The sequence below is a fragment of the Physella acuta genome, unplaced genomic scaffold, assembly GCF_028476545.2.
Source record: "Physella acuta isolate Inbredline_101_S28 unplaced genomic scaffold, ASM2847654v3 ptg000017l, whole genome shotgun sequence".
Classification (NCBI taxonomy): Eukaryota; Metazoa; Mollusca; class Gastropoda; family Physidae; genus Physella; species Physella acuta.
In genome coordinates, this window is record NW_026731537.1 from 3,433,385 (window position 1) to 3,505,473 (window position 72,089).

Below are 72,089 nucleotides of genomic sequence, written 5' to 3' on the forward strand. Positions count from 1 at the left end.
AATGTGGGGGAGGGGGTCGCTAACCCCCCCCCCCCCCATGAATATCTATAAATAAATGTCTCAAGATTAATGTCCGCTTTGGGCATAGACCGCTACGACCCTGCTGAAAATGCCGCTGTCTTTTATTATAACGTCTTTAATTTCCTCAGTGTGTGTTAAAGTTTTCTTTTATTCTCCCATGTCATGTCTTGAATTGCATTGAAAATGACGTTTCATTTTAAAAGGAGTCAATTTAGATAAATGGATATTCCCGATTATTCACACTTTCGTTTTCAAGTAGCTCTTACTCATCTTAGTCAGCTTATCTTACAATTTCCGGTTATTTATAAGTTTGGCAGACGAACGTGAATTGAATTGCCAGGAAATGGCGCACTATCAGATAAGCCTTAATGATTCATAAATGGTTTATTTATGATTTTTTTCAGCGAAATTAAAAGTGAATAGTTATTGCTTTCGTTTGATTATTGAGGTAAAAATAAATGTATCAGTTACCAGATCTAGATGCAGAGGCGTAGCTACCCTTCCCGGCGCCCGGGGACAAACTTTCAATTTGGCGCCCCCCTCGGGATCAACCTTTCAATTTTCGATTTGCACCCCCCGCACGAACTTTCGATTTGCATCCTCCCCCCCCCCCATATATTTTTTTTATATTTATAAAGCAAAAATGCAGCTAAAATAATATTTTAATTTATTTTTCAAACCCATTTTGACGCCCCCTAAGGTCGGCGCCCGGGGACATATGTACCCTCCTGCCCCCCCCCCCCCCCTTCGCTACGCCTCTGTCTAGATGTTAAAAATATATTTTGCCAAAAAAAAAGTAAAGAATTTATGCACACTACGTGAATATAACAAGGTTAATAGTATAACACTGGTAAAGGACGATACTGGACTGGATGTGACATATGATGTCATCTGTCGCAAGTGTGACATGTCACAAATTGACACTGTGTCCATAGAACTTAAGCGAACACGAGGCCTAAATTAAAATGGTTACAAATATGTACCTATACAAAAATAGCGATTCAGAATAGTTTTTTAAAATGCATAAAAAAGTTTTAATTTAAAGCTTTCATATAATGTCGCACTAAAAAGGAGAACATATATTATTTTAAATAACCTAAAAGAAAATAGTGGGTTTCTGTAATATGTGTTGGATAATTTTACTAATATTTAGGCAGTGACCCACGTTTTAATTTAAAGAAAATCATTTATATTCTCCTTTTTAGTGTATTAGTACATATACGTTTGTAATTTTAACGTCATTTTAATGTCATATTGCGTTGTCATCGGGTCTTGACCCACGTGCCGAATTTCAGAGAAATTGATCGGCTAAAAGTGCCCGAAATTTCGCTTTCCCGTTTCGATCTATACAGATTGACAGACAGATAGGATTAAGACAGATTAAGAAAGTTTAATAAAAGCTTGTAAAAAATAAATACACAATCTAATTAGTAACGATAAAAATTACAGATTTTATGATTATGTGTTTTATCTAATCTAATTGCTAGTCTAGCGACCTTTGTAACCAGAAAATCACGAGTTCGGATCGTTGGATCGAGACCGTAATGTCTGCGCCTGACCTAACTACCCCTCAAGTCCAAATGAGGTAGTGTGATGGTTGGGGGGGGGGGGGAAGCCTGGGGGAGCCTGGGGGCTGGTTAATGTATGGGGGAGAAAAATGCTCGAGTCTCAACACCGGCCCAATCTACCCGGCTGCTGAAGTTGAGCCGGTAATCAATGTTTGAGAGAGAGAGAGAGTTACATTTTCTTCAGTGACTGTTTTAGTGACCTCCCTTGAAAGATCTGCAGACCACGTCAGAATTGCTTGCCACCATAGAGTCCCTACAGTCGTCGATATGACTAGGCTCGCTGCTACAGGTAGAGGACTACTGTGTATACCCCCCCCCCCCACACACACACCAACACATAAGTACTCACACGCACGTACACAGATATAGACACACACACATAATCGAAACGTGAGAACACGTCAGAAACCGGTAAAAATTCATAATAAATTAGTTAATTAGTGCTAATTAAATTTCTCTTTTTATGTCTACTAATCTTTAATTTATTTTTAAAGAAACTCGAAGAGTTAAGACGAACTACTGGTCTACGTATAAAGTGGTTGAAATATGTGTGAGGAGCAGGTCTAGTTTGTGTGGGGAGCTGGTCTAATTTGTGTGGGGAGCAGGTCTAGTTTGGGTGGGGAGCAGGTCTAGTTTGTGTGGGGAGCAGGTCTAGTTTGTGTGGGGAGCAGGTCTAGTTTGGGTGGGGAGCAGGTCTAGTTTGTGTGGGGAGCTGGTCTTGTTTGTGTGGGGAGCAGGTTTAGTTTGTGTGGGGAGCAGGTCTAGTTTGTGTGAGGGGCAGGTCTAGTTTGTGTGGGGAGCAGGTCTAGTTTGTGTGGGGAGCAGGTCTAGTTTGTGTGAGGGGCAGGTCTAGTTTGTGTGAGGGGCTGGTCTAGTTTGTGTGGGGAGCAGGTCTAGTTTGTGTGGGGAGCAGGTCTAGTTTGTGTGGGGAGCAGTTCTAGCTTGTGTGGGGAGCAGGTCTAGTTTGAGTGGGGAGGTCTAGTTTGTGTGGGGAGGAGGTCTTGTTTGTGTGGGGAGGAGGTCTTGTTTGTGTGGGGAGCAGGTCTTGTTTGTGTGGGGAGCAGGTCTTGTTTGTATGGGGAGCAGGTCTAGTTTGTGTGGGGAGCAGGTCTAGTTTGTGTGGGGAGCAGGTCTATTTTGTGTGGGGAGGTCTAGTTTGTGTGAGGGGCAGATCTAGCTTGTGTGGGGAGCAGGTCTAGTTTGTGTGGGGAGCAGGTCTAGTTTGGGTGGGGAGCAGGTCTAGTTTGTGTGGGGAGCAGGTCTAGTTTGTGTGGGGAGCAGGTCTAGTTTGTGTGGGGAGCAGGTCTAGTTTGTGTGGGGAGCAGGTCTAGTTTGTGTGGGGAGCAGGTCTAGTTTGTGTGGGGAGCAGGTCTAGTTTGTGTGGGGAGCAGGTCTAGTTTGTGTGGGGAGCAGGTCTAGTTTGTGTGGGGAGCAGGTCTAGTTTGGGTGGGGAGCAGGTCTAGTTTGTGTGGGGAGCAGGTCTAGTTTGTGTGGGGAGCAGGTCTAGTTTGTGTGGGGAGCAGGTCTAGTTTGTGTGGGGAGCAGGTCTTGTTTGGGTGGGGAGCAGGTCTTGTTTGTGTGGGGAGCAGGTCTAGTTTGTGTGGGGAGCAGGTCTTGTTTGGGTGGGGAGCAGGTCTAGTTTGTGTGGGGAGCAGGTTGTGTTGGGGAGCAGGTTGTGAGGGGAGTAGGTCTAGTTTGTGTGGGGAGTAGGTCTAGTTTGTGTGGGGAGCAGGTCTAGTTTGTGTGGGGAGCTGGTCTTGTTTGTGTGGGGAGCAGGTCTAGTTTGTGTGAGGAGCAGGTCTTGTTTGTGTGGGGAGGTCTAGTTTGTGTGGGGAGCTGGTCTAGTTTGTGTGGGGAGCAGGTCTAGTTTGTGTGGGGACCATGTCTAGTTTGTGTGGGGGCAGGTCTAGTTTGTGTGGGGAGCTGGTCTAGTTTGTGTGAGGGGCAGATCTAGCTTGTGTGGGGAGCAGTTCTAGCTTGTGTGGGGAGCAGGTCTAGTTTGAGTGGGGAGGTCTAGTTTGTGTGGGGAGGAGGTCTTGTTTGTGTGGGGAGGAGGTCTTGTTTGTGTGGGGAGCAGGTCTTGGTTGTGTGGGGAGCAGGTCTTGTTTGTATGGGGAGCAGGTCTAGTTTGTGTGGGGAGCAGGTCTAGTTTGTGTGGGGAGCAGGTCTAGTTTGTGTGGGGAGGTCTAGTTTGTGTGAGGGGCAGATCTAGCTTGTGTGGGGAGCAGGTCTAGTTTGTGTGGGGAGCAGGTCTAGTTTGGGTGGGGAGCAGGTCTAGTTTGTGTGGGGAGCAGGTCTAGTTTGTGTGGGGAGCAGGTCTAGTTTGTGTGGGGAGCAGGTCTAGTTTGTGTGGGGAGCAGGTCTAGTTTGTGTGGGGAGCAGGTCTAGTTTGTGTGGGGAGCAGGTCTAGTTTGTGTGGGGAGCAGGTCTAGTTTGTGTGGGGAGCAGGTCTAGTTTGTGTGGGGAGCAGGTCTAGTTTGGGTGGGGAGCAGGTCTAGTTTGTGTGGGGAGCAGGTCTAGTTTGTGTGGGGAGCAGGTCTAGTTTGTGTGGGGAGCAGGTCTAGTTTGTGTGGGGAGCAGGTCTTGTTTGGGTGGGGAGCAGGTCTTGTTTGTGTGGGGAGCAGGTCTAGTTTGTGTGGGGAGTAGGTCTAGTTTGTGTGGGGAGCAGGTCTAGTTTGTGTGGGGAGCAGGTCTAGTTTGTGTGGGGAGCAGGTTGTGAGGGGAGTAGGTCTAGTTTGAGTGAGGAGCAGGTCGAGTTTGTGTGGGGAGCAGGTCTAGTTTGTGTGGGGAGTAGGTCTAGTTTGTGTGAGGGGCTGGTCTAGTTTGTGTGGGGAGCAGGTCTAGTTTGTGTGGGGAACTGGTCTAGTTTGTGTGGGGAGTAGGTCTAGTTTGTGTGAGGGGCTGGTCTAGTTTGTGTAGGGAGCAGGTCTAGTTTGTGTGGGGAACTGGTCTAGTTTGTGTGGGGAACTGGTCTAGTTTGTGTGGGGAGCAGGTCTAGTTTGTGTGGGGAACTGGTCTAGTTTGTGTGGGGAGTAGGTCTAGTTTGTGTGAGGGGCTGGTCTAGTTTGTGTGGGGAGCAGGTCTAGTTTGTGTGGGGAACTGGTCTAGTTTGTGTGGGGAACTGGTCTAGTTTGTGTGGGGAGCAGGTCTAGTTTGTGTGGGGAGCAGGTCTAGTTTGTGTGGGGAGCAGGTCTAGTTGAAATGTGTGGGGAGCAGGTTTAGTTTGTGTGGGGAGCAGGTCTAGTTTGTGTGGGGAGCAGGTCTAGTTGAAATGTGTGGGGAGCAGGTTTAGTTTGTGTGGGGAGCAGTCTAGTTTGTGTGGGGAGCAGGTCTAGTTTGTGTGAGGAACAGGTCTAGTTTGTGTGAGGGGCAGGTCTAGTTTGTGTGGGGAGCTGGTCTAGTTTGTGTGGGGAGCAGGTCTAGTTTGTGTGGGGAGCAGTTCTAGCTTGTGTGGGGAGCAGGTCTAGTTTGTGTGGGGAGCTGGTCTAGTTTGTGTGGGGAGCTGGTCTAGTTTAAATGTGTGAGGTGCCGTCTAGTTTGTGTGGGGAGCAGGTCTAGTTTGTGTGGGGAGCAGGTCTAGTTTGGGTGGGGAGCAGGTCTAGTTTGTGTAAGGAGCAGGTCTAGTTTGGGTGGGGAGCAGGTCTAGTTTGTGTGGGGAGCAGGTCTAGTTGAAGTGTTCTCGACCAGCGCTACTGTTAATGGATCACTTCTGCTAACCATCGTATGGCTCTTGTGTCCCGTGGGTCGGGTTCTCGCACGCGCCGCCTGCCGCCCTGGGTGGCTGATGCACCCCCCGGGTCTCGTACTGGGGTGGTCCAAGATGTTCTATCCCGAATGTTCCAGCGTGTTAGGGAATCCATCTTGAAGGTTGAACTTTGATGAAAAACTATCAGTATTCAAAGTTTTTGTACTGGTAGGTTTCAATGTATGGGGCTAATATTACAAATAGGGCTAACATTACAAATAGGGTTAACATTACTAATAGTTCTAACATTACTAATGATAATAGGCCGCTAGCTGTGAGTGATCATGAGTGATAAACTTCGTGTTTCTTTATTAAAATTTAAATGACATCACTAGAATAACATTTTCGTCTAAAATTATAAAAATTAAATTTTAAATCGTAGTTATATCACATTAAGTTGCCAAGTTACGTCATATTACTCATGAAAGTGTCAAGTTTCGAGTTAAGCCATAACAGGCTCAGTCCATCTAGTATAAAAAGACTTGTTGCTCATAAGGTTTACATCGCCAATAGGTCTGAGATTGCTAATTGGTCTCACATTGCTAAAAGGACTAATATAGCTAATAGGGCTAACATAGCTAATAGGGCTAACATAGCTAATAGGGCTAACACAGCTAATAAGGCTAACATAGCTAAAACGGCTAACAACTTAAAGGGCTAACACAGCTATTAGGGCTAACATAGCTAATAGGGCTAACATAGCTAATAGGGCTAACATAGCTAATTGGGCTTACATAGCTAAAAGGTAGACAGTGTCTATTTGGCCAATCAGAAAATGTAGGTCTCCATGTAGCTCAGTACCTCACTAGTTGCTGCAAGTCTACCCAGCTACACTTAAAATATATCAAGCAGGTGAGCTGTTTTTGATGGATCCACATCTCAAATTTTATTTCTGAACTTACTCACCCATTAAACAGACGCAGTACCGCACCTAATTAATCAGAGGCGCGTGGACCATCGTGTGCATCGTGAGCTGATATCAAAATATTTTTTTACCTGCCGTTACATGGAATGGTAAGGTGGGGGGGATAGACGTGTCTTGTTCTATCGGCTGGTGGGGGTGGCGTGTGTGTGTGTGTGTGTGTGTGTGTGTGGAGGGAGGGAGGTCTGCCTGTAGTTTCACACCCATCCTTGTTTGTCTGTGCCGATTGATGGTGAAATTGTCGGAATTCTTTGATTATCATCCCTGCATGTTATAAGTGCACTTTTCTCTTCAACTTTCATCAATGCCTGGTTAGACTGGCACTGTCTTCTTTAACCAGCACCAACGTTTGCTTAAGGATCAGGTTTTTTCTTCTCTCCCTATCTTACCCCCACGCCCACTCAACGACCCCCCCCTCCCCTTTGATATTCACTTAACAAATACTGATACCACAAGGAACATCGAACTCGTGCCAATACACTTAATTAGTCTCATTATAATCATAACCTACAAACTTTAGATAAGCAAAAACCTATTTATCGAAATTCTAATCTTAACAAGTGAAACGTTTTTTTATAAAAATATTTGTAATACCAGATTATATAAAGATTATATAAAGATTATGTAAAGATTATGCAAAGATTATACACAGATTATATAAAAATTATATAAAGATTATGTAAAGATTATATAAAGATTATATAAAGATTATATAAAGATTATATAAAGATTATGTAAAGATTATATAAAGATTATATAAAGATTATATAAAGATTATATAAAGATTATATAAAGATTATATAAAGATTATATAAAGATTATATAAAGATTATATAAAGCGTTACCCCTAGTTTACCTATTTATACGTTTCATACGTGGCCTAATCTGCTAAGCTAAAGGTAGAGAATGCAAGTTTTACGAGAATGGTGACGCCAGTTTAATCTTCACACCCACCTCCCCCATCCCCTCAACCCCACCCCTAATTGAATTGCCAGACAGCAAGGGTTTGATACCTACCTACCCTATCTCCCAGAATTCCAGGTTCTTATCAATGTTTACCAAGAAATAAAACTGCGCTTTAAAGTTTCTTGTTCCGTGTTTACAACAGCAAAAATTTAACGGCACATTTTTTAAAAAATCCATGCCATGTTTGTACTTATGTGATGGCCAAATATGTACTGCTAGATGACCCCTAATTTTCAAGTTCCCCCCCCCCCCCACCCTTTACTCCACCCCAGGAGCAACAAGTCAGAAAGAAACCTGGTTCATGACTTTCTAGAAAGAATGGGCGAAAATGCCGAGACCGGTCACAACGTTCTGTCCGCGTCAGTAGCGACAACACTTGTTGTGTGGACCTCTTGCGTCATCACGTCACCCGCGGTGGGGGGGGGGGGGGGAAGAGGGTGAGGGTAACATGTCGAGACAGAGTCTATTTTAGCGCCACCCTAAAGTACAGACACCTTGCACGTGCATGCTGCCATATGACCTCATTCAACAGGTGTCTCACCTGCTCTACTCACCTGGAATGTAGGGGGGGGGGTCACCTAACACCTGTACAAGAGGTATCGGGAAAAGCTGACTTTTGTGTATCGGGAAAAGCTGACTTTTGTGTATCGGGAAAAGCTGACTTTTGAGTATCGGGAAAAGCTGACTTTTGTGTATCGGGAAAAGCTGACTTTTGTGTATCGGGAAAAGCTGACTTTTGTGTATCGGGAAAAGCTGACTTTTGTGTATCGGGAAAAGCTGACTTCTGTGTATCGGGAACAGCTGACTTTTGTGTATCGGGAAAAGCTGACTTTTGTGTGTCGGGAAAAGCTGACTTTTGTGTATCGGGAATAGCTGACTTTTGTGTATCGGGAAAAGCTGACTTTTGTGTATCGGGAAAATCTGACTTTTGTGTATCGGGAAAAGCTGGGTTTTGTGTATCGGGAATAGCTGACTTTTGTGTATTGGGAAAAGCTGTCGGAAAAAGCTGACTTTTGAGTATCGCGAAAACCTGATTTTTGTGCATCGGGAATTTTTTTTAAATTTTTTCTTTTTTTTTGTTTCTTTGTTTTCGGAAAAGCTGACTTTTTTGCATGGGCAATACGGTTTTAAATTACGAACATCACTAGAATACATTCTCGGCTAAGTTTGTGAAACTTAAATTGTTAGTCATAGATTTAGTTCGAATTCAGCAAATTGCGAATTTTTGATATGCATCAAAACAGTTCCAGACTATCGGGTTCAAACAAAATGTCAGTTCGTTTTGTCAGATCCACGTTACTGTTGGCACGTTTATCTGGAGTCCTTTTGTCATCAAACACTTTTTGTGGTAGCCTCAAAAAGCGACGGCCAGCTTTTATTTGGGCTGATTGGCGTAGTAGCGTGGTCATAGTAGCGTGGACATAGTTAAATTTAATTTTAGTAATTTGTTAGTTTACTTGTACTGAAACAATTTGTTACTTTACTTAAACTGAAATATTTATGTTAGTTCACTGAAACTGAAACAGTTTGTTATTTTAATGAAACAATTTGTTACTTTACTCAGAGTCGTAGCGACCCTTCTTGGCGCCCGGGGACAAACTTTCAATTTGGCGCCCCCCTCGGGAGCTAGTTTTCAATTTACACCCCCCCCCCCCCCCTCTCAAACTTTCGATTTGCACCCTTCCCCTCAAACTATTTATAATGCAAAAATGCAGCTAAATGACATTTCAATTTGTTTTTACAACCCATTTTGGCGCCCCCTAAGGTCGCGCCCGAGGACATATGTACCCCCATGCCCAACCCCGCCCCTCCCCCACCCCATCGCTACGCCTCTGACTTTACTTAAACTGAAATATTTTGTTAGTTTACTGAAACTGAAACAATGTGTTAGTTTACTGAAACAATTTGTTAGTGTACTGAAACTGAAACAATTTTTTAGTTTACTGAAACAATTTGTCAGTTTACTGAAACTGAAACAATTTGTCAGTTTACTTATACTGATAGAATTTGTCACTTTACTCCCACTGACTTAGTTAAGATGCAATCGGCGATACCATCCGTGGGATCAGCTGTTTTATAATTCTAAACTCGTATTTCACTTCACGAGGTAAAACAAATACACCCAGGTTTTTTTTTTTTTAATCTAACATCATTGGCCTCCCATACTCGCCGGGATAAAAATAGCTCCGCGCGCATTGTGTCTCGTACTAAAAAAAAAACGCCGACGCTTGGGTGAGGCGCGCGCGTAGGAGCTCCGTGAATCGTCGATGATGAAAGCGAGGCGAGACGGGGGTGGAGGGTGAAAGCGAGACGGGGTGGGGGTGGTATATGATAGAAGATAGTACGAGCCGGCTAGTCAATGTGAGTGGTAAGTCCAGCAGTCACAACACCGGGTTTTTTTACTGCTGTGGTGTAGGACTCATTGCTTCGTGTGTATTTCTATTGGCAAAATATAACAACTCGCTCGATGAAAAGATTCATTGCTTACATTTTATACTTACATTCTGTAAAGTGTGAGTTCTTATAGGAAAACCCGTTTCTTAGCCCTTGTTCTGGAAATATATATATCACATAAGAAGGTAAGATTTCAATTTAATCAGTATATAATTATTATAATTAGTAATTAGCTTTTTATCTAATTATAACTAATTGAATCTCAATTATTTGAGGTGTGTGCATGCACGTGGAGTTTGGGAGGTGTGATGACTTGATGAGATGTGTGTATGTGTGTGGAGAGGGGGTGCTTGTTTTGTCCTGACGCCGGGTAAGGGGGGGGGGGGGTAAGGAATTACAGGGATTACCTGAGTGAATCATAGCTCCAGCAATGTGATCGGAAACTGACATTAACTGTCGGGGGTAGAGAGGTGGGGGAGTTTCGCGCCTTTTCTTGACTACCGGGTAACAGTACAATGGTTTAATTACTAGTTAATTACTAGTTAATTAAGAAACACCATTAAAACAAACATAACAATCAATTTAAATGGAGTTTTTTCTAGAAATTTCTTTTATTTACAATCATCACACAAAACAACACAAAACACAACACAAAGCAACATAAAACACGGAATGTCTCCTGTTTGATGTAGATTATTATTATACTGTTGGCCGTGTAAAATAAATAGACAAAAACAACTAAGGATGGATATATTAATTTAAAAAAAAACACTCGATAATAATGAAGTAACTGATAATTGTGTTGTAGTTGCTAGGCCTAGTATAATACGACAGCTGTTATAAGAAGGAATGGGTGGGTTGGAGGGGGGAGATGAAAATACAAGGAAAACGAGTTTGTGATGTTTTATTAAAATCTAGTTACGCAGCACGCTAGAAACCAAAACACGCCGGTTTGGTTTTATAAATCATATCTGTGTAACGTTTGGAAAACGGTGTTCTTGTTATTTTATAATTATGTGTGTAGCAACATTGCAACTATACCAGCATGTTTTAATCAGGGTAACAATGTAATTAGCTTATAATTAGCCGGTTCAACCATGCGTGACGCCACTCACAAACTTGCACGCGCGGGTCTGTTGAGTGCTCAACCGTGACATTCCTTAGGTAGCTACAAATGTGTGGGTGGGTGTGGTAGTATGTGGTGGTGTGTGGTTGTTGTGTGGGTGAGTGTGGTAGTATGTGGTGATGTGTGGTTGTTGTGTATGTGGGTGTGGTAGTGTGTGGTGATGTGTGGTTGTTGTGTGTGGGTGTGGTAGTGTGTGGTGATGTGTGGTTGTTGTGTGCGTTAGCTTGTGGTGCTGTGTTGTGTTTTAGCCGTGATTGTGTGTGGTTGTTAATGTGGGTTTCTGATTGTGGTTGTGTCGGTGGTGTAAATTGGTGGTGCTATCTGGTGGTCCCACAGTGGTTGATGTGTTGTCAAATATGTGGTTGTGAGTGTGGTGGAGGTGAATATGTGAAACAATGTGGTCATGTTTTGTTGTACAGATGTTATGGGCATCTAATGGTGATTGTTTTCAATTGTTTAAAGAACAGTTTAATCGAGCAAAGTCATCTTCAATCAATTCCAAAACCTTCCTGTCACCCAACTACATACAGTGTGCACAATCATTTTTCTCAATGACAACATAAAAATGTCTGTTACATGTAACATCGCGTATCACAGACATGTAGGCCTACACTTTAAAAAGAACAATAATGTGTATCTAGAATTAGGTATCCCGAACAACTATACACGAACTTTGCTCTTACTTCTATTTTTAAATCTGTTTGACACCAGACCCCGCCCCACCCACACCCCCAGCCCACCCACACCCCCGCCCCCACTGATACACGACATGCCGTTACTCACTCTACACACGATTCAACATGCACGTGCATTTTACAAGCACTTGATGACCTCAGGGACAAGTGCTCACTTTGATGTTCAAGTGGTCGCGACACTCACTTACAGATGATGTATAGGATGAGTCGAGGTTTGCTACTAGTACTCACGTATAGGATGAGGCGAGATTTCCTTCTAGTACTCACGTATAGGATGAGGCGAGATTTCCTTCTAGTACTCACGTACAGGATGAGGCAAGATTTGCTTCTAGTACTCACGTATAGGATGAGTCGTGGTTTGATTCTAGTACTCACGTATAGGATGAGGCGAGATTTCCCAATAGTACTCACATATAGGATAAAGCACGATTTTCCAATAGTACTTACGTATAGAATGAGGCGAGATGTGCCACTAGTACTGACGACGAGTCGAGATTCTCCACCTTCCATTAATGAATCAACTCCTGATAAAACACACAAAAGCCTATGTACATGATCTTACGATAATGTTCTTACAGAAATGACTGATATATTTCAATACAGAAATGATATAAACATCAGTACCAAAAGATGTGTTGACATGTCAATACGAATACGACTTAAAAACTCGTCAGTAAAAAGTTGCTGATTATGCACCTGTTGCACCTAATCCTGGCCTTTCCTTAAATGTTCGACTCACTAGTGAGTACTGACGGAATCCTGTGATTGTTTTTTTTAATCTCTTAACTGTGATCGTCTTTTAATTTTTGAACTCGGGGAAATAGGCGCTCGTTAAATAAATAGTTCGACTTGAGTTGTTTGTACACATGGTATCCGACATGCGGCATCCAACACACGGCATCCAACACACGGCATCCAACACACGGCATCCAATACACGGCATCCAACACATGGCATCCAACAGAAGTAATTCAACAAGCGTGATCCATCGTGCCTCATCTAACACACGGCATTCAACGTGCGTCATCCATCATATGGCATCCAAGGTACGTCATCCATCATGCGTTATCCAACATTGTGTTTTCAAACACGTATCCAACGAACGTCATCCAGCTTACGGTATCCAACATGTGTCATCTATCACACTCGATAAACTCAGCTTATGAAATAAAATTGATGGACACAGGTGGCATTAATACATGGCATCAGACACATGACATCAGACACATGTCATCATTCACATGACATCAAACTGGGGTCATCAAACACATGACATCAGACACATGACATCAAACACATGACATCAGACACATGACATCAAACACATGACATCAAACACATGACATCAAACTGGGGTCATCAAACACATGACATCAGACACATGACATCAAACTGGGGTCATCAAACACATGACATCAGATACATGACATCAAACACAAGTCATCATTCACATGGCATGATTTAAACACAGAAAACAACACGCCCACATCACAAACAAAATAACATAGAAAAGTTAACTCACCACACCGTGTTGATCACACATGTCATCCATATGACATCAGCAACGTGTCATCCATATGACATCAGCAACATGTCAGATACCTAATTGGTAGGAGATCGATGACATGTCTTAAAGACAAATGACATACGAGGTCACCCGCCAATTGATACAACTTACTATATGACATGTCACACCTTGATTAAAGACAGTCTAGATCCACTACATTTCACCAAGTTGATCCTGTAATGTTTTAGCTACGTGGGTACCAAGTCTACATAGACCTAAACGACCTAGCTTCTTGTGACACCGTGGAACATCAGTGAGCACCAAGTCTACATACACCACCTACCTAGCTGCTTGTAGCACGATGGAACATCAGTGAGCACCAAGTAAACATACACGACCTAGCTGCTTGTAGCACGATGGAACATCAGTGAGCACCAAGTAAACATACACGACCTAGCTGCTTGTAACACCATGAAACATCAGTGAGCACCAAGTAAACATACACGACCTAGCTGCTTGTAACACCATGAAACATCAGTGAGCACCAAGTAAACATACACGACCTAGCTGCTTGCAGCACCATGGAACATCAGTGAGCACCAAGTAAACATACACGACCTAGCTGCTTGTAACACCATGAAACATCAGTGAGCACCAAGTAAACATACACGACCTAGCTGCTTGTAACACCATGAAACATCAGTGAGCACCAAGTAAACATACACGACCTAGCTGCTTGTAACACCATGAAACATCAGTGAGCACCAAGTAAACATACACGACCTAGCTGCTTGTAACACCATGAAACATCAGTGAGCACCAAGTAAACATACACGACCTAGCTGCTTGTAACACCATGAAACATCAGTGAGCACCAAGTCTACATACACCACCTACCTAGCTGCTTGTTACACGATGAAACATCAGCACCTTCTGTCAGAGACTAGTGCCAGAAAAGGCTGGCATAAAAATCTACTGCAGACTTTGTAGGTCGGATCTTAGGCTCAAACTAGGCTCAGAACACGAATATGTTCCGTACAGCAAGCTAATATGCTGTGATACAGTTTTATAAAGCTTGAGAGCCAGGATACATAGGGGTCCCACCGCTGCTATAGAAAGACTCAACCTAGGCTCAAAACACGAATATTTTCCGTACAGCAAGCAAATATGTTGTGATACCGTTTTATAAAGATCGACAAGCAGGATACATACGTGTCCCATCGTTACTATTGAAAGATTAAGAATCCGTTAAAAAAAAACACAAAGTTTTACAGAGGCAGGTAGACAAAACAACAAGGCCTAAAACTACAGGTGGTTTACCTTAATTAGAGTCATTAACTAATCCACTTAATTAGTAGCATACAAGCCAGGCTGATGAAATGTTTAGTGACGTGTACATTATTTTCTGGTTGGTACAGAAATGTGTACATGAAGATTTGTGCACGGTGAATGACGAATAACACGGCATCACCATATACATGTGGGACAGTAGTGCAGACCTACTATGTTTATCCTAGGTGGGATAGTAGTGTACAAGTACTATGTGTATTCCTTGTGGGATAGAGTAAAATTGCTGTTTATCCCTGGTTGGATAGTATCACAAAGGTACCGTGGTACTGTTTACTACAGGTAGGAGCTAGTAGCGTACAGGTAGAGAGTTTATTGCTACAGGTAGGGGGAGAGAACCAATGTTATTACATCCTGCTACTAATGGAACTTGGGGTCTGAACCTTGAAATAACGGAACACTCAAACACTGTGCTGGTGTGAGTAAACAAAATAAGGCAAGCTACCTTCTGGTGAGATAGGGTTGTCTATTAGTGGATGGTTGGGTTGGCTGTTAGTGGGTGGTTGGGTTGTCTATTAGTGGGTGGTTGGGTTGGCTGTTAGTGGGTGGTTGGGTTGTCTATTAGTGTGTTGTTTGGTTGTCTACATGTGTGTGGTTGGATTGGCTGTTAGTGGGTGGTTTGGTTGTCTATTAGTGGGTGGTTGGGTTGTCTATTAGTGGGTGGTTGGGTTGTCTATTAGTGGATGGTTGGGTTGTCTATTAGTGTGTGGTTTGGTTGTCTATTAGTGGGTGGTTGGGTTGTCTATTAGTGGATGGTTGGGTTGTCTATTAGTGAGTGGTTGGTTTGTCTATTAGTGTGTGGTTTGGTTGTCTACATGTGTGTGGTTGGGTTGTCTGTTAGTGGTTGGTTGGTTTGTCTGTATGTATGTGTGTGTTTGGGTTGTATATTAGTGGGTGGTTGGGTTGTCTATTAGTGGGTGGTTGGGTTGTATATTAGTGGGTGGTTGGGTTGTATATTAGTGGGTGGTTGGGTTGTATATTAGTGGGTGGTTGGGTTGTATATTAGTGGGTGGTTGGGTTGTCTGTATGTGGTTGATCTTCCTCTTTATGTGTGTGGTTGGGTTGTCTGTATGTATGTGTGCAGTTGGGTTGTATATTAGTGAGTGGTTGGGTTGTCTGTATGTGGTTGATCTTCCTCTTTATGTGGGTGGTTGGGTTGTCTGTAAGTGGGGGTAGGTTTGAATGAAGAAAGAGAAGAGCATCGTACTCACGGTCGTCCATCGTGCCATCAGAAAGTATTGCCGATTGACAAACGTGTGTACATCAGAGAGTTACTACACATGATTACATGTGTGTACTGACTTTTAATCCTTTCGTTACAAAACATCAACACATTCATCATCAACACACTAAACATCAATAAACTAAATATCAGCACACTACACACCCACGCGTAAAACTACACACTATACATCAACAAGTCAAACATCAACACACTAAACATCAACACACTACACATCAACACACCGAACAAACATCAGCAAGTCAGCAGATGACGTCACCACATGCTGATATAAATATACCTAGACATTCAACAAAAACACATCACAGAGAACATATTGAGCTATTGTATCTTGTTAACGGTTATTGCATTTTTGTTTTGCTAATGTTTTACGCATGACTTGTTTTCGTATCGATTTGAATCGAACAACTTGTGAAATGACATCACATCAAACCGATACAGGTACAGCCCTAGGCAGTTACTGTATTGTATATGCTAGTCGTGTCATATGTCATTCTCTCTTGTCTTAAAGCTTAGGTGTCGTCATCAGTTGACATCTGGATGACCGTTGCTGCAATACTGACATACTGACTGACCATTGCTGCCATCTGACTGACCATTACTGCCATCTGTCATCTGACTGACCATTATTGACATCTGACATCTGACTGACCATTACTGCCATCTGACATCTGACTGACCATTACTGCCATCTGCCATCTGACTGACCATTACTGACATCTGACATCTGACTGACCATTACTGCCATCTGACATCTGACTGACCATTACTGCCATCTGCCATCTGACTGACCATTACTGCCATCTAACACCTGACTGACAAATTACTGCCAACTGACATCTGATTGACCATTACTGCCATCTGCCATCTGACTGACCATTGCTACCATACTGACATCTGGCTTACCTCTGTTGGCATGACATTTGTCTTCTTCGCATATCTGACTAACAATCATACGCAGGTCGAAACTGACTCGACAAATCTGACAACACTCTATATAAATAAAAGTACGGAAGTCGAATCTTTTATTACACTCTATATAAATAAAAGTACGGAAGTCGAATCTTTTATTACACTCTATATAAATAAAAGTACTGAGATCGAATCTTTTATTACACTCTATATAAATAAAAGTACGGAGGTCGAATCTTTTATTACACTCTATATAAATAAAAGTACGGAGGTCGAATCTTTTATTACACTCTATATAAATAAAAGTACGGAGGTCGAATCTTTTATTACACTCTATATAAATAAAAGTACGGAGGTCGAATCTTTTATTACACTCTATATAAATAAAAGTACGGAGGTCGAATCTTTTATTACACTCTATATAAATAAAAGTACCGAGGTCGAAGCAATTTAAGCGTTTAAAAAAAAACCTATTACGGAGGTGAAAGTTAACAAAGCGACCAAACATGAGTACTGAGGTGAAAGTTAACTCGACAAAGCCACCAAACATGAGTACGGCGTTAATTGGACAAATCCCATGATACAACTGTCAGCTCATATGTCAAGGTTTTGAACTTTAACCCCGAATTTTGTTATTATGTTGTTGACATTGTTTGCGGCTAATTGATTTATGACGGCATGATGTAGGGGCATTGTGTAGGGGCATTGTGTATGGTATGGTGTATGGTATGGTGTATGGTATGGTGTAGGGGCTTGGTGTAGGGGCATGGTGTAGGGGCATGGTGTAGGGGCATGGTGTAGGGGCATGGTGTAGGGGCATGGTGTAGGGGCATGGTGTAGGGGCATGGTGTAGGGGCATGGTGTACGGCGTTGTGGAATTTGTACATGTACATATCATTGTAGGTGTACATTTCTAGCATGTACTTTTATACAACTCTTGGGGTCGATGTGGTCGCGTCAGTTGCTAAACCGAGTAGTCCTGAGTTCAAACCCCTGTGTAGACAAGGCTCGATACCTGCGGAAAGCTACCCATCTAGCAAAGAAAAAATACAAAATCAAACAACAGCTGCCTTGTAGTTTGTCCTTGGATATACTAAGTCAATGGGCGCTAATGCAGAAAGGAAAAGCAATCTGGGATGTAATCCACCACAACCTCAGACTTACGATACTGTGAAATTTTTATTTTTATTTTCTGGTCTACTGTAAATAGTAAAAACCTCTCAGACGCTGCACTAAAACCACCTACACAACAACACATCGCTAACCTGACACACATCACATACGATTGTTCTAAGTACCGCTCATAGTGAAGTTTGAAACAGTGGCCGTCAAGCCTTTAGGACTACAACGTCAACCTTTCACTGAGTCATGTTGACAGGTATTGGACACATTCTTGACAATACTCTGACAAGTCACGGACCAATGATTGCATGCACGCATGATGGCTCAAGGTCACCGCGTCCCAGTACCCGTACCACGTGACTCAACAAGCACGTCACCGTGGTGTCGATTAAAATAATGGCTTTGACATCTATTCCAGGACTTGTTTTCTGCATCTAGTTTACCCCAAACATTCGAAGAAATACACTGAACAATCAATTATTTCCAAACAATCAAGTAATACCCCCCCCCCTCCACATTATTTAGAAATACCCCCATGGGTTCAAAGATTACCAACCAATCTAAAGATATCCCCCCCACACAGTAGGAAGTATCCCACATAATCAGGTAATACAATAATGCCTATCCAGGACCACCCCACACAACCAAAGACCACCCCACACAACCAAGGACCACCCCACACAACCAAGGACCACCCCACACAACCAAGGACCACCCCACACAACCAAGGACCACCCCACACAACCAAGGACCACCCCACACAACCAAGGACCACCCCACACAACCAAGGACCACCCCACACAACCAAGGACCACCCCATACAACCAAGGACCACCCCACACAACCAAGGACCACCCCACACAACCAAGGACCACCCCACACAACCAAGGACCACCCCACACAACCAAGGACCACCCCACACAACCAAAGACCACCCCATACAACCAAGGACCACCCCACACAACCAAGGACCACCCCACACAACCAAGGACCACCCCACACAACCAAGGACCACCCCACACAACCAAGGGCCACCCCACACAACCAAGGACCACCCCATACAACCAAGGACCACCCCACACAACCAAGGACCACCCCACACAACCAAAGACCACCCCACACAACCAAGGACCACCCCATACAACCAAGGACCACCCACACACCAAGGATCACGCCCACACTAAAACACCCCCCCCCCACACACAACCAAGGATCACCCCCACACTAAAACACCCCCCCACACACACACACACTCACCTATTATAACCCACTCACTAGATCGATTCACCCCGTGCTTGCCTAGAGCCAAGGATTAGGTGAGCACACAACCAACAGCACGTGCAGAATAAATTATAATCTTTACTCGTGGCCACGTTGTGTGTTGTTGTCAAGTATTTTTACTGCGTGTTGTCAAGTATTTCTACTGTGTTGTAAAGTATTTCTACTGTGTTATTTCCATCTTGTGCTATTAGTGCTTTTCATCACCTTACAGAATGGCAAACCATTCTTGGAATTTCGCAAGGTAAAAAAAAATATCTATATATATAATTCTCCTCTTCGAGCCGTTAGAAAACAAGCTGCAAACGCTCTCCCTACCTCCCCACCCCTACATGGTTTTAGTGAGCTGTGTTCACTCTAAATGTTTACAAGCAGAGCCAACGATTTTAAACGTAGGGGGGGGGGAGGGGGTGGGGGAAGGAAGGGGGGGGGGGGGGTTATGGTCCTTAACGAGCTACTTATAGTGTTTTAAAGAAATATTTTCAGTGTCAGCGTTGGTACTGTCGAATTCACAAATTATGAATTATTGAAAATTAGAAACAACTAAATAGCGGCGTATGTTATGCCGCGGGCCGGCTCGTGTTCTTTAAAAGCCCAAGTAGTATGTTCGACGTCATGTTTAAATATTACTTTACAATCTTTATAATTGTCCTTTTACTTTTTGGCCTAGGTCACCCCTCCCCCCTCTCTCCCCCTCTCTCTCTCTCTCTCTCTCTCTCTCACACACACACACACACACACACACACACACTTTGCTCGACATATTCCTTAATTCATTGTAATTTAACAAGCGCTTACAAACGCTGTAGTATTTAGTGTAATCATATTTTTATTTTCAAAATAACTGTGTTGATAATAAGCTGAGCTGTGAATATTTGCAGCAATAACCGTAAATTAAGATCATTATTCAAATACACTTTCCAATTACTCCCCTTTAAAAATAAAAGTTCACGAGAGTGAGTAGAGGAAATAAAAAAATAAATAGGGCGTGCTATAAATAGCCGCTAGAAGCCGGCGAGTGGGTCGTGAATGGGGAAATCCCCATGCTAGGGGAGAAAACTCGCGTGATGGGATAACCCTTGTGCTAACAAGGGACTGAACTCCTCGCCTGATCCTGTGTTTATGTAGCGCAGTGCAGTCGGTTTACCTAGTCAAGTGGAAAAGGCTGGATATAGATCAAAGATTTCAATTTCAAGACTTTTTTTTGCTCGCTGTTGGATTTAGTCGAAAGGTTGGAATTTCGAAATTTGTTTATAGAAGTGAATATATGTCAAAAGCTTGGATTAATTTTTTTTAAAAATATTTATAAACTTAGATGTGATTAGGTTTAATGATAAAATGATGAGAATTGGTATTTTGCTAAAGATGCTGTTATAGACCAACCGTTTGTATTTCGAATTATTAAAAATATAAAACTTAATTATAGTCGTGCAGTTTGTATGAAACTTATGTACACGTATAACGTTGACATTCTCGTGTCAAATAATTTAAAAATCCACCCGCGCCAGTCCTCCCCTCCCCTCATTTCATTTTCTCCACTTACACTCATATCCCCCCACGTCATCTTCCTCTCCTACCTCCACCATCTCCCTCACTCATACCCTCCCCCCCCCCCCACACCATCCTTAAATTGCTCTCTTAATCCACTCATCTTCCTACTCTACCACCACCACCCCCTACTCCGCTACCAGTCTACCCTACACGCCTATCCTTCACTTCCACTCTCCTTCCTCCCCCCTCCTCTATCTCCGTCACTCATACCCCCTCCCATCATCCTCTATTACTCCACTCCCCTTCCGCTCCCCTTCCTCCCCCATGACACCTCAACCATCCCCCCACTTACTCCCCTCCCCATGACACCTCAACCATCCCCCCACTTACTCCCCTCCCCATGACACCTCAACCATCCCCCCACTTACTCCCCTCCCCATGACACCTCAACCATCCCCCCACTTACTCCCCTCCCCATGACACCTCAACCATCCCCCCCCCACTTACTCCCCTCCCCATGACACCTCAACCATCCCCCCCCACTTACTCCCATCCCCATGACACCTCAACCATCCCCCCACCGCTTACTCCCCCCCTCCCCATGACACCTCAACCATCCCCCACTTACTCCCCTCCCCATGACACCTCAACCATCCCCCCACTTACTCCCCTCCCCATGACACCTCAACCATCCCCCCACTTACACCCCTCCCCATGATACTCCCCTCACTCAGCCAATCAAAGACGGCCTCCACCAACGAACTTACCCCCACACGGTTTATTAGACTACAGACTGTTGAGGCACCGCTAGTCTCTTGTAGAAAGTTCTGGAATTTTCTCATATCGCTCAGACTAAATATTTTCTTTAGGGTCTATCAAGACAAAAAGGAAAAGATAACCCTTTTGTTTACTGGAATATAGCCAGCGGCGAGTTGTAACAAGGCTGCTCATTGGTCAAATTAATGCCGAGAGCGGTCTTTCCGTCTGTTTGTACTGAGACCCTAGGAAAAATTCCTAGCTCAGCGTGTTTTCATTCAGAGAAGGTAAATGTATTTGTTATCAATTTTCATAAACATATTTCGGCGCTTGATTCAAGTGTACGGCATTTTCGCTATAGGTTATGCCATTCTTAGCAAAGTCATTCTAGAAAATGTAATTCTAAGCAATTCCAGTATTTTTTAAAATGAATATTCCTTGATTTTCTAGGTAGTGCCAACTAAATTGACCAGTATTTAACCTTTAAACTGCTATCCTAAAATAACGAATTACGAGTTAGCGATTTTCAAATATCAGAAAATCAGACCGCCGCGTCTAGATAACGTCATTTGCCTTCAACATCTGATGACACGCAAATTTATGACACAATTGTCCATGTCTAACGACACAGACATTTTATGACACAATCAATAAAACTATGACTTAATTTCAATATTTATTCCTCTGCTGACGTCACAGCGCGTGCCGGTTTATAGAGGTGTATCAAAATATGTCAATCTGCTGATAAAATAGCGAAACAAATTATTGGGTTGTAAATTAGACGAGCGTATGCTTCAACTTGGCTTCAAGAAAAATGTTTGCTTTGATACTGGGGATATGACGGAATTTTAGTAATAGCTCGTCCATAAATGACGTCACACTCATAGGGGTAGGGGGGGGTCTGTAATTTTGTGACGGTGTTTGATGAGGGGGAGGGGGGTGGTTCAGTTGGTGTGACGTCACACTTTTGCATTATATAAAAGCAATGTTAGAAAACGAGTTTTAGCCTTTATTTCGAGTTTTAGAAAACTGTTTTAATAAATTGTAATAGGAATTGATTAAAATACTCTATGTTGACAGAGTTCAGACAAGATTTTGGAAAAATATCGATGTTTTAAGAAAAATTCAACAGCAATTTTGAGGGGGGGGGGGGGTGTAGGCTGAGGTGTGACGTCATTTTAGGGGAGGGGGTCTGGCTTTTTGTGACGATGTGTGACGTAGGGGAGGGGGAGGTAAAAATCGTCAAAAAAAGCGTGACGTCATTTATGGATGACCCCTAAAACCATATTAGCAGGGTGCTTTAAAAATTAAAAATAAAACAAAAAAAAAAGTAAAATGGACTTTGGCAGACACGGATGACGAGTCTCGAGACAAATATCGGCCGACGAAGTGAGATTCGAACTCCAGCCCTAATGGCGCGCCACTCCACCAACCCGACCACATCCGCCCCACATTACTTGCAATATAAAAACTAGATGTGTTCAGATTAATGTAGAGATGACAGCCATGAAATGGCCCGGGGTATGCAACCCGATAAAATATTTACCGCGAATGATCACAAATTGACAAAAATTCTATGGGAAAGTATGACATGTTTACTTTACATAACCCTGTCTCAGAAATACGGCGGTTCGAGATTATTTTTTTATGCACACAGAAAGATTTTACGTACATTGAAAAAATTAACCAGTCGTGCGATTCTCGGACTTAGAAAAATACACCAGGCATGAAACATGAGCTAGTTCAACAAAACTCAGCCGTTGATGGGGGAGGGGTCGCGAGATTACGTTTTAACACAGAAACAGGGTGAAGGTCATTCATGCACGGAGACAGGTTTGTAGTTCAAGGTCCTTTTTTAATTTTTTTTTCAAGGCTGTCATAAACCCTTTAAAATCTAACCTCAGCCACAAGGAGACAACCCCAACCCCCCTGAACCCTAATGACGGGTCCATCCTCCTGAACCCATAACACCGGGGTCAACCCTCGCTGAACCCTAGCGCGGGGCTCGACAACCACTCGCCACCACCACAGCAAACACCACTAGTTTCATGAGTGTGGGTGACGAATTCTAAAGTTTAAACTACAACAATGTCACCATGTCCTCACTGATTCTCCTCCCCTCCTCCCCTTGTCCTCACAGATTCTCCTCCCCGTCAACACACGATGGTGCCTGACTTGACCCCACTCTGACACGTGCAGTTCGTGTGCGCCCGATGTATGACATATGGTGTACTCACACGTGTTGAGACCTGTAGTCTCCCCTTAGGCGGTGTGTTGCTGACGTTGTGACGGCATCGTCTGCAAGTGAGGGTAGGGAGGGGGGTCGTAGTGGGGGGGGGGGTCGTAGTGGGGAGGGGGGTCGTAGTGGGTGGGGGGGGGGGTCGTAGTGGGGGGGGGGGGGTGTCGTAGTGGTGAGGGGGGTCGAAGTGGGGAGGGGGAGGGGGTGGTAGATGTAATTATTGCTAATCTTCCACTATGGACTTCAAAACAAGATGGACTTGGCTTGTATACACTATTCGGACACTCACATTCGTCATATAAACGTGTCAGACACATACATCGGTTATACACATGTGTCAGACACGTAATCATCATACACATGTGTCTGACACGTCATACTCTAACATCTGTGCTGCATACTTTGGATCAGCTAAATAAATGTTTCAACAAAAATTAAAATCGTAACTAATTTATTTTTTATCGCGCCTTGAGTTGAAGGTCAGCATGACCCTCAACTGGCGGGTCGTCTGCTGGACATGTAGCCCGCTGACCCAACAGGAAACTTCTAGAAGCTGCTACACTTATTTCAACACTTCAACATGTTGAGTGTTGAAACCTTAGACACATGATTACTATCAATTTACCAGTCGCTGAGGCTTAGTTTTCAAATGTAATCGATAATCTGCGATCAATAAGATTAAGGCGAACGAGTGTCCGACGAACGGGATTAACCTATAATCCCTGTATATCATGTTGCATTCTTGATTTCCAAGAAAATAAAAATTTGCGGGGTTTGTTTAAGGTGGTTTTTAATTACACGTGTGAGCTAATCTAGGTGATAATGAAGCCACCAAGAAACCATATCCTGATTGTACGTCTTAATTAGATATTTCCTCCACATTTCATGAGAGATGCAGAGTTTCTTCTAGGCATCTCTTCTGAGAGGGGGGCGGAGGAGGAAGTCTACCGCCCCCCCCCCCGGGTAGGAAATGGAATTTATATATAAAAAATATATAGATTTAACAGTGTCCACCCCCCCCCCTTCCCCCGGAAATTTCAAGTGTTCCCCCCCACCCCTCCCGCCCCGGTAAAAAATCTTGAAGAAACACTGGACAGATGTAGTTTTCCAATTCTGTTGGATAATTGTTACATTACTTTTAAAGCTTCTTCCTTTCACCATCCAATATCAATGTATTTACCACTATGTCAAACTGTGTACCCACAGTGTTAAACATTGTTCGTGCTATGTTAAAACTTGTGCCAACAATGTCAAACCGTGTTCCCATAATGTTAAACCTTGTACCCACAGTGTTAAAACTTGTGCCAACAATGTCAAACATTGTTCCAGCAATGTGGAACAATGTTCCCACCTTGTTCCCACAAGGTTAAACAATGTTCCCACCTTGTCCCCACAACGTTAAACAATGTTCCCACCGTGTTCCCACAATGTCAAACATTGTTCCCACCGTGTTCCCACAAGGTTAAACAATGTTCCCACCTTGTCCCCACAACGTTAAACAATGTTCCCACCGTGTTCCCACAATGTCAAACATTGTTCCCACCGTGTTCCCACAAGGTTAAACAATGTTCCCACCGTGTTCCCACAAGGTTAAACAATGTTCCCACCGTGTTCCCACAATGTCAAACAATGTTCCCACCGTGTTCCCACAATGTTAAACAATGTTCCCACCGTGTTCCCACAATGTCAAACAATGTTCCCACCGTGTTCCCACAATGTTAAACAATGTTCCCACCGTGTTCCCACAAAGTTAAACAATGTTCCCACCGTGTTCCCATAATGTTAAACAATGTTCCCACCCCTCTACCGCCTAAACCACGGAGTGTTGGCATCAAAGGGAACCGAAATCTAAACAGGAAGTCAAGGCCCACGTGGTCATGTCACGTTGTCACATCACGTGGTCGTCCTCCCCGCTGAGATTCGTTCCCGGCATTCGTCAGATGAGCGCTGTTTACACTAGCCCCGTCTCCTTCCGTCTGCTTTGTAAATAGGGTCACGGTGACCTGCCCTCGCAGCAAACAAATGAAGATATCGCTTCAGCTAAAGTTATATTGCACATTACATTTGTATAGCTTCAGATAATGTATTTTATGCTTACACTGTAGCTTCAGATAATGTATTTTATGCTTACACTGTAGCTTCAGATAATGTATTTTATGCTTACACCATAGCTTCAGCTAATGTATCAGTGTACCAGTGGCGTAGGCAGGGGGGGGTTAGGGGGGGGTCATAACCCCCCCCCCCCCATAGACCCCTCGGTATATATAAAAAGTATGAGGGGGGTGCAAATCGAAAGTTTGAGGGGGGGTGCAAATCAAAAGTTTGAGGGGGGTGCAAATCGAAAGTTTGCCCCCGGGTAAAAATTGGAACCCCCCCCCCCCTTGAGACGATCCTGGCTACGCCACTGCAGTGTACATTGTATCTTCGGCTAACGTATATTGTCACTATAGCTTCAGTTAAAAGTATATTTTACACTATTATCTGAATAATAAGATTGTATATACACTATAGCTTAAGCTGCTTTTTCAAGATCTTCTCGACAATTTGTCGATAAAGACCGCATTGACTTGAGCCGAACTTCATTACGTCATATCCGGTCTATTAATGCTATACGTGGCCGGAACATGACGTCCGGTCATCGGCCGGTCCATCTCTAAACCGTACAATGCTCAACACAAACAACGAAGAAGTGACGTAGTATGATATGATCAACACTTAATGTCGCAATGTTGACGATAACAAAAAATGTATATCTTTTGAGGAAAACAAAAAGAAAACAAAAAACACGTCAGAGCATGTAATGATAACATATGAGTCAAGATTTGGACGGTAACTCCAGCCGGTCACATGTGTGACTATTTTACTTGATAACCTTTCACTGTACTCTGGGTATACACGTTTGGTAAACCTAAGGTACTTAACACATTTTTTCTTTGTATACTGAACATACCATTCCTACCATTCCTACTGCATATTATAACAAACACACCTTTCTTACTGTATATGATAGTGAACCTACTCTTCCCAGAGGCGTAGCGACCCTTCCCGGCGCCCGGGGACAAACTTTCGATTTGGCGCCCCCCTCGGGAGCAAATTTTCAATTTGCACCCCCCCCCCCCCCCCCCAACCCCTTAAACTTTCGAATTGCACACCCCACTCATACTGCAAAAATGGCAGCTAAATGGACATTTTAATTTGTTATTACAACCCATTTTGGCGCCCCTAAGGTCGGCGCCCGGGGACATATGTCCCCCCCTGCCCCCCCCCCCCCCATCGCTACGCCTCTGACTCTTCCTACTGTATATGATAATGAACCTACCATTTCTGTATGTAATTGTAAATGTAAACCCAAAATTTATGTTTTTCGAAGCATGTTGTGTAGCATAGCATTGTTACCCTGTTTCGGAGTACGGTCAGTTTCTCATAAATTGTGTAGCACTTTCAGTTGAACCGCCGTTTCACCCCCCCCCCCCTCCCCCATGTTGTCTGTAAAGTTGAATATAATTGTGGGGGAATTCCCTTGTGTTGACAGTGTGTTAACTATAAGTTGTGGGGGGGGGGGGAGGGAAATCCCCTTGTTGTGAAAGTGTCTTTTAGTTGCCATGACATTTGTTTTTAAAAATGTTTCTAGCAACATATTGGGCGATTGAATTTCTACAACTTGAGTGTGCGCGAGTGTGTGTGTGTCTGTGTGTGTATGTGCGTGTGTATGAGTGTGTGCGTGCGTGCGTGTGTGTTAGAGAGTGTCAACAGGCCCAAAATGTTCTCACCTGTCCTACGTGTGACGACACAGCTACGTCACCAGTCGATTCATCTCAATCTGGTTGTCTTAAGATCATGTTTGTTCTCGCTAAACAATGTCCACGTCATCACCGATCGGCCCTCCTCACCTCCACTGATTTGCCTCCCATGCTTAAAGGAGTACTCCCGTATCTCCCCCCCCCTCCCCTCACCTCCAGTGATTTGCCTCCCATGCTTAAAGGAGTAACTCCCGTGTCGAGCCGGCAACTCAGGCAAATCTTTGAGCCAATAAAATAACAGTCGCTAAAAATAACTCGCCCGCCATGTTTAATTCACGAGTTCAATTGATTTCTTTCTGTAGACAAAAGCAGATGTTACACACGAAAAAATGAATGAAATAATCTGTCGCTTGGTGAATCATTCGTATTCGATTTTTTTCCACCGGTGTTTTCTGTGTATAGACGCATCCCCACCCACGCCGTCCCCTCTCACGCCACCCCCCCCCCCCCCCCCCCCCCAAGCCATCACCAACCACAGCCCATACAAAAAGTAAAGCTGTACAACATACTGTGAGAATAAGTTTTAATCAAGGTTCTACACGTCAAAATTAAAACTTAATTCATTGTTCAGACTAGACGGTCCACAGAGCAGATGCAGTAGAGTTTTTCAGTTTCTTTGAACTCGGCTTATAATATATATATATATAATCTCCAGCAGTTGAGTCAGACAGCCATTAATGCGGGGTGTGTGGCCTTGAGGCGTTTTGACGAGTCGAATCTGGGAACCAAACTCGAGACTTATACAAGTGCTCTAACTATTGGCCCCGCCATCTCGTATTATGAAACCTACTATAGTTAAACTTTACGTGTATAACTTGAAAGAAATTTGCTAAAACTAGTGTCCGATGCCTGATTTAATTATTCATCAAACGGCCTTTGATTAGATCTTTAATTTAACTTTTGTCTAATTTTATTCCTGCGATTACCTGTACTCCAGGAATGTACTTTGTATAGCCAGACGCGAGTCAGACACTGGCCCCAGCCCACCCCACTCAGGGAAAAATTATATGGGGCACCTGCCAAACTGGAGACCACAGTCCGGTTTGTCCACGAAGTTGGACTTGTCTGAATCCTCCACCATATTCACAATTAAGAACGAAGAAGAAGAAGAAGACTGTAGGCTTTGATTCAGTCTAAAGTGGGTCAAGGCTACAACACTGCACTTTAACACGGCGATCAGGTGACTTCATTTCGGCGCTGCCGGTGTAACAATAGATCGGCGAAACCGGATAAAAACCGGAAATTGCTTGTATGATTCACGTACATCGACGACTAGGTTTAAAATGTACGATTAGTTGCCACCTCCCCCCCCCGACCCACCAAATGTACGATTTTAAAATGTTTGTGAGTTTAGTCATTTCTTGCTGTGATAAATCTGTCGAGTCAATCTACATCCGTAATCGTAGTATTCAATACGGTAGAAACCGGCTTTTGGCGACGCTAAGCCTGATGACCGGCTTTTCGTAACACTGTACATGAAGCCGGCATTCGTAGAAGCTGTACCTAAAGCATATACCTGAAGCCGGCGTTAAGTGCCGCTGCACATAGCTAGTTACATTTCCAGACCGGCATTTATGGCTGCTGGACCTTACCCCGTCAAAACCCTTAGGCCGGCAGCGGCCAGCTGATTAATGTCAAAACCCTTAGGCCGGCAGTGATTAGCTAATTAATTCTATCAATGACACAGCCAAAATGGCCGACTATATAACAAATAATGTCGTCCTCCATACACAGACCTGATAATGGCGTTAACCCCCGACCACAAAAGATCAGCAAGAAAGATTGTATCCGATAAAATCACGATAATGATAATATGCTTAACAACTGGGTTAACTGACATAGCAGGAAGATAGAGACGGATAGAGTAACTTTTTGTAGGCGATTGGTGTTGTGAGACTACAGATGGGAGTTAATCGCTGGTAGTTTTAAGACGGTCGGCGAGGGTGAGGGGGTGAAGTGGTCGGGGTGGGGAGTTGGGGGGGGGGGGGCTAACGAACATATTTTGTCCAGTGAACAGAGCTAGGAATCTAAAAACTTAAACTGTGGTGGTATACAGCTGACGTGGCAGATTTGACCAGGTAAAAACACCCGTGGTTGTTTCCCCTTCTACAGGTATACACGGGGATAATTTCTTTACATTTCTTCAGGTAAACTAGAGGTTTCGTGACGTCACAGATCTGCTCACCCGAGATTTTTTTGTCTGATAGACAGTTGAGAAAAGTTTGGAAGTTTTCTCAAAACAAACTGTGTTTTGATTCGATCACGTGATACCCGCTAGATCTTGTTTACCTATAAGAATTTAAATAAATAAAAAGTTGAGGGCTTAAAAAATTGCGAGGAGATTGTGCGATGTAGACAACACTGAGCTAATTGTCCATAGAATCTGATTGCTGCTTGAACCACTTGTGATTGTTTTACATTCGGATCTCAACTTTTATTCTGACTTCCTCACTGGGAGTATTTTAAGCTTAAACGTGAAAAGATGCCTCATTGTTGTCATGGTTCCATGGTGCAAGGGTTCCCCGTTGTCATGGCCCTATGGTGCTATAGTTCCCTGTTGTCATGGTTCCATGGTGCTATAGTTCCCTGTTGTCATGGTTCCATGGTGCTATAGTTCCCTGTTGTCATGGTTCCATGGTGCTAGGCTTCCCCGTTGTCATGGATCCATGGTGCTATAGTTCCCTGTTGTCATGGTTCCATGGTGCTAGGGTTCCCCGTTGTCATGGCCCTATGGTGCTATAGTTCCCTGTTGTCATGGTTCCATGGTGCTATAGTTCCCTGTTGTCATGGTTCCATGGTGCTAGGGTTCCCCGTTGTCATGGATCCATGGTGCTATAGTTCCCTGTTGTCATGGTTCCATGGTGCTATAGTTCCCTGTTGTCATGGTTCCATGGTGCTAGGGTTCCCCGTTGTCATGGATCCATGGTGCTATAGTTCCCTGTTGCCATGGTTCAGTGGTGCTATAGTTCCACGTTGCCATGGTTCCACGGTGCAAGGGGTCCCTGTTGTCATGGCTCTATGATGCTATAGTTCCCTGTTGTCATGGTTCCATGGTGCTATAGTTAACTATTGTCACGGTTCCATAGTGCAAGGTTCCCTATTGCCATGGTTCTATGGTGCTATAGTTCCACGTTGCCATGATTCCATGGTGCTAGGGTTTTATTGTATTACATTATTTTAATAAACCGTTAATACGTCAATCAAATTAACCAACACCCATTTTTCTACACCCCCCCCCCCCCGCACCCCCATCCTCTATTTCCTATTATCTGTCCGTGTCAAAAAGCCACATGTCGCATCCACACAGTAAGTTGAGTAACCTAATTGAATTCACCAAAACATAATTACAATTACCTTAATTATGGGCGTGTCTAGAAAAATGTGTACCCAAACATAATAAACTCCCCGCCCCTTATATTAAATCCCCCCTCCCCGTCCCCTGTGCAGCGATTTAACCAAGGCGTTGGTGCGATCATTATTACGGGAATTCCCAATTATCTCGGCGTGCGCATCATCGGCGTCAACAAATGCAAATTTTTGTGACGTCGTTAATCACCTTCTGGCTGACCTTAATTCCCCGGGTCAGACAAGCCAAATTGTTATCGCTGCGGCTATAGCACGCTCTACAACATAACGCCCCGACTCGCTGACAAATTTTCGGGAAATTCCGATAAATGAGAAGCGACATATTCGTGCACTTAATGGTTTAGTGGTTAGCTGATCGAGGCATTTATGGCGGAAAGATTTTTTTTGTACTTTGGACTGTACTTTAACACGAGATATGTGATTTGTCGAGCACATTCCTTCACAGTCGTCTGTTAAATGCCACGTGTCATTGTACTAAACGGTGACGGACGTAATTTGTTGTCATAATGGTGCAGCCGGAAACGCCCGCTCGGATTGGTCAAGACAGATTTTATATGCAAAATCTGACATATATATACATATATATATATATATATATATATATATATATATATATATATATATATATATATATATATATATATATGTATATATATATATATATATATATATATATATATATATATATATATATATATAAAATTTTGTCCATATATATGTTTATTTTTTTCCATTGATGGGGTTAGTGGAAAAAAGTGGGGGGGGGGGAGAGATAGTTGAACCCGTGTGACACAAGTGCACATGAGAACTAAGAGATCTTTCTCAGCAATCCATCACACCCCCCACCCCTCCATGCGCACTTCGCCCTTACCTATCTTTCTCTTTTACACCCCCCGTCCCCCCGTCCCCCCGCAGACCCTAAATGAAAATAAACCAACCAGGCCTCTATAAATTACTGAACTAATCTGCTTACTTTTATCTTTAATAACATAACTGACTGCAGGCTGAATATAAAACAAGAGTTGTATCAACATAAATATATTATTCCTAACTCAATTTACCTCTAAAGACAACAGAGCAACAATTAAACCTGGGCCCGCCACAAACTAAATGCCAGACCAGACACATTTATCTGGCATGGTGGTCGGGTCAAGGTCACCGTGAACGCCGAAATAGTTTCGTAGGTTTGTAATTTTTGTTTTTAGCTTATCAACATTTTGTTTACAGTTGGTTACTCAAAACAAAAAGAGCATAAGCCTATCTGGCAAGTCATTAAAGCTTACTTTGAATTTTTTTTTAACTTGCATCGGCTGCTGCTTTTCTGGCAACATGACCGTAATCTAGATGCACTACCCGGTAAATTAGATATGAAAAAAAATATTTTTAAAATGTTTGGAAAATATTGATTTAATACGAATTGGGTAACGGTGAAATGACAAACATAATTCAATCTTTTTTTATTTTCCTGCTGTACCACTGATCGGAAACGTTTTTTTTTTTTTTTTTTAAAGAATTATTTTAAAATTATTCATGTTGAAAAAATTGCCAGAAATCTGTAGGTCTACTGCAATTTAAAAATAATTTGTTGCCACTTTTTAGTGTAAAAACTAAATATATTAGATAGGGAAAGTTTTGTGTTTCTGAAATCTTTTACAAAATAATTAGCGCGTACTGCCATTGTTGTGAACTGCTGATCGGGTTTTTATAAAACTAAAACCTTTCTCCTTAAGAGGACCTCTCTTTCTCTCTTGGTCCTCCTCCTCTTCTCCCCCTGTCTCTCTCTTGATGTATGGGAGGGGGTGTTCCCCACTATCATTACCAAGTGTTCCAATTACATTGGATGTAATTTGACGACCCACTTAATCTAGATGATTCTAAGTGAATAGATATGTGCGCATGTCATAAAAAACTGCTGAATTCACGGCTTGACCATTGGACCAATCATAACATTGACACAAAGTACTCACACATACGGAGATGACACACAGTAGTGACACTTGTAGCGGTGACACATAGTACTGACACATGTCGTGACGACACGTAGCAATGACTCAGCACTAATACAGCCTGAGATATCGCACTGACACATGGCACTGACACGTGGTGATGACACAAATAGCACTGACATTACTACTGACAAAAAATGGTAACTCTAAATTTGGATCATAAGTAACGTGTTCCGCTTTTCAAAGATGAAGTTGTTATAGTTAGAATGGCAACCACCCCCTCCCCCACCCCCGAGATGTTATCATCCTGTGACTATTTTACTACGCTGTTATCTCTCTCTCTCCCTCTCTCTCTCTCTCTCTCTCTCTCTCTCTTTCTCTGTTTAAATGTGCTAACTTTATATGTGCTAACCTTATATGTGCTAACTTTATATGTGCTCACTTTATATGTGCTTATGTTAATCTGTTGTAGAAGCCATCACAGCATCGGTTGACTGTGGTCAGCACTTAACTCCACTTTCTCACACTCTCTCTCACACACACACATCTAGAGGAGTATCTATATATACGGGCATAACTACCCCCCCTCCCCCCACACACACATGCATAGAATGTGGTACATCATTTTTTTAATCCGGGTCTGTAGTTAAAAATATATCCTCAGTAACTCACGCCAGCTTCTGTCTGACTTGATACTTGAGTAGTGGCCAAATAGTCAGTTAACTCTCACACAGTCGCCACTTGAATAGTCACCAAATAGTCGCTTAACTCTTCGCTCAGTCGTCACGCACTGCTGGGAGTTGTATCTGTTCAACCTATTGACCTTAGCAGACCACGTGACCGAAGTGTGAAGTGTCTTCACATACATGACCCTATACTTTTTAGCGGGGCATAATTATCTGGTGTGACGTGGGCAATAATTGGTTCACGTGACGTGGGCAATAATTGGTTCACGTGACGTGGGCAATAATTGGTTCACGTGACGTGGGCAATAATTGGTTCACGTGACGTGGGCAATAATTGCTCATTGTGTCCGTAAACAGTAATTGATAGTTTGACTTGACGCAGGCAATAATTTCTGGCTACCTTCTTCCAGGCATCACTTCGAAAAATGTCTACCGCCCCCCCCTACCCCCCCCCCGAACGTAATACAATTTATATAGAAAATATATACTTTTACCAATGTCCGCCCCCCACCCCCAAGAAAATTTCAAGTGTCTATTGGAGAAAAAGTCTGGAAGAAACACTGACAATACCGCCTTACCTAATAGATTAAACAAACTCGCTAACAACCGAAGACATGTATCCACATTATGACCTTGTGCTATAAATAAAATATTTATTGACTCATAATTAATTAATTGATTTATAAATACTCGATATCTACCCGCTAAAGACCCACCAGCACCATCAGATCCTCTATACGACGATAGAAATCTTCAATAAAAACCATGGACTCAGGGGAGCGCACTAATTTCCTGTGAGTCGTGTATACAGCTGCATGCAAAAAAATGAAATCTTGCTAGAGTAAAAAAAGATTTTTTTTAACCCGGAAGTTCCCTTTACCTGAGAGATTAAGTGGATCACTTCAAGAAACGATTAGGGGTACGTCCCTTAAGGATGAAACCTGTTTGTGTTCAGCCCGCCATTTTTTTCCCAAATCTTTCTTAAAACGTTCATCGTCCTGTAGCGTCAAGCAAGCACAAATCTGATAATTAAAGCCTCGTTTAGGTGGCGCCTACCATCAAGCTAGGTTAGCCTGATGGCTTTTTGTTTAGTCTTTATACTTGGTATTTCGTAGTCCTGAGGAAATACGTTGTACTTGTATAAAGTACGGTTGTTGTTGCTTTTTCTACGTTAACAATTCTATTTAGCTGATACTTGGGAAATATTTGTCTGCTTGTTCATTTGGCTCACAATATTGGGCTTTCTTTGATCGCTGGAGGAATTTACTTAAGTACGCCGTTTTTAAAATGCACATTTTTTTAAAACAAATAAGTAGTTCTTCTGTCCCTTGGCATAAATAAAAAAATTAATTGTTCTGTTTCATCTGGAGCTTGTGAAAGCAATATTTAATTTAAAAATATATATTTCATCCCAATCCCCTCCCTCCTTGAACTTCTAGCTTTGAAGTAGATTGTGAGAGAAAGTAGACGTATTTGAACTACTAAAGTAGATTGTGAGAGAAAGTAGACGTATTTAAAGTACTGAAATAGATTGTGAGAGAAGGTAGACGTATTTAAAGTACTGAAGTAGATAGAGAAAGTAGACGTACTTGAAGTACTGAAGTAGATTGTGAGAGAAAGTAGACGTATTTTAACTACTAAAGTAGATAGAGAAAGTAGACGTATTTGAAGTACTGGAGTAGATAGAGAAAGTAGACGTATTTGAAGTACTGAAGTAGATTGTGAGAGAAAGTAGACGTATTTAAACTACTAAAGTAGATAGAGAAAGTAGACGTATTTGAAGTACTGGAGTAGATAGAGAAAGTAGACGTATTTGAAGTACTGAAGTAGATTGTGAGAGAAAGTAGACGTATTTAAACTACTAAAGTAGATAGAGAAAGTAGACGTATTTGAAGTACTGGAGTAGATAGAGAAAGTAGACGTATTTGAAGTACTGGAGTAGATAGAGAAAGTAGACGTATTTGAAGTACTGACGTAGATTGTGAGATAAAGTAGACGTATTTCAAGTACTGAAGTAGATTGTGAGAGAAAATAGACGTATTTCAAGTACTGAAGTAGATTGTGAGAGGAAGTAGACGTATTTCAAATGCTGAAGTAGATTGTGAGATAAAGTAGACGTACTTGAAGTACTGAAGTAGATTGTGAGATAAAGTAGACGTATTCCAAGTACTTCATTGTGAGATAAAGTAGACGTATTTCAAGTACTGAAGTAGATTGTGATTTGTGAGAGAAAGTAGACATATTTAAAGCACTGAAGCAGATTATCAGGTTAAGACGCTGTTCACATTTGAATACCCAAAAAGCACAAAAGTCTTGATTGACCGAATTACATCGTCCTTCCAGAGAGGGCGGGTAGAAAACTAACGTAGACTAAACCTAGAGATTATACAAAGACCTCTCTTATAGTTTATATCAAAGACCTATCTTAAAGGGTCATGGAGAAGACCTATCATAGAGGTCATGACGAAGATCGTACACGTCAGTAGCCTATCCTAAAACTCCTATCCTAAGTTTCACATATCTCATCCCGTTAAAAACACATGCCTGTCTTAAAATGCGGTATTGCACATTTTCTGCATGGATGCCTTTCAACATAGGTAATTCTATTCGCATATACAAAAAACACACAAACACACACACTCTCTTACACTCACACACACGCGCAGAAAGCAATTTTTACAGAAATGTCTTTGTTTCTATATCAACGTGATGTTTAGATTCTTTGGCGTTAAGAGAAAGAGATGTAGAAAGAGAAAGATAAAAAAGATAAATGTATAGAAAGAAAGAAAGATGGAGTAAGAGTGATCATGAATTATAGGAAGAGAGAGAGAGAGGAAAGAGCTTAGCGTCAGAGATCACGACAGAAGACATGCAATAGTAGCATCTATATTTTCCTCTCTATGCCCAGGTGTAAACTAAACCTATATTTCTCTCTATATACTCAGGTGTAAAATAAACATCTATATTTTTCTCTCTATTTCAAGTGTAAACTAAACATCTATATTTTCCTCTCTATGCCCAGATGTAAACTAAACCTATATTTCTCTCTATATACTCAGGTGTAAAATAAACATCTATATTTTTCTCTCTATTTCAAGTGTAAACTAAACATCTATATTTTCCTCTCTATGCCCAGGTGTAAACTAAACTATATTTCTCTCTATTCCCAGGTGTAAAATAAACATCTATATTTTTCTCTCTATTTCAAGTGTAAACTAAACATCTATATTCTCCTCTCTATTCCCAGGTGTAAACTAAACGTTTAAAATCGTTGAAGCAGCAGCAGATCTCAGCACTGATAGCAGACGACTCCCCCCACCTGCCGGCAATCACACCACGATGTTGCAGGCTCTCCCGTATTTTCTCCTGACCTTGACCTGTCTAATGACCAAGGTCAGCGCTGCCGCTGTCACTGACACGTTCACTGACGAGGAGAAAAGTGACATCCACCAGTTCGTTAATGAGGTTATGCACTGTGCCAACATCCCCGGCCTGGCTCTCGGCGTCATTAGAGGAAGCGCCACCTACGCCGACGGTAAGTTGGACGCCATTGAAACTGACGTCATCAGATTGCGTGTACTTATGAAAGCCAGCGGTTTAGTGGTTTGAAAGTAGAGGGACGATGGATGAGCGTTCTTAAACGTTGGACGTGGTGACGTCGTCTATTAATTGAAGCACATTCACTTGGTGATGTGGGTTTTGAAAGTTTATCATTTGAAATTATTAAGAGCTTAATTAACTCAAATTGATTTTTATCACACTAAAGTTTTTCAAACTTTGAAACTAAGCTTCGTCTTCCATTTTGTTTACTACAAGCTTCCGGCTCCCAAAGCTAACTTTCAACTTCCGGTTTCCAAACGTTTCTGTCAACTTCCGGTTTCTGCTCTACTGCTGTCCATGGTCCTATAATTATTATTTTTTGGAAAGCGTCCTTTAAAGTTGCAACACAATGAATTAATTGTACATTTACGTTAAGAGGTGCAATTCTAACAATAGATATTGATATTTGACCTCGACCAAACCCTAGCACCGAATCAAACTACAAAAAGGTGTGCAATCAAGGGCTTATCTGTGCATGTCATCTGCTCTTCCATCCCAACCGTTACCGTTAAACGACCATCAAGACTTCAATCAATGGCTTATCTGTGCCTGTCGTCCGTGACCCCTAACCTAACCCTAACGGTCAAACGACCATAAAGTCTTCATATAACTGCATGTTGTATTTTTTCGACTGATCAATTTGAAGACAATAATAGTGTTGCACTATTAGACAGTAATTTCCCCCCCCCCCCCTATATATTGTGTGTACTTTAGACAAACAATGTAGCCCTTTACACCCTACTTGTAGCCCTTTACATCCTACATGTAGCCCTTTACACCCTACACCAACCAGAGTTATGGCTTGATAACAGCCAGTATGACGTCACGTTATCACGTGATAAATGTGACGTCATCCCGCTAGGCTCAAGTGGTTCCATTACAGAGTACAATATGAGTTATCGTCCTTTCTTTTACAGCCGGACAGGCCCGGCAATGAAGAGGAAAACAAACGATACGATGTTGGAAAGATGACGTTTTAAAGACGATCGTAAATGTATGAAGTGTTAAAACAGGAAATTGAAAAATAGTGGATTGGAATAAAAGTTTATAAAAGCCATATGGTTTTAGTGTCTGGGTGTAATGTATGAAATCGCAACTTACGATAGCCTATCTACCAGCGTAAATAAAAATCCGCCCCAACGGACGGTAACTTATGAGATTGCCCGCTTCCCGTTATTGTCTGCCCCTGATTTGACCTTACCGCTGACGTCACGAAAATGGCGGCTCCCACTGTGGTGCGTCATATTTTTTATTACATTTTTCTTTGGGTGTTTTCACACCGCGTGTACTCTAAGCTGCTAGAGGAATCTGTGGTTTTGGGGGGGGGGGGGGGGGGGGGGTGGGGGGTACACCGTGGTTGTGCATTGCTGAAAGTACTTAAAAAGTTGGAATATTTTGGCAGTACAGATTTTATGGGATTAAAACGACAGCACGCTGATTCACTGAATCAGCTTAAGGTTCGGGAGTTTCGCAAGATGTTAAATTTTTGAAAACTAAATCCACAGCACCAAAAATTGTAGTGTTTTAACTTTCTTTCATGTCGTTTGAAATATTATATTAAAAGGAGCTCCCCTGGAGAATCTAGGATGTGCTAATAAGTTTAATTAATCCAAATCACTTAGGTCTAAAACCATGATCAACACGTGTTAGTGGCACTCCTTGCTGACTTTCTTCAACAATAGTGTCCATACTAAGATCAGAAGTAATTAATTACTTTTAAAAAGATCAGAATATACATTATTTTCACGTCGTTATTTCTTGATATTTAAGAATTCGCCAAATGTAAAACGTCTTTCTTGACTCCAAAGCTATACAGTTTTTCAAAAGTAGCCATCTTCTTAAAACCATATGTAAAAAGCCCAATTTAAAAAGCACTGCGCCCAAGTCCAATATAAAAAAGCCAAATAAATCCACTATGTAGAATAGAACAGCTAAAGATACTCATAACCACGTTTACAAGCTAAATGTAAAACCGCACAACTTAATTGCAAATTACTAGATCTATATAAGGTAAAGGCATACAAAAAGCCACATATAAAAAGCCAGATGCAAAAAGCCAGATGTAAAAGGCCAGATTAAAAAATCCAGAAGCAAATGGCCATAATGTTACACCTCCAGCAGAGCCAGACAGACCAGAGCCGGGGCCAGGGCCGACTCTCTGTGGGGTCACCCGGTGCATGTCAGCGATACCTCCTGGCCCTAGATTAAATGCCAGAGCCCGCTACCCCGGGCATGTGGGGTGACTCAGACTTCCCACGGTGCCATGTCAAGTGTTGGGTAAATACAATCAACGGAGCCTCAGCGTCGGCTGTGACGTCATTTTGGGGATCTTATACCGGTGGCTTGGTGGGTGGATGGACATTAATGTGGGGGTGGGATTCTGGGGGGGGGGGGGGGGGAGACTTAATAATATTCCGAACTTTGATTGCGAAATGTCGGTGCCGTATTCCTATATATGTAACGATATACGCTAAACGTGGGCGTTCATGCGTAAATTTGTGAATCCCTTCTGTTTCTACGTAAAGCACAATACACTTATCGTGTGAAACATAACACACTTGTTATTTAATAACATACTATACTTATCTTGGTTTAAACAGCCGAATGTTTCGTAGTGACCTTGAAAATGGTTTTATTTGACCTTGGTTTTGTTCCCGTGTTGCAGGTCTGGGTCACGGTGAACTGACCCAGGGGCTAGCGGTCAGCAGCAATACCATCTTCAACCTGGGGTCAACGGCCAAGGCCTTGGTGCCGTATGTCATGGCAGATGTCCTGCATCGGACCAAAACTGACGTCAGGTAAGTCTTGTGTCACGTGACTGTCTACTGACACGCATCACCTGAGACAATGTCTACACACTGACGTCACATATGCCCATGTCTACACACTGACGTCACATATTATTATGTATATTTATATATATATATATATATATATATATATATATATATATATATATATATATATATATATATATATATATATGTATGTATATATATATATATGCCCTTTCTCTATCTTGTTGCTTGTTATTGGTTCTATAGTTTGGAGCCCATCCAAGACTAAAATATACACATAGGGCAAAAAAAAAATAACAATAAGGGAAGTAGAATGATCAAAAAAATAGTTCATATCACAATTTGTATTCGGGTTCAGTTACACCCAGTAGTGATTTCTTGGGAGCTTGTTGATCAGACATTGTCATTTGGATAGGACGCGTCTTGTCCATCCACATTTTAGTAGTATGAAAACTTAACTTTATTTTGAGGCCTCAGACATGTAATTTACAGCGTCACTGACTTTACTATTAGTTTTCATCATCGGCTTGTGAGGACTGGTACAGATTTACAACAGTGATACTTTTTTTTCTGACATTAAACTTTCATTCACTTAAAATAGTTTACTTATACATAATACAATTTATTTACTGTGGGGTGGGTTGAGAAGGTATAGGCTTATAACTAGAGCTGAATTAAATTTGGTATTAAAGTATTAAAAATTAAAGTATAAACATATTTTTAAAATAAAAGAAAAAACGAGTGGTAGTATTTTATCGGTTGGGTCGGTTGAAGGGTACGGTTGTGTGAATAATTAATAGCAATTTTTTTTTTTTTTTTTTTTTTTATAATACTTTTATTTGCAATTTAAAACAAGTACATCAACATTTTTTACATAATTTCAAACATCAAATGAAACCAAAAGCGTTTTACAAATGTCCATAATGAATATTTACATGATGTCATATATATGCGATTATACAAAATTGAAAGCAATAACAGTAAAAGGGGTGAAGGTCAAATGAAAGTGTCGGAGTCTGGGTGGGGAGTGGAAGAAAGTTGTTCAAGGGGGAAAGGGGAGGGGTGGTGTTTGGGGAGATAATTAATAGCAATAAATAATGATAACCCGACGTGTACATGGAAGAGAACGCTATTAATCGGAAGCTTTACAATATGTTGGGTTGAGTTTTTCATAAAGCTGATGTGTTTTCAAAGTAAACTAAAATTAAACAATATATCTAATATTTTTAAAAAATTAAGATCTTTACATATGTATGTATAACTTTTATATCTACGTAAAATGAAATATATAATTTATTATCGTTTTTTTATCGTTTTGTTCTTAGAATTTTTGTCTATTATGTAACAACTATTGTATCTATTGTTTCCCTTGAAATGTTTTTTAAAATAGTAATGTACAATTAATAAGCAAATATATTTTTTTACTTTCTCGTATATACGAAGTACTAGCCGTCCCGGCCAGGCCCTGCTCTGGCTTCTGTGAAAAACCTTTCTGTTAAAGACCATCACCTGTGTGTTTAGTAATCATCATAAACCCGGCATTGCCCACCCAAACCACAACCAACCAAAACAACAAAACGCAAACATAACGCTAACACAATTACAAATACAAACGAAAACAAAAACCTAACAACAAACCCAACCACAAACACCAATACCAACAAAAAAACAAACAAAAAAAAACGAAAAAGCAAACGAAAACAAACCAAATCCAAACGCAAAACCAACCAAAAACACAAATACAAACCCAAAGAAAAAAACACAAACAAAAACGAAAAAAGAAAGAACAAAATCGAACCAAATCAAAACGCAACCACTAACGCAAACCCACCTAAACACAAAGAAAACACTAACGCGAACATAAACGCCCGGGGCGGGATCACCTGTTTTAGCTTAATGAACGACTATAGTACCCCAACTTATTCACAGTCTTTTGCACTCACTTAAACGAACGCGCCTGTTTCAATTTAATGAACAATTTTAATACTCCAAGCTTATCCGTAAAATACCTACAACATTTGCACTTGATCAATCCCCGCTAATTATGTAATTATTTTTTTTCCCAACACCAAAACAAAGTATTAAAAAGTAAATTATTTTCCACTAAATGCAATGGTTTTATAAAGGGAAGTAATTGTGTTTTCCTAATTTATCAAAGGGAAGTAAGTGCTATAGGACTAAATAAAGACATAATTAGAATTTTTGTAAAAGATGATATTTTTTTAAAACTTTTGTTTAATGAACATGCCGACAATTATTACTATAATTTGAAAAATGAAAATTATTTTCCAACACTTTCAATAGTAATTTTTTAACTCATAAATTTAGAGAAATGCGCACGATAATATTATAACACTTTAATCCATCTAAGACCAACGACAAACATATGCGTTACATACAGAACTGAGCTTTATATATTAGATAGAGAAAGTATTGTATTCGTGCAAAAAAATCACTTGAAATTTTAACAATTTTCACCGTATTACACCTCAGTTCTTCATCACATCCGAAGTATAGAGGACTTATTTTAATCGGGCAAAAATCATCAATCCAGATTTATCAAAATTAAGAGGTTTTATGCGATATCCAGTCTGAAAAACTGGGCTTTGCAATTCTGTCCGTATGTCTGTGTGTCTGTGTGTGTGTGTCTGTCTGTCCGTGTGTAAACACGATAACTTGAGTACCGTTACAGCTAGGTTGATGAAATTTCATATATAAGTATTTTATCAAAATCGTAGATCCGTATCAACTTTTGAGCGATTTCCAATAACCGGAAGTGGTACTTTTTCTACTTTGAATTTTTCAAAAGCCTATAACTTGAGTACTATTTCAGATAGATAAATGAAATTTCACATGTAAAAGATCTAATTCTCTACCTTCTTTTAAATTTTGAGTAATTTCCATTGACCGGAAGTAGTAATTTACGCTACTTCCGATTTCTCAAAAAACTAATGTAATTTTTTAAAGTACTAATAATATTGCGCACTATTATGCACTTTTTATTTGGCGTTCACTTGGTGTGCAATTCTTTTGTCTACGAGATTTTATTCTATTTTTAAAAGTTTAAGTAATTAAAACTCATGTCTATATTCCAATCTATATAAGTATATTCGAGAAAGTTTTGGGGAGATCACTCCCGGTTTATTTTATATTGCAATGTTCCTAATTTTTATATAAACACAATAGAAATAAAGTGACGCTTTTATTTCGTTCGTAGGGACAAAAAGGATTCATATTTAAAAGGGAAACAAAGGTTAATACTTTTAGTGGGCTCGAAATAAAGCAATGACCCGCGTTCACGTTATATGTTGGTCTTGTCTCCCCTCAAGAGAAAATATTTAGCGATGATTGTTATTATTTATTGGTTTAATTTCTTTTCAAAAGTTTGCTATAGCAAAAAAAAAATTAAGTTTGAGGCTCGTCTTTTAAGGTCAACGAACTCAAAATGTCAATGATTTAAACCGACTTCCTGTCAGTAACAGTTCTCTCCCCTTGTCCGTTAGTCCAGATGTTATCTCCCCTGGTGAAAGTTTGAAACAAGACATACCTCAAAGTCTTGAGAAGTGTGCAGGAACCACTAATGACATACCGTCAAGGGCGGGGGATCTAGAACCACCAGGGAGGGGGGGGGGGGGGTCACAATTGAAGGGGGGGGGGGGGGCGTTACCTCCTCATTAGCCACAGATGTCACCGGATACCTACAGCACGGGTACCAGCTGATGTAGTTTAAACGTTCAGGACTTTTTAAAGTGAACTACTTGACTAAAAGCACTCGGTCCTCCCGAGTAGCGGCCCCTCGTCTGCCTGGCTTAGCTCCCCAGCAACTACCATCACTCCCCCATCCACTACCATCACTTTTTCTACCGTCATTTTCCCATTAACCAACCGTCCATGTCACATCAACTACCATCACTTTTTCTACCGTCATTTTCCCATTAACCAACCGTCCATGTCACATCAACTACCATCACTTTTTCTACCGGGATTTTCCCATTAACCAACCGTCCCTCTCACTAACATACAAGATACCATCATTCTTCCATCTATCTACTGTCACTCCCCCATCTAGTCACCGTCCCTCCCACATCAACCTACCATCACTTCCCCATCAACCTACCATCACTTCCCCATCAACCTACCATCACTTCCCCATCAACCTACCATCACTCCCCCATCAACATACCATCACTTCCCCATCAACCTACCATCACTTCCCCATCAACCTACCATCACTTCCCCATCAACCTACCATCACTTCCCCATCAACCTACCGTCCCTCCCACATCAACCTACCATCTTTCAACTTTCAACCTACCATCACTCTCACCAACATACCATTCTCCTGTGTCTGCCATAAATCCCCATCAATCTACCATCACTCTCCATCTACATACCAACCCTCAGCCATCAACCTAGCATCTCTCACCCACCTACTACTATTGACCTAGTTAGTACCTAATTAACACCTGGCTGATAATGACTAGAGTCAATAGACCGTAAATCCAGGTAAACTCTACAGTGAGCCTGGGGAACTAGCATGCTACAGGTAGCCGAGTGCACTAGCTTGCTACAGGTAGCCGAGTGCACTAGACTGCTACAGGTAGCAGTAGACTTGCTGCTCCATGGTCTGATAAGTTAAAACAAAATCTAAATCTATATATATTTCTTTTCATGTTTGAAAATTTTATTCTGCATCTAATTTAGTTATTTACAATTTGCATTCATCAGCCTAATTAATGTGTCTCTAACAACGAAAACAACAATTGGTTGTATAGATTTACAAACCATTGCATCAAAACATCACACCATTCTGAGACTAAATTTCTTTGTCCTATAAACGCGACTACACCTGCTTCAAAACCTGCCGATCGCCTGTATTCAATGTATAACATGAGCAGATATAGAATATATGACAGATGTTCCAATATATTGGGATACATTTAAAAATGCGTCATAATTTCAAATCGTAAACAGAATCTGTTACAGCTTCAAAAGTACAGTTGATGTTGGTTCATGTCTTTAAAAAATTCCATCGATAAGTTACATTGACCTGCGCTTGATGGTAATTTATTTTTTACTAGAGGTGTGAGGTGGGGGATGGGGGTGTACGCTTGATATCTAGTGGCTTTGTGTTTATCCATCGATTTTGCCTCGTGGCTTCCTCTAACTGTTCCATTTTAGATGGTGCCTCGTGGCTTTTTTTTGTACCACTGTCCATAGTTTTCTGTTTCCCTTCTTAAATAAAACGTCGCTGTTTAAAGGCTGTCTTTCGACACACCATTTATATTGCAGACGGTGAATACAATTAATTCAATAAAACCCTACATAAATTGTACTCAATGAATATATTTCTTGAACACTGATCTGGTCTATACGAGTCTGTCTGTGACGTCACATCCTGTGGGCGAGATGTCACGGATGCTCCAGATAACAGGGCGAGATGGTCTGAGGGCGAAATGACGCGAGAGGTTGATGAGATGTGGGGATGTGGTGGTGGCTGGCAAATGGGAAATGGGATGATTTCATTGGTCGGATAGGCAGGTGTAGAGCCATGTGATTATTTTATCGTTTGAATTGAACTCTGATAAGTGAATGGTAAAACCTGGGACAATTATTTTATTGATTTGATCGAACTCTGATAGGAGAATGGGATAACATAAAACAATGTTGTATTGTTGTATGGGGGGGGGGGGCTGCAATTATATTTTGATGTGGGGGTAGAGTAGGTTGGTTGTGAATCGTACATTTGGCCGTGTGCGGTATGTTAAGTTGTATGTTAGGTCGTTTAAAATATGGTTGGTTGTGTGACGTATGACGAGACGTGTGACTTTATTGATGTGATGTGTGGTTTATCGTGTGACGTGTGGTTGATCATGTGACCAATGAATAATCCTGGGCCATATGACTTGTGAAATTAGATTGGAAGTGACACACCGGATATGACGTACATGCTAGTTTGTGATGTTTGAACTAAGTGAATTGAGATTATTTTAATCATAATTCAGTATTTGGAGCGTGAAGGGGTTAATAGATAATGTATAATTTAAGAGTATTATTATTCAACGACAAAGCACAAATTGACAACGTTTTTTTCCCCATTGCTTCGTGTACCGAGTTATTTTTAGTTAGGTAATAGTACACTTCACAACATATCTAAAATGTTGCCATTTTTATTTTCACGACTTTGTAACATTCATTACCTCCGAGTCATTAAAGATGACTTTGTTGACTTTGTCGACTGACCTTTCTATGTAGCTCAGTCATGTAGCTACACCAAGTCTATCCCGGCATGCACCATTAGCTGCATGATGTTGCTATTGGCTGAGTACATCATTACTGGATCAGCTCACCATGAGTTTTCTGGCAACCCTCGCCTAAACTTTGAGCTCGCTGAACGTTTAATGCAGGGATAAAAAAATATCAAAACTGTCAATTTGCCAAAATGGTTGAAAAAAGTGCCGGTTCTGAATTTTGGTGTTCTCCGTCGTGTTCTAGCTTATTACTAGACGACCTGCGACTTATTTTATGGCACGCAGAAAGAACAGATTAATTTTCAGAATCTTAGTCACATGTTTTAGAACATAAACCACATGTTTTAAATTAACCAGTAACTTATATTTTTATAGAAAGAAAACTTGAGGTTTAGTAATTAGTACAATTATTGATTAGATATTTATAAAACTTTCACAATAATAACTATTGTTTTTTTTGTATAAAAATACAACATGATGTATATTAGTGAGAGTATCAACGTAATGTGCACTAAAGAGATTGACCATGTACTGGTTGGTTTAAAATATTTTGGCCATTATCTGAATCCCCCAAACAATTATACCAAGTAGACTTAGTTATTTTATTTTTAACACCACGACATAAAAAGTACATACAATATGACATATATAGCTTGATTATCACATAATAAACACTATACTGTAAGTAAATAGGGAATATTTTTTGGTAACACAGTGACGGGCTATTAGCATTTTCCTATGTTGTTGTTTTTTATGTTGATCATTTGTTTGCTTTTTGTGTAGATTCATTGTCTTGCCTGGTGTATGTAGGTGAAAGGTTAAGAATAAATAGTCTCCTATTAGAGGACATCTTGCAAATAGTTATAACGTATCTTTCTTTACAATGTATGTGATAAAATAGCCGTAACAACTAACAATTGGTGTAATTGGTGTAACTGATGTAATTGGTGTAATTGGTATACAGAGATAAAACTCTAACGGTGAGCTCACCCATCAACAGACGTCTGAAGTTTGTTTACTCACGCCTTGGTTGTCCTGTTTACCTGTACTGGTCGCCTACATTTTGTCCACGTGGTGTCTACCTGTTGTCCACGTGGTGTCTACCTGTTGTCACGTGATGTCTACCTGTTGTCTACATTGACAAGGTGTCCAGGCACCTTTACCCTAAAGTTAGCTTATGATAATTAGTTCTAATTTAACCCCCATGAGTAGGTAGGGGGGACCAAGTTCAGTCGACCGTGAAATTAGCGTGCAGGTGTCACTGTTAGCTCTAGACTTAACCAGGGTCTAGCACGCACGTGACCGGAAGTTGAAACAAGGGGCTCACACCGTTAACCTACTACAGAGCTGGACACAACTTAGCCTAACCCTAATAAATGACGTCATTCGAGGTGCGTGAAACAGAGGTGAATGACCCCCAATACTGCTGGCTCTAGCACCTACATGCAGTGACTCATTAAACCAATAGGTTGATGAATTATTTATTTTCTTAAATTCTTACACTATGAATGTACGTTGTGGAGTACCGGGGTTCTATTTTTAGCTGTCAAAATGGTGCCACTAAACCAACAATTATTGTGTTTAAATGGAAATCTTCAACAGGTGTGCGAATAGTGGGTGGCAAACATTGTCAAGGTACAAAATTGAGATTGAACTAATAAACACAGCATTAAGTAAAGAAAAAATAAATGCAATAACCGGGTTAATTAGAGATTGTTTAGTTTGAATATTGTCCTAAAACACAGGTATGCCTAAAACACAGGTATGCCTAAAACACAGGTAGGCCTAAAACACAGGTAGGCCTAAAACACAGGTAGGCCTAAAACACAGGTAGGCCTAAAACACAGGTAGGCCTAAAACACATGTAGGCCTAAAACACAGGTATGCCTAAAACACAGGTATGCCTAAAACACAGGTAGGGCTAAAACACAGGTAGGCCTAAAACACAGGTAGGGCTAAAACACAGTTATGCTCACAATTTAGGTATGCCTAAAACACAGGTATGCCTAAAATTTAGGTATGCCTAAAACACAGGTAGGCCTAAAACACATGTATTACTAAAACACAGGTATGTCTAAAACACAGGTATTCCTAAAACACAGGTATACTTAAAACAAAGGTATACCTAAAACGCAGGTATGCCGAGTTCAAACATACCTGGAATACCCGCTTTAATCCAGGCTCTGACTGGGGCTGACCTTTCGGTCTAGAAACGATGACCTATCTCACGTGACAACCGACTTTTAGACCTGAACCGAGAGGTCAGACTACCCTGACCTTACTCATCGTCCACTAATTAAAATGCTCTCACTCTCTAATTACTAATCATAATTAAACCCAAGACTCCTAGAGTCAAAACACATGGGACATATCACGGGATGACATCCTACAGCTTAAAGCATTTATTAAACCTTTTTAAAATCTCACTAAAAAATTAACCCTTGACAGCATGAAATCCACGTACAGTTGTTTCACCTTATCGCCGAAACCAAACACCGTATTTATTTTTCCTGTGTTGTCTGTGTTTGAACTCAGTTGTCTTCTCCTGTTATGTTTGGTACTCAATTTAAATTAAAGTAAAGGGGGTTAAATGTGAAGTTATTCTACAACCAGATTAGATGTAATTTACTTACATTGAATATATAGTGCATACAGACTGATGTTTTTTTGTTAGAAGACAAATATGTAGTGACTCGAGTGACGGTCAGTGACGCAGTGACGCTGTGCTGGGCAGGGCATCTACCTGTTGAGGTAACTCAGGTGTTCACTGGGAGGGTGCAGGTAAGGTGTGAAAAGGGTAGACAATTTGGCAGACTTTTGACAGACTTTTGGCAGAGGTAAACACACAGACTGACAAGCCGGCGTGTTAGATGTGAAGGCGGCTTAAGTGGTGGGTGTGTGGAGGAGGGTGACTGACAGGTGATGAGACATACAGGTGGTGACACATGCAGGTGGTGAGACATACAGGTGGTGAGACATACAGATGATGAGACATGCATGTGGTGAGACATGCAGGTGGTGAGACATACAGGTGGTGAGACATGCAGGTGGTGAGACATACAGATGGTGAGACATACATGTGGTGAGACATACAGATGGTGAGACATACAGGTGCTGAGACATACAGATGGTGAGACATACAGGTGGTGAGACATACAGGTGGTGAGACATACAGGTGGTGAGACATACATTGTGGTGAGACATACATGTGGTGAGACATACAGGTGGTGAAACATACTGGTGGTCAGACATACAAGTGGTGAGAGATACAGGTGCTGAGACAGAAACCCATCATTAGCTAATGAGCATCTTCTGTCCTGGAATACGAACTCGGCATCGTTTGAGTTAGCAGTCAAACGCTCTCCCGACCGACCACGCCGTTCCCATATATTTGATGCAATGTTGATAACTCTAGATGGTGATACACATATAATTTAACACTGATATCTCCAGGTGGTGACATACAAGTGATAAGATAACAGTGATGATAAATACGACGTGTTGGTTTAGAAAGTGAATGATAACATTCCCCCTGGCTACGGTTGGCTGGTTTCCTTATGTAACATTCAGCGTACAGGCTGTAAAAAGTGCAAACAGTCAATTAGATAGTTTAATTAAAATGTTACCCTGTACGCCACCCTCGGTGTCATGTGTCAGTGTTTATGTCACGTGATGAGGTTCTCTGTTGGCCTGGGGTGTTTTATGCTGTCCAACAACAACACAGTTCTGCACGGGTATGCAGGTGAGGGTGGGGTCAACACAAACATCGTTGTGTAGAGAGAGGTAGGGGTGCACCATGCATGGGGGAGTGGGGGGAGGGGGTGGGGTCAACACAAACATCGTTGTGTGCAGAGAGGTAGGGGGTACCCCATGTTTCTTATCTCATCACCCTCTCTCTGTTTACTCACCCTGCACGTGTAGCAAAGGGCGTGAGTCGTCACAACAATCACCTGGGTAACCTGACGGCTTGTACCTGGATGTCCGCGAACCAAGGTCGGCTGGTGAAGGTGAGGTGGTAAACAGGTGTCCTCAGGTCACCTCACCTGAAACATGTTTATATATATATATATATATATATATATATATATATATATATATATATATATATATATATATATATATATATATATATATATATATATATAATGCCATAACACTATAGCCTAACAGAGGCGTAACGACCCCTCCCGGCGCCCGGGGCGAACTTTCAGTTTGGCGCCCCCCATATATATATATATATATATATATATATATATATATATATATATATATATATATATATATATACACATATATATATACATATATATATATATATATACACATATATATATACATATATATATATATATATATATATATATATATATATATATATATATATATATATATATATATATATACATATATATACATATATATACATATATATACATATATATATATATATATATATATATATATATATATATATATATATATATATATATATATATATATATATATATATATATATATATATACATATATATATATATATATATATATATATATATATATATATATATATATATACATATATATATATATATATATATATATACGTGTGTGTGTATGTGTGTGCGACAGTCTGAGAAAAAAATTAACAATTACGCTGATTGTCGTTCCCTAAAACTTCACTGGATGCCAATAAAATTCCCCTTAAGTTGCATTATCCTTTAAAATTGATGATTAGTAATGTCAGAAAAAAATTTAAATTGTAGCGGTGCTAATTCGTTTAGCACAGTCTTTTAATGATTCACGATCGGATTTTGACTGTGTGGACGATACAACTGTTAAGAAGGGTTCGGTGATTCCAAGAAGTTAAGAACCACTGCTTAGGGTGTAGAAGGTGCAAGCTTATTGGGTCTACTTTTGGGCGTATCTTTAGAACAATTTCGATAATTGTAGGCCTATATTACAATTGTGAATTATCAGTTAGGTTAAACAAAGTAATAATTAGTACCATATACTAATTTTCTTCTCTCTTAAAATTTTGGCAAAGAGTGTCGCTTCCCACCCACTCGCTCCGAGAGTCTGGTATTTTACTGATCGGATAGCGATACAAGAATCCGTGATATTTATTTCTCTTTAATGCAGTGATCCAGGCAAGATGTAACGCAATCAAGTAAAAGTATTAAGTGACCCACCATCTTGCACAAAAATGTTAGAGTGGATTTTAAACGTCACTAACTCCTTTTTTTATGTTACACAATCGCAAAAGACGCTTTAGTTCAATGTGCTTTTTTTTCTGAGTGATATCAGTTATTTATTCCTTAATCCGGTGTGAATTTTACCGATTTTAGTCTTCGAAAAAGCGCCCCCCCCCCCCCCGATCTAGGAAAGCTGGAAAGCGGTTTTTCCGGTCACTATTTCTTATGGATATACGTTTTACAGTTACACAATCAAGGTAGAAATCAGTATGCAAGGGCTCTCAGCCGTGAAATTTCTTTACTTTGACTGTTTATAATTCAAAACTGCAGCTTAAAATGAACTTAGATAATTTTTTTCTACCCCTTTTGGCGCCCCCCTAGGGTCGGCGCCCGGGCCGGCCGCCCTCCCCGCCCTCCCCTAGCTACGCCTCTGTAGCCTAAATAAAACTTCCAGTGCATCTTGCAACTTCTAACTTATGTGAACCTACACTATACAATCTATATAGACACAAACAAAAGAAAATTATCGGCGAACCTTATTAAATTGATAAGAGGAAAATATTTTTCCTTTATTTATATATTTTGTTAAACCGGTCTGATTGTATCTTTTAGAATTTAGCCTATCATGCGTTATGAACAAATGATGAGTTGAAATAACAAATTTAGCCCAGAAACTAATAGAGAATGACAAATCTTTTACACAGAAACTAATATTGTAGAGGTATAATTATTTAGCCCAGAAACTAATATTGTAGAGAAATAACAAATGTTTAGCCCAGAAACTAATATTGTAGAGAAATAACAAATCTTTAGCCCAGAAACTAATATTGTAGAGAAATAATTATTTAGCCCAGAAACTAATATTGTAGAGAAATAATTATTTAGCCCAGAAACTAATATTGTAGAGAAATAATTATTTAGCCCAGAAACTAATATTGTAGAGAAATAACAAATGTTTAGCCCAGAAACTAATATTGTAGAGAAATAACAAATGTTTAGCACAGAAACTAATATTGTAGAGAAAATAAATCTTTAGCCCAGAAACTAATATTGTAGAGAAATAACAAATCTTTAGCCCAGAAACTAATATTGTACAGAAATAAAAAATCTTTAGCTGGGGGCTGCGTATTTTATAGGTACGGGCGTGTCTCCCTCCTAAGTTTCTCAAATTACAGGTAGATGCACTCCCACTAATAGCTAGGTACACACGGGCAGGTAAATCGCTCACCTTAGAGTTCCCTGCACCGTGCCGCAGTAACGACTAGAGATAAGCTTGACTTATCTTTTGCTCCTTATCAGCAGTTTTAGTTTTATTTATATTTTAATTTTTCAGCCACATATATCTTTCTATCTCACTACATTGTTTACATTGCGGGTTGAGATTCTAGCACCTTTCAGTTTTTACCAGCTAATTAATTTATATTTATACATGTACTTTTTAACACATATTGCTTCACAGAGGGGGGCCGGTTTAATTAAAGATGGGGCGCCTCGTTTCCTCAGAGCCATACTAATCTAACTGCAGTTACAACAACGTTCACAACAAGTCTTTACTGCTTTTCTCTTCTGAACATTTCTATTTTAAGCTCATGATGAAATTACATTGTTGTATAATAGTGATGATGGGTATAGCCAAGAATTTTTTTCTCCATAATGCGTTGATGGTTTTAGAACATAAGGGTGTATAAATCTCAGGGGAAAACCTCGAAAATTGGAGAAGTCTAGTTCAGGGGAAGCGAAGTTTAATCAAAACCACTTGCACTGTGCACGGTGTTATACGATTATTGCACTCTCGGCTTAATGGGGTAGAGGTGGAATTAATGATCTAGCCAGACACAGTTAATTAATGAGTTTGGTAATTAAGTGATGAAAACTATGGGGGTGTTTTTCTACGGCATAACTAACAAACACAATAATGTTATGATTATAGTCTTGCAATATATATCACCTAGATATTATACAATGCCTGCACTATACCATTAAAAATAGTTTTAATGTTTAATTTTTAGCTAACAATTCTAAAGGATTTAGGTGTACACATGTCTTAACAAAATATTATTATACAATATCTTTATAGCTTTTAATTCTTGCTCAATCTGTGGCCAAACAAAAGATTTTTTAATCCTGTGTAGCCTTACACAAGAGAGTTTTTACTACACAAAAATAAACAGTCGATTATTATTGCAAATTTGCAAGTAATACAAAGTAAACATCGCAGAGTTGAAGTACATGCGCATTGCTTCACGTGTTTCCGGTTGTGTTCGATCTGAATTCATCGAACTCAATCAAAACCCACCACTGCTGTGAAATCGATCATCATCGAACTCGATCAATACAGATCATTCATTCAGTTATGTACCGCAATCAGCAGATCTCGTCGTTACTAAATGGTGCTGATTGGCGAATCGATCAAATCGATCAATCGATAGCCAGGAATGTTTGGTGAGCGGCAGTTTTGTCTACACGTGGGGTACCAGAGGTCAAGGGGTCAAAGACACACAAGGTCACGGTCACGTGGCCTAGACTAAACAAAAATATTTGATGAGGATGGGTTGAAGTATATCAGTGGTGATTGTGTTACACTGCGGAAGGGGGGGGGGGGTGGGGGGGCTAGGATGGGTTATTGTTAGCGTGTTTAGGATAAGGTTTGTTATGGTAAGAATTGTGGGTTAATGGAGGGGTGCTAGGGTGAAGTTATGTGGTCTTCAGTCAACTGTTCCAATGTTAAACCACAGCACTAGAGTCATGCTCTACACACAACGGCACAGTACAGGGTTACAGTTAAACCCGAAACTCAGGACCTTAAGCTTGCACTGGTTTAACATAGAAGTTCAACCATTTCCTGATTTTGTTCAAAAACTGAAGTCACAATCAGTTAAACCTATTCACGATTTAACCCACCCCGTTAAACCTATATTTAACTCTCTGTTAAACTCTGACTTCATTCAACTCCGTTAAAACCAGCAATGAGTAGACTCCGTTAAACCTAGATCTCCTTCTAATACACTGTGCCTACGAGTTAAAGATAAACATGGCTAGTAAATCTTTGGAGATTCAACACTAGTAGGCCATTACAATCTCACTGACAGGAGAAGGGCAAATAACTGCTGACTACTGTATATGGCAAATACTACTGACTACATTATAGGGCAAATACTGTTGCCTTCTGTATAGGGCAAATACTACTGACTACGGTATAGAGTAAATTACTGCTGACTGCATTAAATGGCAAATATTACTGACTACAGTATAGGGCAAATAACTGCTGACTTTGGCATACAATAGAACACACAGATTCGAGAACGTTCTAGTGCCGCCACCTGCCGGCATCTGTCAGCGTGGTCGAGGTTTGTGCTTCTATTTTTAGAACTCAATATCGTTCGACACGCATTCCAACTGCGCACTCTAAAAATAGACTTCATTTGTAAATTGCACGAGAGCCTGTGGTGAAGTAGACTTCTGCTGTGGGCAATATTTTTTGGTAGAATTTCTCTCGTCTGCCCAGATGACCCGCTGTGGAGGGTTTGGGATTGCGCCAAACCTGTCATGATTAGCTTGATTGAGATCGATGACGGCCTCGATAGATCTGGTCCTGGGCTGATCTGGTTTTTGTTCTGGAATTCCCAGCCAGGCACGTTCGATCACGTGACCTTTCGCCGTGATGAAAATCCTGACTTCCGTGTCAGCAGATTTTTTTTTTTTGGTATTCCATTACTTACAACTAAAGTCATTAATTACGGACTAATAACAGGCAAGTTATGACGTTTAAAAAAAGGAAAGTACATATCGTTCCTGAATCTGCAAATAGTAATATCTTTTAAATGCTTATTCATTTTATCATACAAAATTTATTAAATTCTAAACATTTTTTTTCTTGTCTGTATACTTTTTTGACTTTCTTGATTCGCATTTGAAAAGTTATCGTGTATGGCTTTATGAGATTTACCCCTTCAACCCACCCCGCCCCCCTGCCCAATACCCCCTTCTTTCCGTCGAGATCAGTCACCCCCCCCCCCCCCCCAAGTAGGAGTTGTGGTTGATGACGACAGACTAGCGTTAAAATATCTACAGCAGGTGTGGGGGTGAGGCAAGTTTCGTGGTCAGTGGGGAAGGTGCGCTCAGCAGACGACGAAAGATGCGCCTCGGCAGACGAGACAAGGACTTCCGTCAGACGAGGGTGAGCGGGTACGCGGTGGGGCCGCCACCAGGGGGGGGGGGGGGGGGAAGCTGTACTTAAAACGTCACTCAAGATGGATTCTTCGAAAATTGGCCGAACGAGCGTCGCCGGGGGAAAAGTCTGGAACCTGTCCAAAAATTTAACGGTCTAAAAATTTCGTTTCGGTTGTAAACGATTTGTGTTTTGTGGTGCTGGGTTTCACACCTTACGACTTTGTTTACATCTATTGTCATGGAAACGGTGCAAGATTGCTTACTTCGGTTGAACTCTAAAGGTTTACTTTATACGTTTGGCTTTAGCGCAGTGGTGAACAGACAAATCTTATTGTTGTATTCCCTCAATACTCGAGCTATTCTTCTAGTTAACGACGTTTACTTAACATTTATTAAGAGCTTTAATTTTAAAACACGTCAACATTTTAATGTACTATTAAAACGGTTTAATTTTTCCCTATTAAATTCTTTTGCGGCAATGAAATAGTTTTTGGACATGTGAATCTAGACAGGTGTCAGCAAAATACAGCGATGATAAAGTTGTTGTAGATGTCAGCAAAATACAGCGGTGATAAAGTTGTTGTAGATGTCAGCAAAATACAGCGATGATAAAGTTGTTGTAGATGTCAGCAAAATACAGCGATGATAAAGTTGTTATAGATGTCAGCAAAATACAGCGATGATAAAGTTGTTGTAGAGGTTCTAAAACCTGTTGCCACAGCCACAACCTACTTTAGTAAACACAAAAAAACCTCAAGCTTTCATTGAAAACTTAGAGCCACGCTGCAAACATGGACGGCCAAAAACTGTAGCTACCAGTACATTGCAATCATAGACGTCTGCCGAAACCTATAGCCTCAATACAATCATAGACGGCTTAAACCTATAGTCTCGATGCATTCATAGACGGCTGCTAAAACTTATAGCATCGATGCAATCATAGACGGCCAGCCAAAACCTATAGCATCGATGCAATCACAGACGGCTGATAAAACCTATAGCCTCGATGCAATTATAGACGGCTGGTAAAACCTATAGCCTCGATGCAATCATAGACGGCTGGTAAAACCTAGTCTCGATGCAATCATAGACGGCCAGCTAAAACCTATAGCCTCGATGCAATCATAGACGGCTCACGTTTGATATTTTTCTACGCACACGTGCCAAGAACGCTACCACGCAGGATTCACTAGATAAAAAATAACTCTTAAGCACAAATCCAGAAAACGAAATTTTCTTTGAACCAACCCTGTGGGTTAGAGCTGTAGTGTTGCACTTTAACTTTAGAGTGTGATTTTTGTAACTTTGTGATTAGGTGGTGACTACACCGATAGGATTACCTCAGTATTGATCATGATTTATGAATATTAATCCCTCATCCATTGTCCTCACAACTAATGCTCCATTCCCCAACAATAATCCCCAAAACTAGCGCAGACTTCTAATTTCTCAACTCTAAAGTATTCTTAAACGCCAATCTCTGGACATTTCTCATAGCTAACTCTTAAAATTAAGCCATCAATACAAAACACCTATATTGATGCCACTTTTTAGTTCTCCAAAACTGTATTTAACACTAATCCTGAACACTAATCTTCAGAGCTAATCCTTACAACTAATCCATTAGTACTAACCCTCTGATAGGCGGTCATCACCTTAAGTGATTTCTCACAATCGCCTCCAAACGTGTGTGTTTATATATGTGTTGGTATATTCATATGTAAGTCTGTGTGTTCATATGTGTCTTCGTGTTCACATATGGGGCAGTGTGTGTGTGTGTTTGTGTGTGTGATTACATGTATGTGTGTGTGTCTATTTAAACTGCTAGAGCCAGAAATAAAATTTCCCAACTCTATGATGACTTCGTTTACAGTTCCATGAGGGGTGGGGTGAGGGGGGGGGGGGTGTGCAGTTCCAGACCGAGAAAGTGAATCAATGAAAGACGTATCCAGAATGTTTTCTCTGGAAATATTCACTGGGAGACTCAGCGGTCAAGGCAATCATAGAATATTGACGCCATGCTAGTCTAGATAGCCATCATCTTGTGACGTCATTCTGGTCAAGATTATTATCTTTTTGTTTATCACCCTTTTATGGCGTCATAGAGGTTTAAATAATCATCTTCTGGTGACGGGATAGTGGTCTAGATAATTATCTTTTAGTGATGTCATAGTGGTCTTCGTGTCGGTCTAACCATCAGTAGTACTCACTACAACCGTGCCAGATTCGAACCCCGGTCCCACCAGCGAAGCTCACGTGTGTGTTCTTATCAACTAGCGTGTCAAGGCTTTGCTGACAAATGCATAAAAAATTTCGGTCAATATTTTTTTTTCTGTATGCGAAGTTACACAGAGATTAAAATGTTAATCTCTTAATCCCTTCTTAATCTCTGCCATAATATGAACACTCCATTATCATCGACCAAATACTTCTGTAACGTTTACAACAGCTTCATTTTTGCAGCTAAATGAAAAATGACACACAATCGTTAGTGTTCGATAATTATACATAATTGGATTTCAGTTTAAATATAAAAAGAATTTTTTTTTTAAATTCTACGTTAAAATAGTGCCTGCAACTACGGGTCAGACAAGAAATCCAAGTCCGATAATCGGTCTATGCAAGGGAAGATAACTCCCGGAGTAAATAAAAGTTGGAAACTGAACTTGAATTGATCGATTTCACTTCTCTCCCCTGGTGAATTGATTGCTTGTATTGACAAGTTTGGTTAGAGGCGAGGTCATGGAACATTGGACGTCTTTGTTAGAGAATACTCTAATGGATGGGACGTCATATAACACATGACGTCTTTGTTAGAGAATGTTGTAGTTGAGAGGACGTCATTTAACACATGAGGTCTTTGGTAGAGAATACAGCAGCAGTAAGACGTCATATCGAAAATGACGTCTCTGTTGGCGATATTCGTGGAGGGGAAGTCATATAACATGTTGCCTTTTTGGGGTGCACCGTTACACAAAATTGTTTTGGGAAAAGTTCGGATCTTGGAACACCAACGTGACTAGGGAGGGGGGGGGGGGCGAAGGTTGGGTGTGTGGGAGAGTAGGTTGGTAGTGTGGGAGGGCAGGTTGGGAGTATGGGAGAGTAGGTTGGTAGTGTGGGAGAGCAGGTTGGGAGTGTGGGAGAGCATGTTGGGAGTGTGGGAGAGCAGGTTGGGAGTGTGGGAGGGCAGGTTGGTAGTGTGGGAGAGCAGGTTGGGAGTGTGGGAGAGCAGGTTGGGAGTGTGGGGAAAGCAGGGTGGGAGTGTGGGAGAGCAAGTTGGGAGTGTGGGAGAGCAGGTTGGGAGTGTGGGAGAGCAGGTTGGGAGTGTGGGGAAAGCAGGGTGGGAGTGTGGGAGAGCAAGTTGGGAGTGTGGGAGAGCAGGTTGAGAGTGTGGGAGAGCATGTTGGGAGTGTGGGGAGAGCAGGGTGGGAGTGTGGGATGGGAGGTTGGGAGTGTGGGAGAGTAGGTTGGTAGTGTGGGAGAGCAGGTTGAGTGTGTGGGAGAGCAGGTTGGGTGTGTGGGAGAGCAGGTTGGATAGTGGTAAAGTAGGTTGGTAGTGTGGGAGAGTAGGTTGGTAGTGTTGGAGGGCAGGTTGGGAGTGTGGGAGAGCAGGTTGGGAGTGTGGGAGAGCAGGTTGGGAGTGTGGTAGGTCATGTTGGGAGTGTGGGAGAGCAGGTTGGGAGTGTGGGGAGGGCAGGTTGGGAGTGTGGGAGAGTAGGTTGGTAGTGTGGGAGAGCAGGTTGAGTGTGTGGGAGAGCAGGTTGGGTGTGTGGGAGAGCAGGTTGGATAGTGGTAAAGTAGGTTGGTAGTGTGGGAGAGTAGGTTGGTAGTGTTGGAGGGCAGGTTGGGAGTGTGGGAGAGCAGGTTGGGAGTGTGGGAGAGCATGTTGGGAGTGTGGGAGAGCAGGTTGGGAGTGTGGGAGAGCAGGTTGAGAGTGTGGGAGGTCATGTTGGGAGTGTGGGAGAGCAAGTTGGGAGTGTGGGAGAGCAGGTTGAGAGTGTGGGAGAGCATGTTGGGAGTGTGGGAGGGCAGGTTGGGAGTGTGGGAGGTCATGTTGGGAGTGTGGTGAGAGCAGGGTGGGAGTGTGGGAGAGCAGGTTGAGAGTGTGGGAGAGCATGTTGGGAGTGTGGGAGGGCAGGTTGGGAGTGTGGGAGGTCATGTTGGGAGTGTGGTGAGAACAGGTTGAGAGTGTGGGAGAGCAGGTTGGGAGTGTGGGAGGGCAGGTTGGGAGTGTGGGAGGTCATGTTGGGAGTGTGGGAGAGCAAGTTGGGAGTGTGGGAGAGCAGGTTGAGAGTGTGGGAGAGCATGTTGGGAGTGTGGGAGGGCAGGTTGGGAGTGTTGGAAGGCAGGTTGGGAGTGTGGGATGGGAGGTTGGGAGTGTGGGAGCAGGTTGGGAAATCAGGCTGGCTATCAGGAAATGAGTCTGTGACTAAGACAGCCTTTGTGCCGATACGGCCATGTCCGGGCGGTAACCGGAATCTGAAGGCAAACACGTCCCGTGATCCTCTGTTGACCTTGACTGGACGGGCCGCGTTATAATATAAGATGGCGATTTTTATTTTAGTTTCAGCCAATCGGGAGGGAGAATGATAACCACGTGATCTACGACAGGGTAAATATGGCGTCTGTGTTTCCCCTTGTACCGATCGAGATTGTACTTTGATAAAGATTAACTAGGGGAGAGAAGTCAAGTTGGGGATAGGGGAGACAACTATTAAAAAAGAAAAAGAATTCGAATGAATGATTGTGGAAGGGAGAGAACTTCACGTGACTTAAACTTAACAAATTGAAAACATTTTAAATGTTTAAAGCCACGGTAACATAAATATTAAGTTGATGTTACCGGAATATATTAAAATAAATAAATAATAATTGTTAATACTAAAAACATCACATTAATAAACATATAAGCGCTATAAATGCAAAATGAATGAGGATTTGTAGTTTGTGTCTTCATTTTACCGTTGAAGTTTTTGAATTGATAGCTTCGCAAAATTTTTGCTGAATTTATTTGTTGGAAAATCCTTGGTGGACATAAAAACTGCTTTTAAAAAAAATTCACCTTGAAAGCTGGAGAGTGGGTTTTCTCCAAAATGTAGTTCAGTTGCATACGGCGAGAAAAAAATGTTTTATTTAACGCGGTCCACGGATCTTCCGCACTTTACTAAGCTCGTTGTCTGCTAATTTTGTCTTTAGTGCTCATCATCTGCTTATTTTGTCTGAAGTTTCGTGGCTTGCAGCGAACATTTATTTGAACTGTGTCGAATTAGATGCATTGTGTGTCAGTGCAGACGATTTCTTAAAGGAAGCAACAAAAGGGTGTTTAGTAGTTAGCCTGCCGTTCCACTAGTAGTTAGTCCTGCCGTCTCTACAGGACTTGTAGTCCCACTAGGACATAGTCCTACCATTCCACTAGGACATTCCTTATCAGCTGTCCTTGTCTGTCTATAGCCAACTGTCAGCTTACCTTGACCTTTAAACCACGCCCCTGAGGTCTTGATGTATCGATGGCCTGTCAGTCTGGGCCGTGTACTCTGCCATGTGGACAAGGTTCAAGGTCAGCGGGTCACGTGACTCAATCTCCGCCACAGCAGACCCCCCCCCCCTCCCAACCATCTCGTCCACGACAACACATGCATCTCGCATGTCTCTCAAGTCTTGTGCATTTCATTATTTTTTTAATTGGATAATTAAGCACTGTCATTAAATCAGGCGTGTAACCTAATTAACCCCTCGTGGCTGATTCTCTTCTCAACATAAACAAGCCGTGTGTGTGTTCTTATGATAATTGATTGTTGTCAATCATTGTCGGGACGGGGGGGGGGGGGGTCGGGATGGCCAGAACAATTCAGAGATTTTAAAAATTAGAGGAGTTGGGATAGGCCAGAACAATTTAGAGATTTTTAGCAAATTAAAGGGAAGTAAATCTTGGATTAGCTCAAGGGAAACACAACAGAATAGTTTACACAGTTTAAATCGAGGGCGATTAAATGGGCGTTAAGTGGGGTTAGTTAAGGGAGGGAAACTGAGAATAGTTCAAAATTCGCCTTTAATTAACGCTGATAATTAAACTTAGTGTGTGTTTGAGTTCCACGGATCAGTTTTGTTTTTGCTGATGTATTTGGTTTTATGCTCATCGGTGATTAATCAAGTGTGCCCGCAAACCCCCGACCCCCCCCCCCCCCCCACACACACACTCACATACATACACACACATTAGGCCTAAATAAAAATAGATAACACAATCTAAGCTGCTGTTCTGGCACCTGACCAACCTCCCCCGTATTCTCGTTTCTCCAGTGGTAAGTTCAGCCAACATTTTCTGTTCTGGGAAATATATGTCCTTTAGATTGCTTACACCAGACAGCTTACACCACCATCAATCAGACAGCTTACACAACCATCAGACAGCTTACACAACCATCAGACAGCTTACATCGCTTTCAATCAACAGATTACACCACCATCAAACAGCTTACATCGCCATCAGACAGCTTACACTACGATCACTCAACAGCTTACACAGCCATCAAAAAGATAACACCCTACTGTCTGTCAGTCCACTGTCCGACATCTCTCCATGCCGCATGAACCTTCCCCTGCACGTCAGCACCTTCCTGCTGTAGGTAGACTTGCCGTAGTTGCATCACAGGGGCGATAAGTCCTGCTATCTTCTCCAACACTGAGTGTTGCGGGCAGAGCAGGGGAGATAAGATGGCGAGATGTGAGAAATAAAATGGACGCTGATGTGGAGTGACAAATTAGACTGATACATGCGTGAGTGGGTGGTGATGTGCCGGAGTTGATATCACGTGATGAGCGTAAGTGTTGGGGAGGGGAGCTGGAGTGGAGGTTCGTGTGTGTGTGTGTGTGTGTGTGTGTGTGTGATATGTTGTGCGGCGGATAAATTCTATGATTTTACAATGTGTGTTCTATGCAAGTGTTGTGTAGGTGGGTGTTGTGTGGGTATTGTGTGGGTGTTGTATCGATATTATAAGGGTGTGGTATATATGAGATTACATGACGTTGACAGAATATCAACAATATAAACTGATACAAAACTGAAGATTTACGTTGATAAAACATATATCTTAAAATACATATGCGGTGTTGTGCATCTTTAGTTTTGAGTTTAAATTGTTTTATAATATCTTTGATTATGGAGTTGGAAACGGCTTTTAAAAATATTGTATATCAGTAAGGATTTACAAATTGTTTGTAATGTGTGTCTGTATATTACCAGCATCATAAATTGTGTGTGTGTGCGTATGTGCGTGTGTGTGCGTGTGTGTGTGTCAGTGAGTGTTATCAAATTATCCAGTAGAGACGTGCACAATTTCCCACCGTCCTAATACTTTGCCCAAAAACCTACATTGAACTTCTGTAAACAATTTAAAGCCGAACCAGTTTAAGGGCAGACAACCAGGCGAGTTTGAGCTTTAATCCTCTGTAATGTAAGCCTAATCGTTTTGCTCTAATTACTGATTATTCGTGCTTAATTAGGGCGGCCAACCGGAAGTGATGGCAGTTCATCGTCGGGCCGCCAGTTTACCGGAAGTTACTTTGATTCACCGGGCATTGTGGGAACTTTTCTTCTGAGCTAAACAGGGGTAATGTGAAGGGAAAGGTTTTATGTGTGTGTGTGGGGGGGGGGGGGGGGCTGGACAAAGTTAATCTATTGCACGTGCATCTGACATGTATACATTGTTCATTTTTTTTTCTTTAAATTTAACTCAACAAACACGCACAGATATGGTCAGCTAGATTGGGTTCATTGAGTGAAATCTATTGTAGTTGTATTATAACTTCAAGGTGAGTTGTGTTCGTAGACTACGGACAGGCCATTACATGCTGCAAATATACGATCAGTTGGATTTGTCTAACACATCGCCATGTAAAGTGTGAGAATTTAAATTGTGTAAGTTGTGTAAGCTCTGTAAAGCTCTGTAAAGCTCCGAGTTTACCTGTCAGACCTAGATATTTAGGTCTTCGTACATAATCTCCTGCATACACTATACTCTAATACTGATCTAACACAGCACACACACAATACAAATATAATACACACACAGTACACACACAGTACACACACGGTAAACACTCAGTCTACACACAGTACGTGTACAGTAATTACATAGCACACACATAGTACACATACAGTACACACAGTATACACACTGTACACACATTACACAGTACTGAAACAGTACACATATAGTTTATGTACAGTAGTTACACTCTAGGTCTACTCTCACGGTGAGTAAGACAACATGGGGGTTAGGGTGAAAGGGGGGAGGGGAGGGGGTAACTCGAGTAACTTTACCTGTAGTGTAAGACATGTTTAACTCCCCCTGTGTTTTGATTGTAAACTGTTGAAAATTCTTCCGTGATTTGATAGCGTGTTGATTAGACCCTCGTAAGTAAACACTGACTTAAGATGGCCTTCCCGGGGGTAAACACTGACTTAAGATGGCGGTACCCGGGGGTAAACACTGACTTGATGGGAGGGGGGGGGGGTACCATCACTGATACCCGGGGGTAGAGTTTTAAAATACTGACTTTATTTGGGGCACCTTAACTGACATCCGGAGGTAGTGTTTTAAAGAACTGAATTAATGGGAGGGGGGTGGGGTACCATCACAGACATCTGGGTGGGGGGGGGGGTAGAATTTTAAAACTCTGACTGGTGCAATGTTCATTGAGTTCAAGAGTAGAAGAGCTCAAACCATCAAGGTCAAGGTTATGAAACCCGAACACTTGCATAAACACGGCGTCGTCCATCAGATCTGGCATCCCTCGTCAGATTTCCCTGGGGTTCACTGTCCCGCCCCTCCCCCTCCACCTGCCCCCACCCCTCCTAGACCTGTAACATGTGGGTTCTAAAGTTTACACCATCTCGATGAATTGAATTCAACTCAAACGTTATCACACACGGCTGGTGGTGAAAACAATTTTTTGGGGAATCTTCAAGTACCTAAACGTCACCTGGTGGCTACTCTTTAGCACACCTGTGGTGAGGAGGTAACGTTACCATCGCCGCTATACCACATGACTAGACACAAACAGCAAACATACCACATCAATATGAACACAACTGTAGGGTGGATAGCTGTATACCTGTATAAAAATTATACAGATTGTATCGGTTTTATAGATTTCGATTTGGTTGATTAGCAACACGCTAATGCACATGCAGCGTTGTCATTCATCCTCCCACTGCCTGGGGCCAATCGTGCAACATGCTAATGCTCATCAGACATCCATGTGCTAATACACCTGCTATATAACACTATCCCTTCTGTTCAGTTTACACCTCCAACCAGCAGCCCACACCTCCAACCTACAACCCACACCTCCAACCTACAACCCACACCTCCAACCCTCAACAACCCACACCTCCAACCTACAACCCACACCTCCAACCTACAGCCCACACCTCCAACCTACAACCCACACCGCCAACCAACAGCCCACACCTCCAACCAACAACCCACACCTCCAACCTACAGCCCACACCTCCAACCTACAACCCACACCGCCAACCAACAGCCCACACCTCCAACCAACAACCCACACCTCCAACCTACAGCCCACACCTCCAACCAACATCCCACACCTCCAACCTTCAACAACCCACACCTCCAACCTACAACAACCCACACCTCAAACCCTCGACAACCAACACCTCCAACTCTCGACAACCCACACCTCCAACCCTCGACAACCCACACCTCCAATCTACAACAGCCCACACCTCCAACCCTCGACAACCAACACCTCCAACCCTCGACAACCCACACCTCCAACCCTCGACAACCCACACCTCCAATCTACAACAGCCCACACCTCCAACCCTCGACAACCCACACCTCCAACCTTCAACATCCCACACCTCCAACCTACAACAACCCACACCTCCAACAAACAACCCACACCTCCAACAAACAACCCACACCTCCAACCAACAACCCACACCTCCAACCAACAACCCACACCTCCAACCTACAGCCCACACCTCCAACCTTCAACATCCCACACCTCCAATCTACAACAACCCACACCTCCAACAAACAACCCACACCTCCAACAAACAACCCACACCTCCAACCAACAACCCACACCTCCAACCAACAACCCACACCTCCAACCTACAGCCCATACCTCCAACCTTCAACATCCCACACCTCCAATCTACAACAACCCACACCTCCAACCAACAACCCACACCTCCAACCAACAACCCACACCTCCAACCTACAGCCCATACCTCCAACCTTCAACATCCCACACCTCCAATCTACAACAACCCACACCTCCCACCTACAACCCACACCTACAACCTTCAACAACCCACACCTACAACCTTCAACAACCCACACCTACAACCTTCAACAACCCACACCTCCAACCTACAACCCACACCTCCAACCCTCAACAGCCCACACCTCCAACCTTCAACAACCCACACCTACAACCTTCAACAACCCACACCTACAACCTTCAACAACCCACACCTACAACCTACAACCCACACCTCCAACTAACATCCCACACCTCCAACCTTCAACAGCCCACACCTCCAACTAACATCCCACACCTACAACCTTCAACAACCCACACCTCCAACCTACAACCCACACCTCCAACCTTCAACATCCCACACCTCCAATCTACAACAACCCACACCTCCCACCTACAACCCACACCTCCAATCTACAACAACCCACACCTCCAACCTACAACCCACACCTCCCACCTACAACCCACACCTCCAATCTACAACAACCCACACCTCCCACCTTCAGCCCATACCTCCAACCTACCAACAGCCCACACCTCCAACCAACAGCCCACACCTCCAACCAACAGCCCACACCTCCAACCAACAGCCCACACCTCCAACCAACAACCCACACCTCCAACCTACAGCCCATACCTCCAACCTACCAACAGCCCACACCTCCAACCAACCAACAGCCCACACCTCCAACCAACAGCCCACATCTCCAACCTACAGCCCACACCTCCAACCTACAACCCACACCTCCAACCAACCAACAGCCCACACCTCCAACCAACAGCCACACCTCCAACCTACAACCCACCCCTCCCACCTACAACCCACACCTCCAACCAACAGCCACACCTCCAGCCGTGAAGACACGTGTTACTGACACCCCTCAAGTACTCTGACATTTCTGCCTCTCACCAAATTACTTGGCGCTCTGTCTGTGTTTTGCCTCACTAAGATTTACTCAAATGTCTTGTCTGTCTTTGCTTTTTGCCTAGCTTACAAAAACTTATCTATAGACCTATATATTACAAATTATAGATTTTGAACCAACCGTTGTTCAACTGTTGGTGCTGTTATTAATAGGTGGCGTTTCTATCAACATCTACACATTTAGGGCTTTTTAAAATTGTTCAGCGGTTCGAACTTTTACTAAGTTTTTCACATTTTAGGAATGCGTTAGCTATGCTTATTTAATTATGAGCGGTATTCTTCAACTTCTATAGTTAAAATCTCTCAAAATATTGAATTGGATCACATATGAAATTTTATTTGACGTGTTCACTTTATTAAAATTACTATGTGTGTGCGTGGGGGGGGGGGGGATATAAAGGGTGAAAAAGGAAAAATCGAGAATTTAAAAAAAAAACTTTGTTTAGGATAATTATACACCAATTAAAATCTTGCTATTTTAACGCCTAGCTAGAAATGTAACCCTTGTTCACATTCAAGAAATTTCTCTTTGAAAGCGGAGCTCTGTTTGTTTGTTATCTCCCTTTCACGGACTATATCAACCCCTCTATGAAGCGTCAACTGAGAGGAGTTCACGCCCCTGGCGTCCCTATCTGTACAGAAGGTATTCGGTAAAAGAAAATATTGTGCTGGAACCAACAGCATTGTTCATCATCGCGATCTGTTGAGTCTGTTGGTGAGATCAAAGGTGAACTCGGCCAAATGCTGGCATCTGGTGGGGATAGAAATATATCCATCTTCCAGGTCTAAAATAAACTATCATATATATATATATATATATATATATATATATATATATATATATATATACAGAGAGAGAGAGATAGAGAGCTGAGAATTATCTGTCTTAATAGCTTACTCCATAAAATCACACAGTACTTGTTGCCATAATTGACCGGCAAATGCCGGCCCGTAGCCGGCAGCACAATTGTCGAAATTCTTGACCTCCATCTCCCTGGCCGTGTGAGATGTTGTAGCTTGTCGCTGTGTTGATTGGAGTGGTGTCACGTGGTGATGGCTGAACTCTGGGAGGGGGCGGGGAGGGGGGAATGTCAGGGGGTGGGGGAAGTGGGGAATGTCAGTGGTTGGATCTGTATCTCCGTTGAACTCGTGAAGAATATTCCAGGCGCTCTGTAATTGGATTCACCCCCCTGTCGGCTTCCCTCGTCAGTTTGTACTCACCTTTTGTTTATCACGTCACTTCCGATAGGTTAGTGACCTTAAAGAATGAACGCACTGAATGAAGTTATCAACAGACTAGTGTCATTAGACCTGGTTCAAATACTGTGTTCACGAATCAGCTGTTCGTTCAGTAAATCTCAAGATTATGTTGTCAAAACGGCGCCTGTATTTCAGTCTATATTTAAAGAAGAAGAATTTTGTTTTTATAATAGGATATTCTTATCATATGGATTTTGTGATTTGTATTTGAAATCTTTGAAATATAACATTGATTCTATTCTTTGATAGTTGGTTTCAGTTGGTTGGTAAATCTATTAGGTCATAGGCCAGTTTAGTTATTTAATTGGTCAATAGGTCATGTTAGGTTGACCTAGGGTCTCATCTAGCTGTAGCCACCTCTAAGACCTCACTCTACCCCGGTCTGCTAGACACCCAGCATCCTTGCCTCCTCCCCAACCCCATCCCCACTAGAGTCAGATAGGTCAACTTGGCACCGTTCTAAAGAATCGAGGCCGGGGACCGAACCCACGACTTCCACGTTAGGAACCTTGTGTTTCACTACCCGATCACGATGTCCGACAGTCCAGCATAACTTGTGTTTCACTACTCCATCACAATTTCCGACACAGTCCAACATAACATTCTGTTAAATTCAGCCACAGGAATCCCTAATCTGATAGTCATCCATACGAAGGCACTCAGGCAAACACATTCTTTTAACTTCATTTCTACTGCTGTCAGTATAAACTACTTGTTATCACAATCTACACAACACCTCTACCACTGTGAGAGTAAAATAACTGGAACCATAGTTTAACTAAACACCTTTACCACTGTTACTGAAAAAAATAAACAGGCATTACAGTTTAACACCTCTACCTTTAAACTATTTGGTACCACAGATTAACTAAACACCCCTACCTTTAAACTATTTGGTACCACAGATTAACTAAACACAATTCTGGCGTTGATTAGCTGGTCGTCGTTGAGCATTAAAAAAATCATTCTAGTAACGGAAATATGCAGCCTGATCGCACCAAAAAACAAATTGCCAAAAACTAAATTGACTAGTGGCCCCATACACAGGTAGACGAGCATGTGCTTGTTCAGGTAAATATAGCCCCCAAAAATAGAACACGGGTATCATGTGACCACCTGAGCGTTACGCAACCAAAGTGAGACTTTTCTCACCTGCGACAAATTTACGTCGTGAATGAGAAGGTCTTTGATGTAACACCACGAAAAAATACCGCCCTAAAACCACCCAAAACTCACTCACCAGGATGTGGACATTTCCGGGGCAATGACCTCACGGGTGGAGACCTAATGGAAGGTCAACCCAAGGTCAACCGTTTTTGTTGACTCACACCGGGCCAGTGGCAGGTGAATGGAGTTGGTGAGTACTGGGCACGTTTTCACGTGCAGTGCTTTTTCATATGAGCGCTGTGATTGCCCCCCCCCTTCCCAGTTCGTCCTTCTATGCAACTGCAAGTGTCCATCATCGCTGTCAAAGACAAAGTCACATTACCAACGTACAAACATTTGTGTCACAGTTGTCACAAACTACATTACCAACGTACAAACATTTGTGTCACATTTGTCACAAACTCACATCACCAACGTACAAACATTTGTGTCACATTTGTCACAAACTACATTACCAACGTACAAACATTTGTGTCACATTTGTCACAAACTCACATCACCAACGTACAAACATTTGTGTCACATTTGTCACAAACTACTCACCAAAGTTCAAACATTTGTGTCACATTTGTCACAAACTACTCACCAACGTTCAAACATTTGTGTCACATTTGTCACAAACTACTCACCAACGTTCAAACATTTGTGTCACATTTGTCACAAACTCACATCACCAACGTACAAACATTTGTGTCACATTTGTCACAAACTACTCACCAAAGTTCAAACATTTGTGTCACATTTGTCACAAACTACTCACCAACGTTCAAACATTTGTGTCACATTTGTCACAAACTACTCACCAACGTTCAAACATTTGTGTCACAGTTGTCACAAACTACATTACCAACGTACAAACATTTGTGTCACATTTGTCACAAACTACATTACCAACGTACAAACATTTGTGTCACATTTGTCACAAACTACATTACCAACGTACAAACATTTGTGTCACATTTGTCACAAACTCACATCACCAACGTACAAACATTTGAGTCACATTTGTCACAAACTACATTACCAACGTACAAACATTTGTGTCACATTTGTCACAAACTCACATCACCAACGTACAAACATTTGTGTCACATTTGTCACAAACTACTCACCAAAGTTCAAACATTTGTGTCACATTTGTCACAAACTACTCACCAACGTTCAAACATTTGTGTCACATTTGTCACAAACTACTCACCAACGTTCAAACATTTGTGTCACATTTGTCACAAACTCACATCACCAATTTTTTTGCAATAGTTTTTTAACTCGTTGCAACAGTGTTGTAGATTCTCGAGTTGTTTTTTTTATATTCCACTATATGTGTTATTGTGCGGGACTCACCCCACACCCTACCCCTGAAGATCTTTCCTTAGCCTTCACCCGCAGTATGTTTTCTCGACCTTGACCTTGTTGTTTAACGACTCACTTGAAACGGTTTAAAAGTAGCACTTACAACAGTTGAACTTACTTTAGTGCACTCGTGAGCAGATGACGTGGGGCCAAGAGTTCAAGCTAGGGATTTTATGTTCTGTATTTAATGGAGGCAAGCGACACCCTTGGTAGCACCCCTACCCCATGACTAACACCCCTGACAAGCCTGTTCACAAATCGTCGTACTGACAACATTTGCTTGCACCCCTACGCCCTATTTGCATCCCGAGTCTTTACTAGCCCCCCCCCCCCCCCCATACACACACACTCACCCACACACACACATTCTCTGTCACTTCATCAAAATCGCACACACCCTTAGCACCACCCCCAAGATTTTCCTGACTAAAGCACACCCCAACCCTCGCCCCTACTCCCCTAGAATGGTTACTCGGCCTACCTCCCTAGTGTCGCTGCTCCCCTCGAATGTTAACTCCCCCCCCCCCCCCCACCCACGGGGTAAAAACAAATGAGTTGTGATGAAATGTAAACCTAATCTCTGAGAAATATTTTTTCCCTGACGAATTCGGTCACGAGTTGTTACCGTCGTTCTGATGGTGCCAGCCTCCAACAGACTCTGGCAGCCTCGAACTGAAACAAAAAACCCTTCAAAGCGAGGCCTGACACAATATTTACGAGCACATAGTTATGCGGCTGATGTGGCTGTCTCCTAGCTGTTGCTGTTCATACACTTATCGTCTTGGTGTCTGAGTGTGTTCGTCTGAGTGTAACTGTGTGTCCGTGTGTGTGTGTGTGTAACTGTGTGTGTCCGTGTGTGTGTGTAGCTGTGTGTGTGGTAATTGTGTTTGCCCATGTGTGTGTTGTGATAAAATTATATGTGTCAGTGTGTCCGTGTGTGTGTAACTGTATGTGTGTGTGTGTCTGTGTGTGTGTGTAGCTGTGTGTGTACGTGTGTGTGATGTGATGAGTATAAAGGTTTGGTGAGGAGTAAATGAACGTCTTGATTCGCCTCTAATTTGTGCATGTACGGTACAGATGTGTTTACCCTAAATCTGTCGACAAACCTTGCATCAATGATAAGACATTAAGACACGTTCAGTAGCGTAGGCAGGGAAGTGATGTGGGGGATTTAGTTACCCCCCCCCCCTCACGTCTTCCCCTCTCCCTTACCACCAAGTGGCAGTTGTCAAGTATCGGTTAACAAATGTGAATCTTATAACACCCTCTATAACAAAATCATGTCAATGTAACGATAATATAATAAAAGTAATTAAAGCTACGAACATAAATAGAAAATACTGTGATGATAGTATTATGTTAAAGTGAAGGATTGTCGATATTTTCTTTTTTCTCTGTGTATACGCTCCGTACAAATTCTTGCCATGCTAACCATAAGCCGCCATGTTTTCGGGAATTCCCAGACATAGCTTTGGGGATTTCCGTTCTTTGCCTATTAGATGACATCTATCTTCCTGTAATTGGTGGCTATCTGTCGTCCAACGAACCGTGAAATAGTGCCTGAGGTACCAGACTAAAAATACCATTCTACAGATTCTCGTGTTCCCGCGGTACCACACTGGCCCGCTGTTCTAGAGCTTAGGTCTGTAAGTCATTCATCAAAATTAATTCTACAGACCTTTACATTCTTTCTTTATCGAGATCTTTGGGAGTAGTTCCCGGTTTTTGCCAGGCGCCACGGGTAATGATAAGTTGGAGCATTTGCAATCCGTTCACCTATCCGACCTTTAAGCGGCTTACTATATTGTTGGCCATTGATACTTATATTGTTATCCTGAAGAATATCATACCAGGCCATTGTTATTGTTATATTGCTTTATATCGTTGTATCATCCTAAAGAATATTATATAAGGCTATTTGCCCTGTTTTTCAATAAAAAAAAG

The 72,089-nt window shown here is 41.8% G+C and overlaps 1 protein-coding gene across 1 annotated transcript; it reads left to right on the forward strand.

The window, feature by feature from the left end:
- The first annotated feature begins 19,995 nt into the window (after positions 1 to 19,995).
- LOC131938866 (uncharacterized) lies at positions 19,996 to 39,796 on the forward strand. The gene is made up of 4 exons (XM_059297094.1): positions 19,996 to 20,077; positions 36,378 to 36,665; positions 39,396 to 39,528; positions 39,775 to 39,796. The coding sequence occupies exons 2-4, from the start codon at positions 36,470 to 36,472 to the stop codon at positions 39,794 to 39,796; spliced, it is 351 nt and encodes a 116-aa protein (XP_059153077.1). The 5' UTR covers positions 19,996 to 20,077; positions 36,378 to 36,469.
- Positions 39,797 to 72,089: the final 32,293 nt, after the last annotated feature.

Bases quoted from the DNA above. Each gene is read 5' to 3' on its own strand.
- LOC131938866 (XM_059297094.1), top strand. From the start codon at position 36,470: ATGTTGCAGGCTCTCCCGTATTTTCTCCTGACCTTGACCTGTCTAATG. The intron at 36,666-39,395 runs GTAAGTTGGACG...CCCGTGTTGCAG, and splicing joins AAGCGCCACCTACGCCGACG to GTCTGGGTCACGGTGAACTG. The intron at 39,529-39,774 runs GTAAGTCTTGTG...TTGGTTCTATAG, and splicing joins CGGACCAAAACTGACGTCAG to TTTGGAGCCCATCCAAGACT.